This window comes from Oncorhynchus nerka, linkage group LG23 (assembly GCF_034236695.1).
Source record: "Oncorhynchus nerka isolate Pitt River linkage group LG23, Oner_Uvic_2.0, whole genome shotgun sequence".
Taxonomy (NCBI): Eukaryota; Metazoa; Chordata; class Actinopteri; order Salmoniformes; family Salmonidae; genus Oncorhynchus; species Oncorhynchus nerka.
The window spans coordinates 17,216,490-17,288,578 of NC_088418.1; the positions used below are offsets into that span (position 1 = coordinate 17,216,490).

At 42.7% G+C, this 72,089-nt stretch overlaps 4 protein-coding genes and 1 pseudogene across 7 annotated transcripts in view; 3 read left to right on the top strand and 2 right to left on the bottom strand.

The window, feature by feature from the left end:
- Nucleotides 1-5,074: 5,074 nt before the first annotated feature.
- LOC115106362 (interferon-induced protein with tetratricopeptide repeats 5-like) lies at nt 5,075-13,069 on the top strand. Its single transcript, XM_065007914.1, has 2 exons — nt 5,075-5,184; nt 10,390-13,069. Exons 1-2 carry the CDS (start codon nt 5,111-5,113, stop codon nt 11,816-11,818), a joined length of 1,503 nt encoding a protein of 500 aa, XP_064863986.1. The 5' UTR covers nt 5,075-5,110; the 3' UTR covers nt 11,819-13,069.
- Nucleotides 13,070-19,157: 6,088 nt separating this feature from the next.
- On the top strand, nt 19,158-26,725 carry LOC115106156 (interferon-induced protein with tetratricopeptide repeats 5-like; annotated as a pseudogene).
- A 9,655-nt stretch (nt 26,726-36,380) lies between these two features.
- LOC115106363 (interferon-induced protein with tetratricopeptide repeats 5-like) lies at nt 36,381-47,393 on the top strand. Of its 2 annotated transcripts, XM_029629015.2 has the most exons (5): nt 36,381-36,471; nt 36,583-36,702; nt 36,868-39,654; nt 40,201-40,334; nt 46,379-47,393. In XM_029629015.2, the coding sequence occupies exons 2-3, from the start codon at nt 36,668-36,670 to the stop codon at nt 38,288-38,290; spliced, it is 1,458 nt and encodes a 485-aa protein (XP_029484875.1). In that variant the 5' UTR covers nt 36,381-36,471; nt 36,583-36,667; the 3' UTR covers nt 38,291-39,654; nt 40,201-40,334; nt 46,379-47,393. The 2 variants fall into 2 exon arrangements, with proteins under 2 accessions (XP_029484875.1, XP_064863987.1); XM_065007915.1 differs by having other exon boundaries at nt 36,382-36,702.
- Nucleotides 39,645-58,394, bottom strand: LOC115107184 (monocarboxylate transporter 12-B-like). The gene is made up of 6 exons (XM_065007916.1): nt 57,996-58,394; nt 47,627-47,730; nt 44,334-44,477; nt 42,212-42,812; nt 41,608-41,867; nt 39,645-40,306 (listed from the first exon to the last, which is right to left on the bottom strand). Exons 1-6 carry the CDS (start codon nt 58,121-58,123, stop codon nt 40,071-40,073), a joined length of 1,473 nt encoding a protein of 490 aa, XP_064863988.1. The 5' UTR covers nt 58,124-58,394; the 3' UTR covers nt 39,645-40,070.
- A 10,578-nt stretch (nt 58,395-68,972) lies between these two features.
- pank1b (pantothenate kinase 1b) overlaps nt 68,973-72,089 on the bottom strand; it is a 14,390-nt gene continuing 11,273 nt past the window's right edge. For all 3 annotated transcript variants that reach the window (XM_029629019.2, XM_029629017.2, XM_029629018.2), the window contains exon 7: nt 68,973-71,035. In XM_029629019.2, the coding sequence (XP_029484879.1) occupies nt 70,976-71,035 (60 nt within the window). In that variant the 3' untranslated portion in view covers nt 68,973-70,975. The remainder of the gene's footprint in view (nt 71,036-72,089) is intronic.

A 72,089-nucleotide genomic window follows, 5' to 3' on the forward strand; every position in this document is an offset into this window, starting at 1 on the left:
ACCTATGTAAGAATGCTGTTCATTGACTATAGCTCAGCATTCAACACCATAGTACCCTCCAAGCTCATCATTAAACTTAAGGCCCTGGGTCTGAACACCGCCCTGTGCAACTGGGTCCTTGACTTCCTGATGGGCCACCACCAGGTGGTGAAGGTAGGAAAAAAACACCTCCACTTCGCTGATACTCAACACTGGGGCCCCACAAGGATGCGTGCTCAGCCACCTCCTGTACTCCCTCCAACTCAATCATTAAGTTTGCAGACAACACAACAGTAGAAGGCCTGATTACCAACAATGATGAGACAGCCTACAAGGAGGAGGTTAGGGCCCTGGGAGTGTGGTGCCAGGAAAATAACCTCTCACCCAACATCAACAAAACAAAAGAGTAGATTGTGGACTTCATAAAAGGGCAGAGGGAGCAACTCCGTGTCCACATCGATGGGATGGCAGTGGAGAAGGTGGAAAGCTTCACGTTCCTCAGCGTACATATCACTGACAAATTGAAATGGTCCACCAACACAGATAGTGTGGTGAAGAAGGCACAACAGCATCTCTTCAACCTCAGGAGGCTAAAGAAATTTGGCTTGGCACCTAAAACCCTCACAAACTTCTACAGATGCACAATTGAGAGCATCTTGTCGGGCTGTATCACCGTCTGGTACGGGAACTGCACCGCCCGCAACCGCAGGGCTCTCCAGAGGTCATTGGCAAACTTCCATGATCATTGGCAAACTTCAGACGGGCCTGGCCATGCGCTGGCTTGAGCAGGGGGACCTTGCGTGCGCTGCAGGATTTTAATCCATGAGTTCAAACAGGTGCAGTTAATGCAGGTAATGAGTGGAGAACAGGAGGGCTTCTTAAAGAAAAAGTAACAGGTCTGTGAGAGCTGGAATTCTTACTGGTTGGTAGGTGATCAAATACTTATGTCATGAAATAAAATGCAAATGAATGACTTAAAAATCATACAATGTCATTTTCTGGATTTTTGTTTTATATTCCGTCTCTCACAGTTGAAGTGTACCTATGATAAAAATTACAGACCTCTACATGCTTTGTAAGTAGGAAAACCTGCAAAATCGTCAGTGTATCAAATACTTGTTCTCCCCACTGTATATGGCAAGCACGTATCAGTTTCGTTTTCCTTTCTGCTAAATGAAAAGCTTTGATTTCACAGGATGTGGGTATTGTTTCTGAGTGTTATTATCTCAATACTGTTGCCTTCCTTCTCTGCCATTGACTGTAAAATGAGGTAAGAATTTTACAAAAATTATAACATATTTGAATGACATGCACGTACATAATCTCTCTCTCTAATGTACTTAATATAACACAATAATAAACAATGTTGTTGTGTTATGAGTGAGAAAGAGAGAGTGGAGTTATGGTGGACTGAACACTTTGCTGCAGAACGTCTCAAGATAAAAGCGGAATATTCAATATTTGTACATTTGACTAAATATTAGCACTTCAATTCACCTACTCGTGTGCAATAACCTTCCATCTGGATAACACAAAACACATTGTAAGGCTAGAGAAATGTATTGACCAATATTACCAATATAATCAACACTCAAACATGTTGTAAAGTAAGCATGGTGAACCAATCCCCAAAAGAAAACACAACTCCTCGATAACTATTGTAAAAATATACTGTGTCCATAAAATGTACATAGGTTCAGATCTTTTGTGAAACAGCACAGTTAAAAATATATGGCAAATAAAAATCTAACTGGATGGTCTTCAGAGATAGATCGGAGGGGTTGAGGGTAGATGAAGAAAAACAAACAAAAGATAATTATTGTCAAATATATTGTGTCTGTAAAGTGTATAAAGTACGTATAATCTGGAAGTAGAAACCTGTGTTGTCGTCCATTAGTTTACTCCAATTATGGGAGAGTGGTAAAGGTTAGGGGAAAATAATAAAGAAATATATATATTTTTTAAAGATATACAGTACCAGTCAAAAGTTTGGACATACCTACTCATTCCAGGGTTTTTCTTTATTTTTACTATTTACTACATCAAACTATAAAATAACACATATGGAATCATGTAGTAACCAAACAGTGTAAAACAATATATATTATATTTGAGATTCTTCAAAGTAGCCACCCTTTGCCTTGATGAGAGCTTTGCACACTCTTGACATTCTCTCAGCGAGCATCATGAGGTAGTTACCTGGAATTAATTTCAATTAACAGGTGTGCCTTGTTAATTTCTGGAATTTCTTTCTTTCTTAATGCGTTTGAGCCAATCAGTTGTGTTGTAACAAGGTAGGGGTGGTATACAGAAGATAGCCCCATTTGGTAAAATACCAAGTCCATATTATGGCAAGAACTGCAAAAATAAGCAAAGAGAAACGACAGTCCATCATTACCTTAAGACATGAAGGTCAGTCAATACGGACAATTTCAATAACTTTTAAAGCTTCTTCAAGTGCAGTCGAAAAACCATCAAGCGCTATGATGAAACTGTCTCTCATGACGACCGCCACAGGAATGGAAGACTAAGAGTTACCTCTTCTGCAGAGGATATATTCATTAGATTTACCAGCCACAGAAAAAGCATCCCAAATAAATGCATCACAGAGTTCAAGCAACAGACATATCTCAACATCAACTGCCAAAGAGTGCTCAGCATATGTGGGAACTCCTTCAAGACTGTTGGGAAAGCATTCCAGGTGAAGCTGGTTGAGAGAATGCCAAGAGTGTGCAAAACTGTCATCAAAGCAAAGGGTGGCTATTTGAAGGACCACAAATATAACATTTATTTTGATTTGCTTAACACTTTTTTGGTTAATACATAATCCCATACATGTTATTTCATAGTTGTGATGTCTTCACTATCATACTACAATGTAGAAAATAGTAAAAAATAAAGAAAAACCCCTGAATGAGTAGGTGTTCCAGAATGTTTGACCGGTAGTGTAAGTATTCAGACCCATTGCTATGAGACCCGAAATTGAGCTCAGGTGCATCCTGTTTCCAATGATCATCCTTGAGATGTTTCTACAACTTGATTGGAGTCAACCTGTGGTAAATTCAGTTGATTGGACATGGTCCCAAAGTTGACAGTGCATGTCAGAGCAAAAACCAAGCCATGAGGTTGAAGGAATTGTCTGTAGACCCCCGAGACAGGATTGTGTCAAGTTACAGATCTGGGGAAGGGTACCAAAAAAATGTCTGCAGCACTGAAGGTCCCCAACAACACAATGGCCTCCATCATTCTTAAATGGAAGAAGTTTGGATCCACCAAGAGTCTTCCCTGAGCTGGCTGTCCAGCCAAACAGGGGAGAGCGGCCTTTCAGAGTTCCTCTATAAAGATGGGAGAACCTTCCAGAAGGACTACCATCTCTGCAGCACTCGACCAATCAGTCCTTTATGGTAGAGATGCCAGACGGAAGCCACTCCTCAGTAAAGGCACATGACATCCCGCTTTTAGTTTGCCAAAAGGAACCTAAAGGACTCTCAGACCATGAGAAACAAGATTTTCTGATCTGATGAAACCAAGATTGAACTCTTTTGCCTGAATGCCAAGCGTCACGTCTGGAGGAAACCTGATATCATCCTTACGGTGAAGCATGGTGATGGCAGCATCATAATGCTGTGTGGATGTTTTTCAGCGGCAGGGACTGGGAGACTAGTCAGGATCGAGGGAAAGATGAACGGAGCAAAGTAAATTGAGATCATTGATGAAAACCTACTCCAGAGCGCTCAGGATCTCAGACAGGGGCAAAGTTTCCCCATCCAACAGCACAACGACCATAAGCACACAGCCAAGACAACGCAGGAGTGGCTTTGGGACAAGTCTCTGAGTGGACCAGACAGAGCCCGGCCTGACACCCTAGATCCACTTAAATTTGCTTACCGCCCCAATAGATCCACAGATGATGCAATCACAATGCATGCTGACCTATCCCATCTGGACATGAGGAATACCTATGTAAGAATGCTGTTCATTGACTATAGCTCAGCATTCAACACCATAGTACCCTCCAAGCTCATCATTAAACTTAAGGCCCTGGGTCTGAACACCGCCCTGTGCAACTGGGTCCTTGACTTCCTGATGGGCCACCACCAGGTGGTGAAGGTAGGAAAAAAACACCTCCACTTCGCTGATACTCAACACTGGGGCCCCACAAGGATGCGTGCTCAGCCACCTCCTGTACTCCCTCCAACTCAATCATTAAGTTTGCAGACAACACAACAGTAGAAGGCCTGATTACCAACAATGATGAGACAGCCTACAAGGAGGAGGTTAGGGCCCTGGGAGTGTGGTGCCAGGAAAATAACCTCTCACCCAACATCAACAAAACAAAAGAGTAGATTGTGGACTTCATAAAAGGGCAGAGGGAGCAACTCCGTGTCCACATCGATGGGATGGCAGTGGAGAAGGTGGAAAGCTTCACGTTCCTCAGCGTACATATCACTGACAAATTGAAATGGTCCACCAACACAGATAGTGTGGTGAAGAAGGCACAACAGCATCTCTTCAACCTCAGGAGGCTAAAGAAATTTGGCTTGGCACCTAAAACCCTCACAAACTTCTACAGATGCACAATTGAGAGCATCTTGTCGGGCTGTATCACCGTCTGGTACGGAACTGCACCGCCCGCAACCGCAGGGCTCTCCAGAGGTCATTGGCAAACTTCCATGATCATTGGCAAACTTCAGACGGGCCTGGCCATGCGCTGGCTTGAGCAGGGGGACCTTGCGTGCGCTGCAGGATTTTAATCCATGAGTTCAAACAGGTGCAGTTAATGCAGGTAATGAGTGGAGAACAGGAGGGCTTCTTAAAGAAAAAGTAACAGGTCTGTGAGAGCTGGAATTCTTACTGGTTGGTAGGTGATCAAATACTTATGTCATGAAATAAAATGCAAATGAATGACTTAAAAATCATACAATGTCATTTTCTGGATTTTTGTTTTATATTCCGTCTCTCACAGTTGAAGTGTACCTATGATAAAAATTACAGACCTCTACTTGCTTTGTAAGTAGGAAAACCTGCAAAATCGTCAGTGTATCAAATACTTGTTCTCCCCACTGTATATGGCAAGCACGTATCAGTTTCGTTTTCCTTTCTGCTAAATGAAAAGCTTTGATTTCACAGGATGTGGGTATTGTTTCTGAGTGTTATTATCTCAATACTGTTGCCTTCCTTCTCTGCCATTGACTGTAAAATGAGGTAAGAATTTTACAAAAATTATAACATATTTGAATGACATGCACGTACATAATCTCTCTCTCTAATGTACTTAATATAACACAATAATAAACAATGTTGTTGTGTTATGAGTGAGAAAGAGAGAGTGGAGTTATGGTGGACTGAACACTTTGCTGCAGAACGTCTCAAGATAAAAGCGGAATATTCAATATTTGTACATTTGACTAAATATTAGCACTTCAATTCACCTACTCGTGTGCAATAACCTTCCATCTGGATAACACAAAACAAATTGTAAGGCTAGAGAAATGTATTGACCAATATTACCAATATAATCAACACTCAAACATGTTGTAAAGTAAGCATGGTGAACCAATCCCCAAAAGAAAACACAACTCCTCGATAACTATTGTAAAAATATACTGTGTCCATAAAATGTACATAGGTTCAGATCTTTTGTGAAACAGCACAGTTAAAAATATATGGCAAATAAAAATCTAACTGGATGGTCTTCAGAGATAGATCGGAGGGGTTGAGGGTAGATGAAGAAAAACAAACAAAAGATAATTATTGTAAAATACATTGTGTCTGTAAAGTGTATAAAGTACGTATAAGCTGGAAGTAGAAACGTATGTGTTGTCGTCCATTAGTTTACTCCAATTATGGGAGAGTGGTAAGGTTAGGGGAAAATAATAAAGAAATATATATTTTTTAAAGATATACAGTACCAGTCAAAAGTTTGGACACACCTACTCATTCCAGGGTTTTTCTTTATTTTTACTATTTACTACATCAAACTATAAAATAACACATATGGAATCATGTAGTAACCAAACAGTGTAAAACAATATATATTATATTTGAGATTCTTCAAAGTAGCCACCCTTTGCCTTGATGAGAGCTTTGCACACTCTTGACATTCTCTCAACGAGCATCATGAGGTAGTCGACTTCCGGCGCCGACAGAGATGGCCGCCTCGCTTCGCGTTCCTAGGAAACTATGCAGTTTTTTGTTTTTTTACGTGTTATTTCTTACATTAGTACCCCAGGTCATCTTAGGTTTCATTACATACAGTCGAGAAGAACTACTGAATATAAGATCAGCGTCAACTCACCATCAGTACGACCAAGAATATGTTTTCCGCGACGCGGAAATTGATTCCAGGCAGCGACCCCAAAAAACGACTTCGTAAAAGAGGGAAACGTAGCGGTCTTCTGGTCAGACTCCGGACACGGGCACATCGTGCACCACTCCCTAGCATTCTTCTTGCCAATGTCCAGTCTCTTGACAACAAGGTTGATGAAATCCGAGCAAGGGTAGCATTCCAGAGGGACATCAGAGACTGTAACGTTCTCTGCTTCACGGAAACATGGCTCACTGGAGAGACGCTATCCGGGGCGGTGCAGCCAACGGGTTTCTCCACGCATCGCGCCGACAGAAACAAACATCTTTCTGGTAAGAAGAGTGGCGGGGGCGTATGCCTCATGACTAACGAGACATGGTGTGATGAAGGAAACATACAGGAACTCAAATCCTTCTGTTCACCTGATTTAGAATTCCTCACAATCAAATGTAGACCGCATTATCTACCAAGAGAATTCTCTTCGATTATAATCACAGCCGTATATATTCCCCCCAAGCAGACACATCGATGGCTCTGAACAAACTTTATTTAACTCTCTGCAAACTGGAAACCATTTATCCGGAGGCTGCATTCATTGTAGCTGGGGATTTTAACAAAGCTAATCTGAAAACAAGACTCCCTAAATTTTATCAGCATATCGATTGCGCAACCAGGGGTGGTAAAACCTTGGATCATTGTTACTCTAACTTCGCATGACGCATATAAGGCCCTGCCCCGCCCCCCTTTCGGAAAAGCTGACCACGACTCCATTTTGTTGATCCCTGCCTACAGACAGAAACTTAAACAAGAGGCTCCCACGCTGAGGTCTGTCCAACGCTGGTCCGACCAAGCTGACTCCACACTCCAAGACTGCTTCCATCACGTGGACTGGGACATGTTTCGTATTGCGTCAGATAACAATATTGACGAATACGCTGATTCGGTGTGCGAGTTCATTAGAACGTGCGTTGAAGATGTCGTTCCCATAGCAACGATAAAAACATTCCCTAACCAGAAACCGTGGATTGATGGCAGCATTAGCGTGAAACTGAAAGCGCGAACCACTGCTTTTAATCAGGGCAAGGTGTCTGGTAACATGACCGAATACAAACAGTGCAGCTATTCCCTCCGCAAGGCTATCAAACAAGCTAAGCGTCAGTACAGAGACAAAGTAGAATCTCAATTCAACGGCTCAGACACAAGAGGCATGTGGCAGGGTCTACAGTCAATCACGGACTACAAGAAGAAACCCAGCCCAGTCATGGACCAGGATGTCTTGCTTCCAGGCAGACTAAATAACTTTTTTGCCCGCTTTGAGGACAATACAGTGCCACTGACACGGCCTGCAACGAAAACATGCGGTCTCTCCTTCACTGCAGCCGAGGTGACATTTAAACGTGTTAACCCTCGCAAGGCTGCAGGCCCAGACGGCATCCCCAGCCGCGCCCTCATGGCATGCGCAGACCAGCTGGCCGGTGTGTTTACGGACATATTCAATCAATCCCTATACCAGTCTGCTGTTCCCACATGCTTCAAGAGGGCCACCATTGTTCCTGTTCCCAAGAAAGCTAAGGTAACTGAGCTAAACGACTACCGCCCCGTAGCACTCACTTCCGTCATCATGAAGTGCTCTGAGAGACTAGTCAAGGACCATATCACCTCCACCCTACCTGACACCCTAGACCCACTCCAATTTGCTTACCGCCCAAATAGGTCCACAGACGATGCAATCTCAACCACACTGCACACTGCCCTAACCCATCTGGACAAGAGGAATACCTATGTGAGAATGCTGTTCATCGACTACAGCTCGGCATTCAACACCATAGTACCCTCCAAGCTCGTCATCAACCTCGAGACCCTGGGTCTCGACCCCGCCCTGTGCAACTGGGTACTGGACTTCCTGACGGGCCGCCCCCAGGTGGCGAGGGTAGGCAACAACATCTCCTCCCCGCTGATCCTCAACACGGGGGCCCCACAAGGGTGCGTTCTGAGCCCTCTCCTGTACTCCCTGTTCACCCACGACTGCGTGGCCACGCACGCCTCCAACTCAATCATCAAGTTTGCGGACGACACAACAGTGGTAGGCTTGATTACCAACAACGACGAGACGGCCTACAGGGAGGAGGTGAGGGCCCTCGGAGTGTGGTGTCAGGAAAATAACCTCACACTCAACGTCAACAAAACTAAGGAGATGATTGTGGACTTCAGGAAACAGCAGAGGGAACACCCCCCTATCCACATCGATGGAACAGTAGTGGAGAGGGTAGCAAGTTTTAAGTTCATCGGCATACACATCACAGACAAACTGAATTGGTCCACTCACACAGACAGCGCCGTGAAGAACGACGGAGGCTGAAGAAATTTGGCTTGTCACCAAAAGCACTCACAAACGTCTACAGATGCACAATCGAGAGCATCCTGGCGGGCTGTATCACCGCCTGGTACGGCAACTGCTCTGCCCTCAACCGTAAGGCTCTCCAGAGGGTAGTGAGGTCTGCACAACGCATCACCGGGGGCAAACTACCTGCCCTCCAGGACACCTACACCACCCGATGTTACAGGAAGGCCATAAAGATCATCAAGGACATCAACCACCCGAGCCACTGCCTGTTCACCCCGCTATCATCCAGAAGGCGAGGTCAGTACAGGTGCATCAAAGCTGGGGCCGAGAGACTGAAAAACAGCTTCTATCTCAAGGCCATCAGACTGTTAAACAGCCACCACTAACATTGAGTGGCTGCTGCCAACACACTGACATTGACACTGACCCAACTCCAGCCACTTTAATAATGGGAATTGATGGGAAATGATGTAAATATATCACTAGCCACTTTAAACAATGCTACCTTATATAATGTTAGTTACCCTACATTATTCATCTCATATGCATACGTATATACTGTACTCTATATCATCGACTGCATCCTTATGTAATACATGTATCACTAGCCACTTTAACTATGCCACTTTGTTTACTTTGTCTACATACTCATCTCATATGTATATACTGTACTCGATACCATCTACTGTATGCTGCCCTGTACCATCACTCATTCATATATCCTTATGTACATATTCTTTATCCCCTTACACTGTGTATAAGACAGTAGTTTTGGAATTGTTAGTTAGATTACTTGTTGGTTATTACTGCATTGTCGGAACTAGAAGCACAAGCATTTCGCTACACTTGCACTAACATCTGCTAACCATGTGTATGTGACAAATAAAATTTGATTTGGAATTAATTTCAATTAACAGGTGTGCCTTGTTAATTTCTGGAATTTCATTCTTTCTTAATGCGTTTGAGCCAATCAGTTGTGTTGTAACAAGGTAGGGGTGGTATACAGAATATATCCCCATTTGGTAAAATACCATGTCCATATTATGGCAAGAACTGCAAAAATAAGCAAAGAGAAACGACAGTCCATCATTACCTTAAGACATGAAGGTCAGTCAATACGGACAATTTCAATAACTTTTAAAGCTTCTTCAAGTGCAGTCGAAAAACCATCAAGCGCTATGATGAAACTGTCTCTCATGACGACCGCCACAGGAATGGAAGACTAAGAGTTACCTCTTCTGCAGAGGATATATTCATTAGATTTACCAGCCACAGAAAAAGCAGCCCAAATAAATGCATCACAGATTTCAAGCAAAAGACATATCTCAACATCAACTGCCAACAAGTGCTCACCATATGTGGGAACTCCTTCAAGACTGTTGGAAAAGCATTCCAGATGAAGCTGGTTGAGAGAATGCCAAGAGTGTGCAGTGCTGTCATCAAAGCAAAGGGTGGCTATTTGAAGAACCACAAATATAACATTTATTTTGATTTGTTTAACACTTTTTTGGTTAATACATAATCCCATACATGTTATTTCATAGTTGTGAGGTCTTCACTATTATTCAACAATGTAGAAAAAAGTAAAATAAAGAAAAACCCTTGAATGAGTAGGTGTGTCCAAACCTTTGACTGGTACTGTCCATGCTGTTGTGATGATGATGAGGATGATGATGGCTGATAACAACGACAACAATGATGGGCTAATAATAATATTATAATAACAAATACTAATGGGTATTTTTCTTTTTTCTCATAGCGCTTCTGTCACAACAGATATGGAAGTGAAGCTGAAAGCACTTGAGTGTCACTTTACATGGGGAATAGAAAAGGATGACATCAAGGACCGGGACAGCCTCCCTGAAAAACTCCTGTATCGCATCATGAAGTTCAGCAGTCCGAACCATGCCACATATTTCAACTTACTAGCCTTTCTGAGCCACCTGGAGGAAAACAATGTTAGTGCTCTTGAGTATCTCCACAAGGCTGAGAGTGCATTGAAGAATAGACAGGATGATACAGAGTTACTGGTAACCTATGCTAACTTTGCATGGGTTCACTATCACTCAGGGAACATGAATGATGTGGATGCCTACATTGGAAAGCTGGAAAACATCAATAAGGGTGTTACGACTGCTATTCAAGGCAGCTTACCTTCAATACATGGTGAGAAGGCTTTGAGTTTTCTAAGGCTTGGGGGGCTATTTTATTTGGGGGCAAAGGAGAGCTTTCAGAAAGCTCTTAAGGAAGAACCAGACAATGCATCCTTCAACGTGGGCTATGCCATGGTCCTGTACAGGTTGGAGGGATTAGCCATGGATGGAACAGAGAGGTTGGCGCATACTGAAGGTGCTACTCAGCTAAGGAAAGCCTTATCCTTAGAGCCCGATAACACTGAAATCATGGTCCTACTAGCTGTGCAGCTTCAAAACCAAAGTCGACATGAGTCCATGAAACTCATCAAAGAGGCCCTCAGACTGTCTCCTGACGTGCCTCACGTCACATATTACTTGGCCGAGTATTTCAGGCATGCGGACATCAATGAGACCCTGGAGGTTTTGGAGGAAGCTGTCGAACTGTCTGTAAACTCCCCCTTCATGCATTACCAAATCGGCCTGTGTCACAAACAGCAGTTCCACCAGATGTCTGAGCAGAAGAGGGAAGGGAGTTGGATCAAAGCACGCCAGATAAAAGAGAAGAGAGAGCTCTGCATCCATCACTTCTCCAGAGCTGTGGAACTGAAGCCATCCAGCATCCAATTCAGATTGAACCTGGCTGAGGCTTACGGAGCCAACTACCAGCTGGAGGAGGCGATGAAAATCTTCACCAACCTGCTGAAAGATGAGTCCCTTAGTGACTCAGACAAGCAGCAATGCCACTCCTGTTTCGGACGGTTTCTGTACTACGCTAAGAAAGACGTGTATGGTGCTGTGACCCAGTTCAAAAAGGGCTACCAGATTCCGATTGAGAGTTGGCACAGGAATAAGGCTAGGAAGATACTGATGCAGATAGCAGAGTGGTGTCAGACTAAAAAGAAGACAGTTGGTGATGCCTCTGAGATTTTGGAATTCCTCACCACTGAAGACAAAAAAGGCAGAAATGCTGAAGAGCCAAGGAGAGTCGAGGTGCACTCTTCAGACACAGATGACCTTACAGATGCCCTAGGCAAAGGAATGAAACTGATATGATATAGGGGACACCGGTGATGGTTGACACAGTGCTAATTACTCCCAATTGAAATGGTGCTGTGTAATAATTGGAAGGTTAAAATGTATGAATTTGAAAGAACTCATCCACCTGGTCAATTTATGTCAACATGACAAAACATTGTGGTGAGATGAATGTGTTTTTCATAGGTAAAAGTCAAGCCATGTGGTAACTAACATCTTAATTAGCATTGGGGGGTGGTGTAGTTGGGGATGGTTGTCACATGGAATACAGGGTTGGTTGTCACTTTCAATATTGCCACCCCCGGTATACAATAAATTGCAAGCTATTTTGTTCTTGTGATATAAAGAGCTCCCTTCGTTGCTTTTCTCTCAAACACACATGTTTTCTGTCACACACCCACACACCCACACACGCATATTTTTTTATTTTTACCTTTATTTTACTAGGCAAGTCAGTTAAGAACAAATTCTTATTTACAATGACAGCCTAGGAACAGTGGGTTAACTGCCTGTTCAGGGGCAGAACGACAGATTGTACCTTGTCAGCTCGGGGGTTTGAACTTGCAACCTTCCGGTTACTAGTCCAACGCTCTAACCACTAGGCTACCCTGCCGTCCCAAGCAAGCACACACACACACACACACACACACAAATTCACTGAAAATGACGCGTGTTATCCTCACGGCATAAAATGCTGAATTTTGTTAGAAATATTGTTCGATCAAGTAAAGGAATAAGCTACAAGCAAATATTGTGACAACCAACCCCATACTGTGTGACATCCAAACCCGCAATGTGACTGGTTGTCACAAGTGGACAGAGTGTGTTTGATGGCTTTTAACTCCATGTTGGGATAAGATAAGAGGATAAAAAAAGGTCCCCATTTCAACCCTTGACCTTGGTCTTTCTCCTAACATCGAAAAGAGTCTTGTAAGATATACTGGTGCTGAGAAATACACATATTGTTACACAACACATGGCTTATTGGAGTACTGCTACATGCATTTTAAATGGTTTTAATCATAAAGTGTAACAGTAACTTCAAGTTGCGTGCATTTTTCTTATGTTCGATTTTTTTGTGTTAAATTGCAACATTTATCTTTTTGAATTAGAATGTATTACTTTAGGAAAACATGTTTTTATGTATTTGGATGTGTCACCTTTCAGGTAGTTGATTAGATATCTTCACCGACCGTTCAACTGTTGTTGCTCTTGTAACTGGCATTAACATTGTGAAAGAGATAATAAAACATACTGCCATAAACTTGATGATCTTTGAGCTTGTTAACGTGCTTCTTTCTACTTTGCTCCAAAAACCAACCTAAAGGCCAAATATTAAATCTTCTTATTTTTCCCTCTAAGTATTTCCATGCTGGCACTTTGACAAACGTTTGGGGGGGAGTCGTTGGAAGTCTGACAGTGAGTTGACCTTCCAGTTAGTCGAAAGGGTCAAATAAGACAATAATATTTTGATGTTGTTCACATTTAAAGATACATTCCTTAACTAAATTAAACATATTTCATTACAGATATTAACAAGTGTAGTGACTGGATAGTCTATGTAGGCCTAATGCAATTTCCCTGCGAATTCTTCAAGGCCACGAATAAAAGAAAGCTTGCTTCAGATTAAAAAGTCAAAGTGAGAGATCATGAATCAGTCTCTTAACGTCGTAATATCCTAAGTAGAATGCTGCTGTGTTTTCTGCTCTATTTTGACTGAGCATTTGCCACGGATGGAGCCCAAACTTTAAGCACACTGTATGTTTTTACATCTCAATAGCTTTGCCCCTCTACACCAAAACATACGGGGTTGTTTGGTTGACCCAACTGCTGGTTTGCAGGCGATGGGTCACTTAGTTGGGTTGTTCTCTTTAAAAACTGTTGCGTTATTGATGCTGGGTGCTGGGTTGTTCTCTTTAAAAACTGTTGGGTTATTGATGCTGGGTGCTGGGTTGTCGCTGATGGGTTATTGAGATCAGAACACTGGAGGTGTAGTTTATTAGGGGTGTGGCTTTCAGGTAGTTATTTTTAGCCACCAATGAGAGTAAATGTCATTCCTATTAATCTGTTCTGTTGTATAGTTATCAAATGTTGAGGTCGAACATTGATCATGTTGTAGTTTCAATGACGCTTACAGAAGAGTATGAGTTCCCTAAAAGTTCCTTAACCTGGCAGTGTGTCTGGGGTCCTCCCCTAGAATTTGTCAAGCATCTAAAGGTAATTTAAAGATTTTTACACAATCCAATATGCCGTCTCCATTTAGAACACAAAGTAAGCAAAAATACTCACAGTCATCAAGCTAGGTAAGAGATCATTATTCAAAATGCTTACGTGATTAATAAGACTGAACTAGACCAAAGGTAAATCAATAATAAATATTGTGTTGCACCTTTGACCAAGAGCCTAACAACTGAACAACTCTTGAAAAAAATACAAAGACTTTTGTTTGTCTTTATTAAAACTCTCTATTTAAAATTTCTCCCAGACCGACCAGCCAGCCCTAGCCGCCTGCACGCCCAACCCCCACCAGTTTAGTCAATAACTCAACTCCCTCACAACACAATTTCCTTCCCAGTTCACAACATTCATTTTTTAAATTGGAAACAAAAAAAATCATTAAAAGAAACACATACACCTCAAATATAAAGTACATTAACACACAGAAACAGCAAATCCGCCATAAAATGTATCACACTGTCATGTTCTGACCTTAGTTTTTTTTTATGTCTTTGTGTTAGGTTGTTCAGGGCGTGAGTTGGGGTGGGTAGTCTATGTTCTTTTTCTATGTTATATTTCTATGTCTTGGCCTGGTATGGTTCTCAATCAGGGACAGCTGTCTATCATTGTCTCTGATTGAGAACCATACTTAGGTACCCTTTTCCCCCACCTGTTTTGTGGGAAGTTAACTTTGTCTTTGTTCAGGGCACATAGCCCAAAGCTTCAGGGTTTGGTTTTTGTTCTTCGTTTTGTCGGCGTAATTTTTGAATAAAGAGAAAATGTATGCTTACCATGCTGCACCTTGGTCCAGTCCTTCAGCCAGCCGTGACAGAACTTCCCACCACCAACGGACCAAGCAGCATGGCAAGGTGGACTCCTGGACATGGGAGGATGTTCTGGATGGCAAGGGAGTCTACACATGGGAGGAGATCCTGGCGGGAAGGGGAGCAGAGGCAGCCGGAGAAACGAACCAGCGGTATGTGGGAACACGGCTGGCAAGGAAGCCTGAGAGGCAGCCACCTCATGAAGCTGGTTGAGAGAATGTCAAGAGTGTGCAAAGCTGTCATCAAGGCAAAGGGTGGCTATTCGAAGAACCACAAATATAACATTTATTTTGATTTGTTTAACACTTTTTTGGTTAATACATAATCCCATACATGTTATTTCATAGTTGTGATGTCTTCACTATTATTCTACAATGTAGAACATAGTAAAAATAAAGAAAAACCACTGAATGAGAAGGTGTTCTAAAACGTTTGACCGGTTGTGTAAGTATTCAGACCCATTGCTATGAGACCCGAAATTGAGCTCAGGTGCATCCTGTTTCCATTGATCATCCTTGAGATGTTTCTACAACTTGAAGCATTTCGCTATACCTACAATAACATATGTGACAAATAAAATTGGATTTGGTTTGATTTGACTTGAACTCGGTCTAACATCTCTGGAGAGATCTGAAAATAGCTGAGCAGCAACGCTCCTCATACAACCTGACAGAGCTTCAGAGGATCTGCAGAGAAGAATGGGAGAAATTCCCCAAATACAGGTGTGCCAAGTTTGTAGCATCATACCCAAGAAGACTCGAGGCTGTAATCACTGCCAAAGGTGCTTTAACAAAGTACTGAGTAAAGGGTCTGAATACTTATGTAAATGTAATATTTCCAGAGGGGGGGGGTTATACTTTTGCAAAAATGTCTAAAAACCTGTTTTTGCTTTGTCATTATGGGGCATTGTGTGTAGATTGATGAGGGGGAAAAAACAATTAAATTAATTTTAGAATAAGGCTGTAATGTAACAAAATAAGGCAAAGGGGAAGGGTCTGAATACTTTGAATGCACTGTTAAATGCCTCCAGTATCAATATTTCCAAGAAAACAAAACCAGGGAGAAAAGAGAATATGTAGACATGCTGAGATGAAAGAACATACTCTTTGCCAGAATTCATTCAGCCTTCATGAGACCATAACATGTGCAAATATGTCCCCTTTTGTGTTTTACACCTCCAGCAGAGGTATTGCATTTCTGAATGCATGATATTCAGTTTCACTGACATATAGTATGTTCTATGGATGGCCTTAAACTGCAGTCATTTACGTCTGAGATTATATGAACATGACTGAGCATTAAATCAAATCTGTATCCATTCATCATCATCATCATCAATAGCTTCTACCAGGTCTTCCTCACATTTTTGTTTTACATGTTAAGTGTTATTCTGGAAAAGCCTCTATCAACCATTGATACAGTTTGGAAATCAACTTGAGGTTTGGCAGACTGCCTTAAAATAGTATCAGGCTTGTCCAGTGTTTGCTGCACAGAGTGAATAAAGTGAAGTATCTGCTGGTCTTCCCTGGCTGCCTGACCCTGCTGAGACCCCAGTCACCATCTGATCCTCCTAAAATGACAAATAATTACCTTGGAGTACATTTATACATTATATTATCCAAGAATAGAATCAATGGTTCAATAATTGAAATGACCATTATTTCCAGATCCCAGACTGTAGCTTTAAGCTTAAACTGCTGTCCTGTAACTACCTATCAATTCAAGATGGAACATTGTATCATTCAATGGTATTGTTAATATATTGCAAAATTCACCTGAGCTCCGTAGACTGATCTTCCCTGGCTGTCTGACCCTGCTGTCACCATCTAATCGTGCTAAGACATGATGAGCTTAGAGTCGTGTACTGACTGCACTAGAGGGCTGCATTCCTGCGGCGTGCCTGCGGGACCTGCAGGTCCTGACAGAGATCATTGTGGCGCAGTGGGCGGGAGCTGGAAAACTAGGAAACTAGTTTTGTTGTCCCATCGATTATTTGGAAACGGTCCTCTTTCTGCATTGTATGCATTAGCCTACCTATTGTATTAAAAGCACATATTTTTGGCTGCATCAACTTCAGTAGCCTACTACTCCTAGCTAGGCGTGAGAGTTCAAGTGCGCCTAGTATGTGTGGTCTCATTGATATAGAGTAGGCTGCCTACATGTGCGGAGAATCATGTGGCAGTTAACTTGAATATGACATTTATTTAAATGTGATTCGACTGTAGTTTATTACAGTATCTGTAAATAAATATTGATCATGGAAAGTGGAGGGCGCTCAACCATGTGCAATGAACAAATGTAATCATACTTGAAAAGGCACAAAGCGCACATCGGTTAGAGAACTATGGTGAGCGATCGTTGCGCCTTTTCATTTTCAATAAGTATTGATTACTCATTTGTCTCTGCCTGCAAATCGTCCTCCTAAAAGTTAGGCTATATCCCATAGGACTATGAAAAACGTAGCAGGTGTCGTTGTCATCATTCTTGCTGCTTCCAGTTCACGAGAACAGGTGCGCGTGTGGTCTCTACAGTAGCCTACATAGGCTATAGCCTATGCATGTGCGAAGAAGCACGGGGCAGTTATCTTTCCAGGGAAATGTACTGCCTAAATAGGCATATGATTAGGCTATAGTTTACTACATTGCCTAGAAATAGGCCTAAATATTGGTCACCCATTATTTCTCTATCCGAAAATCCTCCCTCTGGTAAAGGGTATAGCTCAAGAGAAAGTGCAATCTTTCTCTACAAAATGCATGCTGTGTGTTCACAATACATTTGACATGATATTGATCCCATACAGTTCTTGCAGTAGCGGGCGGGAGTCAGTCTGACAGAAATCCAACAGGGAAGAACTGGAGAGGGATGAAGAAATTGGTCCTGCGCAGACTTTTACAATGCACCATGAGAGTGAAGCCTGTAACATTAGAGCTGTTTATATTTTCTATTTCACATTTATTTAACCAGGTAGGCCAGTTGAGAACAAGTTCTCATTTACAACTGTGACCTGGCCAAGATAAAGCAAAGCAGTGCGACACAAACAACAACACAGAGTTACACATGAAATAAACAAACATACAGTCAATAACACAACAGAAAAGTCTATATACAGTGTGTGCAAATGAGGTCAAATTAGGGAGGTAAGGCAATAAATAGGCAGTAGTGGCGAAATCATTACAATTTAGCAATTAAACACTGGAGTGTACTGATGTGCAAGTTGAGATACTAAGGTGCAAAGGAGCAAAAAATTAATAAATAACAATATGGGGATGAGGTAGTTGGATGGGCTATTTACAGATGGGCTAGCTATGTACAGGTAAAATGATCTGTAAGCTGCTCTGATAGCTGATGCTTAAAGTTAGTGAGGGAGATATGAGTCTCCAGCTTCAGTGATTGTTGCAATTCCTTCCAGTCATTGGCAGGAGAGAACTGGAAGGAAAGGTGGCCAAAAGAGGAATTGGCTTTGGGGGTGACCAGTGAAATATACCTGCTGTAGCGCGTGCTACTGGTGGGTGCTGCTATGGTGACCAGTGAGCTGAGATAAGGCGGGGCTTTACCTAGCAAAGACTTATAGATGACCTGGCGCCAGTGGGTTTGACGAGGAATATGAAGCGAGGGCCAGCCAACGAGAGCATACAGGTCGCAGTATATGGGGCTTTGGTTACGAAACGAATGGCACTGTGATAGACTGCATCCAATTACTGTGTCAGTGTGAAAAGTAGAGAATTAGCTAGGGAAACTGACAGATCAATAACCTTACTGACTAATACAACTCACATTGCACTGGAAAAACATCCAATAATCAATCTTAAATCGTTTGGCTGATGGTTTCATGTTTGATTCAGGCTTAGTGTGATTGAGGCAAAAATAATAGCTAATTGTTAGCCAACTTTTGGCCAGCTCTCTCTCTTAAGTACATCAACTGGTAAAAGCTTGACAAGATCATTTACTTCTGAAACGGGACAAAACAAAGGATACAAGACAGTTTCTGCTCTGCTTCCTTTTACAACAGGGTTATTCACACAACCCAACTGGCTGGGTCAAAATTACTCAGCGTGTGTTCTGTCCAATATATACCCAGCGCTGGGTTACCAAATAAACCAAATTGGGTTGTTTTGAACCCAGCATTTTGTTTGAGTGTAACATGAAAAAAAGATGCATGCCTTTGGGATGGTGCGTGCACATCCTAGATACATTTTGATTTAGTTGTTGATGATACTGTTGTCCTTCATTCACAGCTTGTTGGCAGAATGGACATATATGGCAAGCAAGTACATGTTTCAGTTTCGTTTTCGTTTATGCTAAATATAACTCTTTGCTATACCTGGAGGTAGGTAGTGTCTCTGACTTTTATCATCTCGATACTGTAGCCTGCCTTATCTGCCACCGACTGTAAAATGAGGTAAGATTCTTACAGAAATTATAACATATTTGAATGACATGCACGTACATAATCTCTCTCTCTAATGTACTTAATATAACACAATAATAAACAATGTTGTTGTGTTATGAGAGAGAAAGAGAGAGAGGTCAATGCGGACTGAACACTTTGCTGCAGAACCAGTCAAGATAAAAACGGAATATTCAATATCTGGAAAATGGACTAAATATTAGCACTTCTATCCACCTACTCGTGTGCAATAACCTGATGGATAACACAAAACGAATTACAAGACTAGAGAAATGTGTCGACCAATATTACCAATATAATCAACACTCAAACATGTTGGAAAGTAAGCATGGATAACCAATCCCCAAAAGAAAACGACGGACACAGACGATTTATGCTTTTCACCACCGGGAATGGTAAGTGTGGAAACCGACTTGCCTAAATCGATAAATTATAAACTGGGCATACCTGAACTAAGTAGTAACGAACTCGAGATGAGTGACGAAAAAGCTGAGACCATGTAGAAAGAAACAAACAGTCAATACGATTCAAACGGACGTTAAAGAACTTAAAAAGGAGAACATTTTTTTTTCACCTTTATTTAACCAGGTAGGCTAGTTGAGAACAAGTTCTCATTTGCAACTGCGACCTGGCCAAGATAAAGCATAGCAGTGTGAACAGACAACACAGAGTTACACACGGAGTAAACAATTAACAAGTCAATAACACAGTAGGAGAAAAAATATATATTTCTGAGAGAAGCCTTACTTGAAATACAGACTAGGTGTATGAGAGAATGTGTGCTACTTAATGTTATCCAAGAAAAAGAGGATGAAGATCCTGAAAGTGTGGTGAAATAATTATTTCTTACAGTGCTACTGATCCAAGGCGAGACTGTCGACAAAATCAAACTCGAACGTGTACAGTTTCGGACAGAGATATGAGCGCACAATCACTACCAGATTTCCATTCTTTAAGGATGAAATAATGGTTAAAAGCCTGGGTAAAATACTCGCTGGCACGAAAATAGGCATGAATGATCAGTTCCCGAAGGAAATTGTAGAACGGTGTAATAATTACAAGGAAAATGTTGTCAAATAATTAGTATTCGACGTTCTATCTATAGTATTTATAAATATATAAGACAGCGTGAGAAGAAAGCATCATTATTGAAATAATACATCTTCAAATATCAGGAACTGGAACACAAAAGTACTGAAAAACCTGAAATGAGGTAGGAATCAACATGGTATGGCCAAAACACAGCAAACAGAAGACATAGAAGGCACAGTATGTGGGTATGTGCAGGTATATTGGTTGCAAATGCCATAGCCCCCCATGTGTGTCTGCGAGCAGGAGTTGTGACAGAGAGAGCTTTCAATTTTGTGCAGATATGAGATATAGACGTTAAATAAATTATAAATATAGTTTATTTATTGTCCTATCATGATGGAACGGTCCCCAACCCTCGACACCCACCTGAGTGACCCATACAGTAAGGAGAAGTCCTTATCTGTTTTATAGGCTTACTGCAAGTAGCCTATACGCAGCCAAGACATAAAGAAAAATATGGTCAGAGACCAACTAGAGCAGCACTGCCCCCTCAAAATTCGGAGCCTGCCTGGCAGGGTTGGTCCTACAAAGCCAAAGCTAGAAATCCAGGGCTTAAAAACAAAGGTGTCATTGTCCGCTGATGATTCATGTTTTCTTTAAATCCATAATTTGTATCCCTGCACAGCCTCATAGAGGATCTAGATACTTTTTCTAACCTCTCTGGATTACAAACAAATTATGTGTACTATATTACGGCAGGGTAGCCTAGTGGTTAGAGCGTTGGACTAGTAACTGGAAGTTTGCAAGTTCAAATCCCCAAGGTACAAATCTGTCGTTCTGCCCCTGAACAGGCAGTTGACCCACTGTTCCTAGGCTGTCATTGAAAATAAGAACCTGTTCTTAAATAAAGATTACTTTTTTTTTTTAATTACACAAGGGATCACAAAATAATACAAGTTTTCCATTACCGTGTAGTATAAAATGGTCCCACACTGCTCCAGAGTGGCGCAGCGGTCTAAGGCACTGCATCTCAGTGCTAGAGGTGTCACTACAGACCCTGGTTCGATTCCAGGCTGTATAACAACAGACCGTGATTGGGAATCCCATAGGGTGGTGCACAATTGGCCCAGCGTCGCCCTTGTTAGTGTTTGTCCGGGGTAGGCAGTCATTGTAAATAAGAATTTGTTCTTAACTGACTTGCCTAGTTAAATAAAGGATAAATAAAAATAAAATGTGGACAAACGCGGTATTCATATCCTGAAAGAAATAAATGATCTCCCTACAGTACATTTTCATATAATGTTAGAAAAAACAGATAAGATCTTGCTACCATGGAAAGGAAAATACCTGTCTATTTTTATGAAAAATCACCCTGATTAACTCTTTAGTCATATCCCGGTTTACCGATTTGCTTATAGCCTTGCCTATCACATTTTAGGGATAGCCTTGCCTATCACGTTTTAGGGATAGCCTTGCCTATCACGTTTTAGGGAAGACCCAGATACAGACAGTGTCGAAGTAACAAAGGTTTATTACTAGAACAGGGGGCAGGCAAAACAACAGGTCAAGGGCAGGCAGAGGTCAGTAATCCAGATCAGAGTCCAAAAGGTACAGAACGGGCAGACAGTCTCAGAGTCAGAGCAGGCAGAATGGTAAAACCGGGAAACAGGAACTAGAACCAGACTGTCTCAGAGTCAGAGCAGGCAGAATGGTAAAACCGGGAAACAGGAACTAGAACCAGACAGTCTCAGAGTCAGAGCAGGCAGAATGGTAAAACCGGGAAACAGGAACTAGAACCAGACAGTCTCAGAGTCAGAGCAGGCAGAATGGTAAAACCGGGAAACAGGAACTAGATCCAGACAGGAGTAAGGGGGAAACCGCTGGTAGGCTTGACGAACAAAGCAAACTGGCAACAGTTTGGGGGGTAAGAGTAGCTGAAGGATGGGGTTCAAAACAAACAAAAGATAACTATTGTAAAATACATTGTGTCCGAAAAATGTATACAGTATGTATAAGCTGGAAATAGAAGCTTAAGTGTTGTTGACCATTAGTTTACTCCAATTAGGGGAGGGGTGGAAGGGTTGGAGGAAAATAAGGAAGAAAATCACACCTCCTCCTCCATGCTTTACGGTGGGAACCACACATTGCAGAGATCATCTGTTCACCTTTTGCGTCTCACAAAGTCACGGCGGTTGGAACCAAAAATCTCACATTTGGACTCATCAGATCAAGGGACAGATTTCCATTAGTCTAATGTCCATTGTTCATGTTTCTTGGCCCAAGCAAGTCTTTTATTATTATTACTTTCTTTTATTAGTGGTTTCTATACAGCAATTAGTCCACGAAGGCATGATTCATGCAGTCTCCTCTGAACAGTTGATGTTGCGATGTGTCTGTTACTTATTTGGGCTGCAATCTGAGGTGCAGTTAACTTTAATAAGCATATTCTCTGCAGCAGAGGTAACTCTGGGTCTTCCATTCCTGTGGCGATCCTCATGAGTGCCAGTTTCATCATAGCGCTTGATGGTTTTTCGACTGCACTTGAAGAAACTTTCAAAGTTCTTGAAATGTTTTGTATTGACTGACCTTCATGTCTGAAGGTAATGATGTACTGTCATTTCTCTTTGCTTATTTGAGCTTTTGATTTAAAAAATATATATATTTTAGCTTTAACCAAATAGGGCTATCTTCTGTATACCACCCCTACCTTGTAACAACACAACTGATTGGCTCAAAAGCATTAAGAAGGAAAGAAATTCCACAAGTTAACTTTTTAATTAACACGTGGTAATTGAAATGCATTCCTGGTGACTACCTCATGAAGCTGTTTGAGAGAATGCCAAGCGTGTTGTCGTGGAAGGATCAGAATTTGTTGGTAACATTTGTAAGATGTTTAATATTCATCAAATGTGTGTAAGTTACTTCTCATCAGAATGGTATTTTTGTATAATACTGTGGCGAGGTTGCAGTTATCTGTTCTATGTCAAAACTAAGTTGCATGGGCCACAGAGAGGGGAGAGGTCAAAGTGTCATCATGTGTAAACATATCTTTTACTCCCTACCTTTCCCAGTGGGGAAAGGAAGGTGGCAGTGTCTGGAATCATTCTATGCTCCCTCTAATGTTGTTTCTATCTTAACCTATAGCCTCATTCTCCTCTCCGTGAGTTTGTATTTAGAGTGGGTTGTATCTAAATGACAATTTGATATATGCCTGTTGATATGGAGGATTGGTTTATGGTTCTGGGGTTTGGGAAAGGAGACAAAGCTGAACGATGAATTATGTCTATGCTGTCTGACTATGTGTGATCTTTGCTATAAAGGATCCCATTTTGCCATTGTGTGGGGACTCTCTCAACTTTTCATTAGAGATACTGAACTGTTGAAAGGCAAAATGCTATAGAGCTTATATAATTAAAGATGGACTTTTATAAACTCTGACTTGTGTGTGTGGTTTGCTCCCATGATTTGGTAAATAGAGGAAATTTCCACGACATTGTGCAAAGCTGTCATGAAGGCAAAGGGAGACTACTTTGCAGAATCTCAAATATAAAATATATTAGCTTTTTTTATAGCTTTTTTGGTTACTACATGATTCCATTTGTGTTATTTCATAGTTTTGATGTCTTCACTATTATTCTACAATGTAGAAAAAAGTAAAATAAAGAAAAACCCTTGAATGAGTAGGTGTGTCCAAACCTTTGACTGGTACTGTCCATGCTGTTGTGATGATGATGAGGATGATGATGGCTGATAACAACGACAACAATGATGGGCTAATAATAATATTATAATAACAAATACTAATGGGTATTTTTCTTTTTTCTCATAGCGCTTCTGTCACAACAGATATGGAAGTGAAGCTGAAAGCACTTGAGTGTCACTTTACATGGGGAATAGAAAAGGATGACATCAAGGACCGGGACAGCCTCCCTGAAAAACTTCTGGATCGCATCATGAAGTTCAGCAGTCCGAACCATGCCACATATTTCAACTTACTAGCCTTTCTGAGCCACCTGGAGGAAAACAATGTTAGTGCTCTTGAGTATCTCCACAAGGCTGAGAGTGCATTGAAGAATAGACAGGATGATACAGAGTTACTGGTAACCTATGCTAACTTTGCATGGGTTCACTATCACTCAGGGAACATGAATGATGTGGATGCCTACATTGGAAAGCTGGAAAACATCAATAAGGGTGTTACGACTGCTATTCAAGGCAGCTTACCTACAATACATGGTGAGAAGGCTTGGAGTTTTCTACGGCTTGGGGGGCTATTTTATTTGGGGGCAAAGGAGAGCTTTCAGAAAGCTCTTAAGGAAGAACCAGACAATGCATCCTTCAACGTGGGCTATGCCATGGTCCTGTATAGGTTGGAGGGGTTAGCCAGGAAAGGAAATGTGAGGTTGGCGCATACTGAAGGTGCTACTCAGCTAAGGAAAGCCTTATCCTTAGAGCCCGATAACACTGAAATCATGGTCCTGCTAGCCCTGCAGCTTCAAAAGCAAAGTAGACATGAGTCCATGAAACTCATCACAGAGGCCCTCAGACTGTCTCCTGACGTACCTCTTGTCATTCGTTACGTGGCTGAGTTTTTCAGTCACGAGGGCATCAATGAGACCCTGGAGGTTCTGAAGAAAGCTGTGAAACTGTCTCCACACTCCTCCTTCATGCATTACCAAATCGGCCTGTGTCACAAACAGCAGTTCCACCAGATGTCTGAGCAGAAGAGGGAAGGGTTGGATCAAAGCACGCCAGATAAAAGAGAAGAGAGAGCTCTGCATCCATCACTTCTCCAGAGCTGTGGAACTGAAGCCATCCAACGTCCAATTCAGGTTGAACCTGGCTGAGGCTTACGGAGCCAACTACCAGCTGGAGGAGGCGATGAAGATCTTCATCAACCTGCTGAAAGATGAGTCCCTTAGTGACTCAGACAAGCAGCAATGCTACTCCGGTTTCGGCCTGTTTCTGTTCTTCAGGAAGAAAGACGAGGATGGTGCTGTGACCCAGTTCAAAAAGGCCTACCAGATTCCGATTGAGAGTTGGCACAGGAATAAGGCTAGGAAGAGGCTGAAGCAGATCGCTAACCAGAAGAGAGTTGGCGAGGCCTCTGAGATTTTGGAATTCCTCGCCACTGAAGACAAAAAAGGCAGGAATGCTGAAGAGCCAAGGAGAGTCGAGGTGCACTCTTCAGACACAGATGACCTTACAGATGCCCTAGGCAAAGGAATGAAACTGAAATGATATAGGGGAGACCGGTGATGGTTGTCACAGTGCTAATTACTCCCAATTGAAATGGCGCTGTATAATAATTGGAAGGTTATTTTTGTGAATTTTTTGAAATAACAATCCATTTCAGAATGACAAAACATTGGGCTGAGCGGAATTTTGTTTGTTTTTCTAGTTAAAAGTAAAAAAATATATAAAAAAATCTTTGTAAATGTTTGATATATCGGAGTATCCATGAACAATGTTTGTTGAAAAGAGGAAAGAGAGAAATATATATTTCAAACCAATTCCTAGGTCAAGCTAACTAGCATCTTAATTAGCATTGGGAGGATCGTTGGGGATGGTTGTCACATGGAATACGGGGTTGGTTGTCACTTTCAACATTGCAACTGCCAGTATACAATAAATGTCACGCCCTGACCTTAGAGATTTTTACGTCTCTATTTTGGTTTGGTCAGGGTGTGATTTGGGTGGGCATTCTATGTTCCTTTTTCTATGTTCTTGTATTTCTTTGTTTTGGCCGGGTATGGTTCCCAATCAGGGACAGCTGTCTATCATTGTCTCTGATTGGGAACCATACTTAGGTAGCTTTTTCGCACAGGGTTTTTGTGGGTAGTTCATTTCTGTTTAGTGTTTTCACCTTACAGGACTGTTTCAGTTATTCTCTTGTTTATTTTTGTTATAGTGTTCAGTTTGAATAAAACAAGCATGAACACTTACCACGCTGCGCTTTGGTCCGATGATTCCTCTTCTTCAGACAACGAATACCGTTACAATAAATCCCAAGCTATTTTGTTCTTGTGATATAAAGAGCTCCCTTCTTTGGCTTTCTCTCACATATGTTTTCTGTCACACACCAACACGCGCGCACACACACACGCATGTGCAAGCATGCGTACACATAAAAATCCACTATAAATGTCATATGTTACCCTCACGGCATAAAAGGCTGAATTCTCTAGGGAATATCGTTCAATCAAAGAAAGGAATAAGCTACAAGCAAATATTGTGACAACGAACCCCATGCTGTATGACATCCAACCCCGCAATGGGGTTGGTTGTCACAAGTGGACAGAGTGTGTTTGAGGGCTTATAACTCCATGTTGGGATAAGATAAGAGAATGAAAAGGGTCCCCATTTCAACCAGTGGTGTAAAGTACTTAAGTAAAAATATACTACCGGTCAAAAGTTTTAGGATGCCTACTCATTCAAGGGTTTTTCTTTATTTTTACTATATTCTACATTGTAGAATAATAGTGACAACATCAAAGCTATGAAATAACACATATGGAATCATGTAGGAACCAAAAATGTGTTTTTGGATGCTACATGATTCCATATGTGTTATTTCATAGTTTTGATGTCATCACTATTATTCTACAATGTAGAATATAGTAAAAATAAAGAAAAACCCTTGAATGAGTAGGCATCCTAAAACTTTTGACCGGTAGTGTACTTCAATGTAGTATTAAACATTTTTTGGGGAGTATCTGTATTTTACTTTACTATTCATTTTTTTGTCAACTTTTACTTTTTATTTACTACATTCCTACAGAATTTGTTTGACTTTTTACTCCATACATTTTCCCTGACACCCAAAAGTACACGTTACATTTTGAATGCTGATCCAATTTGCACACTTATCAAGAGAACACATTGCCATCACCACTGCCTCTGATCTGGCGGATTCACTCAACACAAATGCATAATTTGTAAATGGTGTCTGAATGTTGGAGTGTGCCCCTGGCTATCTGTACATTTTAAAAACAAGAAAATTGTGGCATCTGCTTTGCTTAATATAAAGAATTTGAAATTATGTATACTTTTACTTTTGATACTTAAGTATATATTACCAAATACATTCACTTTTGATACTTAAAGTATATTTAGAACCAAATACTTTGACTTTTACTCAAGTAGTATTTTACTGGGTGACTTACATTTTTTCTTGAGTAACTTTCTATTAATGTATAGATACTTTTACTCAAGTATCACAATTGGGTACTTTTTCCACCACGGATTTCAACCCTTGACCTTGTTCTTTCTCCTAACATCAAAACGAGTCTTGTAAGATATACTGGTGCTGAGAAATACACACAAGAGTAGAAACTGTTACACAGTGCATGGCTTATAGGAATACTGCTACATGCATTTGAATGGTCTTAATTGTAAAGTGTAACATTAACTTCAAGTTGCGTGCATGTTTCTTATGTTAATTTTTTATATTTTTTTATTGCAACAACAACAAAAAATGAATTAGAATGTATTACTTTAGGAAAACATGTTTTTATGTCTTTGGATGTGTCACCTTTCAGGTAGTTGATTAGATATCTTCACTGACCGTTCAACTGTTGTTGCTCTTGTAACTGGCATTAACATTGTGAAAGAGATAATAAAACATACTGCCATAAACGTGATCTTTGAGCTTGTTAACGTGCTTCTTTCTAAGGCCAAATATTAAATCTTCTTATTGTTCCCTCTAAGTATTTCCATGCTGGCACTTTGCCAGACGTTTGGAGGGAGTCGCTGCAAGTTTGACAGTGAGTTGACCTTTCATTTAGTCGAAAAGGAACAGTAAGACAATAATATTTTGACATTGTTCACCTTTAAAGATACATTTCTTAACTAAATAAAACATATTTCATGACAGTTATTAGTACGTGTAGTGAGTAGGCTGTGTCACGGCCCTTCCTCTGCATTGCAGGGGCGGTTCCTCCTGCAGGCAGAGGAGGGTCAATAGTGATTGGAGCCACCTGGGCTCAGGGTATTTCAACTGCTTCACTAACCACTCGTCTCTCTCTCTCTGCTCCTCCAGGTATGATCCTGTTTTGTTTGTTCCTTTGTAGTTTTACAAGTTTTCACTCAGTCATATTCACACACACAGATTCACACATCCCTGCACTTTACGTACACCCTTTACATACACCCTATGATACTTTCACACCTCATTCCTTTTTCGTTGTTTAAAGTTAATCGTTTTTGGTTTATAATGAACCTTTTTGATTGGGCTATACCTGTTGTTCGTGCCCCCTCATTTTTGCCACAGGCTATGAGCCGGCCTGTGACAGCTGTATATAAAATGGCTCTGGTGACAGATTTTGTAGTGCTGACTATCACCATCTGAAGACAGATTATTCAAATTATTCCATTTATTTTAGATTTGGGTTTGAAAATACTGTTGGGATATAACCAACTGGCTGAAAATGCCCCTACTTGCATGTTGTATGTAGGCCATAAAGCAACTTCCGATGATGTTCACTGTCCTGTTAGAGGATGATTCCCGCAGTGACTCAGAAAAGCAGCGCTGCCATTCTGGCTTCGGCCTGTTTTTGTTCTACAAGAAGAAACACCAGGATGGCGCTGTGACATACTTCAAAAAGGCCTACCAGATTCAGACAGAGATGGGACAGGAAGCAGGCTAGGAAGAGGATGAAGCAGATCACAGGGATCTGCCACCAAGACTCTCTTCGTGGTGTACTCAAGAAGAGTCTGCGAAGCCTTTGAGATTTTGGCGTTCCTCGCCACTGAGGACAAAGAGGAAGGCTGAGGAGTACACCAGGAGAGCTAAGATTCACTCTGCAAGCCACTTTACCCCTACCTACATGCACAAATTACTTTGACTAACCTGTACCCCTGCACATTGACTCTGTACCGGTACCCCCTGTATATAGCCTCATTGTTGTTATTTTATTGTGTTGCTTTTTATTTTATTTTATATTTTTTACTTTATTTTATTTAGTAAATATTTTCTGAACTCTATTTATTGAACTGCATTGTTGGTTAAGGGTTTTTTACGGATTTGTAACTAAGCTATTCCCGGTAAGTTTTACACCTGTTGTATTTGACACATGCTAAACCTTACTGTAACACTGTAACGGCTTTCTAATGGTGAAGGAGAGTCGGACCAAACTGCAGCGTGTCTATTGCGATTCATCTTTAATAAACAAACGTAACACACAACAAAACACTAACACTACAAAACGAAAACCGAAAACAGCCTATACAAGTGTCTACTAACCTCTAACCAGGACATCAAGACACACAGGACAATCACCCACAATACAACCAAAGAATATGGCTGCCTAAATATGGTTCCCAATCAGAGACAACGGTAAACACCTGCCTCTGATTGAGAACCACTTCAGACAGCCATAGACTCTCCTAGAACACCCCACTAAGCTACAATCCCACTATACACACATACCAAAATCCCAAGACAAAACACACCACAATACAAAAACTCTATGCCACACCCTGGCCTGACCCAATACATGAAGAAAACACAAAATACTTAGACCAGGGCGTGACAGAACCCCCCCCCTAAGGTGCGGACTCCCGAACGCACCTCAAAACAAATAGGGAGGGTCCGGGTGGGCGTCTGTCCATGGTGGCGGTTCCGGCGCGGGACGTGGACCCCACTCAATTAATGTCTTAGTCCCCTCTCCTCGCGTCCCTGGATAGTCCACCCTCGCCGCCGACCATGGCCTAGTAGTCCTCACCCAGAAACCCACTGGATTGAGGAGCAGATCGGGACTGAGAGACAGCTCGGGACTGAGGGGAAGCTCGGGAGTGAGAGGAAGCTCGGGAGTGAGAGGAAGCTCGGGAGTGAGAGGAAGCTCATGCAGGTTGATGGATCTACCAGATCCTGGCTGGCTGGTGGTTCCGACAGATCCTGGCTGACTGGCAGATCCTGGCTGACTGGCGGATCCTGGCTGACTAGCGGTTCTGGCAGATCCTGGCTGACTGGCGGATCTGGCAGATCCTGGCTGACTGGCGGATCCTGGCTGACTGGCGGATCCTGGCTGACTGGCATATCCTGGCTGACTGGCAGATCCTGACTGACAAGCGGATCTGGCAGATCCTGGCTGACTAGCGGATCTGGCAGATCCTGGCTGACTGGCACTTCTGGCGGATCCTGGCAGACTGGCGGATCCTGGCTGAATGGCGGATCTAACTGATCCTGGCAGACTGGCGGCACTGGTGGCGCTGGGCAGACTGGCGACGCTGGGCAGACTGGCGACGCTGGGCAGACTGGGAGCACTGGCGACGCTGGGCAGACTGGCGGCGCTGGGCAGACTGGCGGCGCTGGGCAGACTGGCGGCGCTGGGCAGACTGGCGGCGCTGGGCAGACTGGCGGCGCTGGGCAGACTGGGAGCACTGGCGGCGCTGGGCAGACTGGGAGCACTGGCGGCGCTGGGCAGACTGGGAGCACTGGCGGCGCTGGGCAGACTGGCGCTGCTGGGCAGACTGGCGGTGCTGGGCAGACTGGCGGTGCTGGGCAGACTGGTAGCTCAGGCGGCGCTGGGCAGACTGGCGGCACTGGCGGCGCTGGGCAGACTGGCGGCGCTGGGCAGACTGGTAGCTCAGGCGGCGCTGGGCAGACTGACAGCTCTGGATGCTTCATGCAGGCTGACAGCTCTGGCTGCGCTGAACAGAGGAGTACTGGTGCCTCTGGAATGAGGGGCTCTGGCGCCTCTGGCATGAGGGGCGGTAGCTCTGACAGCGCCGGACAGGCGGGAAGCTCCGGCATCGGCGCCGGACAGGCGGGAGGCTCCGGCGCCGGACAGGCGGGACGCTCCGGCAGCGGCGCCGGACAGGCGGGAGGCTCCGGCAGCGGCGCCGGACAGGCGGGACACACTGTAGGCCTGATGCGTGGTGCTGGCACTGGTGGTAATGAACCGAGGACACGCACAGGAAGCCTGGTGCGGGGAGCTGCTACCGGAGGGCTGGGGTGTGGAGGTGGTACTGGATAGACCGGACCGTGCAGGCGCACTGGAGCTCTTGAGCACCGAGCCTGCCCAACCTTACCTGGCTCGATGCCCACTCTAGCCCGGCCGATACGAGGAGCTGGAATATACCGCACCGGGCTATGCACCCGCACTGGGGACACCGTGCGCACCACTGCATAACAAGGTGCCTGCCCGGTCTCTCTAGCCCCCCGGTAACCACAGGAAGTTAGCGTAGGTCTCCTACCTAGCGTAGCCATACTCCCTGTGAGCCCCCCCAAGAAATTTTTGGGGCTGACTCTCAGGCTTCCATCCGCTCTGCCGTGCTAGCTCCTCATAATGCCGCCTCTCTGCTTTTGCTGCCTCCAGCTCGGCTTTGGGGAGACAATAATCTCCAGGCTGATCCCAGGGTCCTTTACCGTCCAGTACCTCCTCCCATGTCCATTTCTCCAGGTAGTGCAATCTCTCCCACTGTAGCTGCTGCTTCTCCTGTGGCTCCTGCCTGTTGACACGCTGCTTGGTCCTGTGGTGGGTGATTCTGTAACGGCTTTCTAATGGTGAAGGAGAGTCGGACCAAACTGCAGCGTGTCTATTGCGATTCATCTTTAATAAACAAACGTAACACACAACAAAACACTAACACTACAAAACGAAAACCGAAAACAGCCTATACAAGTGTCTACTAACCTCTAACAATGACATCAAGACACACAGGACAATCACCCACAATACAACCAAAGAATATGGCTGCCTAAATATGGTTCCCAATCAGAGACAACGGTAAACACCTGCCTCTGATTGAGAACCACTTCAGACAGCCATAGACTCTCCTAGAACACCCCACTAAGCTACAATCCCACTATACACACATACCAAAATCCCAAGACAAAACACACCACAATACAAAAACTCTATGCCACACCCTGGCCTGACCCAATACATGAAGAAAACACAAAATACTTAGACCAGGGCGTGACAAACACAACATGTGTTACATTGAAATACTGATGTATGCATTTAAATGTGTTTCTGTAACTAACTTCAAGTAGTGTGTACGTTTTTTAAGTTTGATTTCAGAATAAATATAGAGTTAGACTATATTACCTATGGAAAACATGTTTCTATGTCTTTGGATGTGTCCCATTTCAAGTTAATTAGATATGACCATTCAACTGCAGTAGCTCTTGTAACTGACATTAACATTGTGTAGAGAACATATTACCAACATCTTTGAGCGTGTTAACATTATTTTCTACTTGATTAGTCAACATTGCCTGTGTATGTCTTGACTGCATGACATTTATTTTTATTACAGAACTATTGTGTGTAATGCAGTCAGACAGGGAAAATAAGGCTCTCGTAACAGTGACATTTGTATGCCATCCTACCCTACCCATTCCCACGACGTTCAGACCCTACCCATTCCCACGACGTTCGGGTCCTACCCATTCCCACGACGTTCAGGTCCTACCCATTCCCACAACGTTCAGGTCCTACCCATTCCCACAACGTTCAGGACCTACCCATTCCCACGACGTTCAGGCCCTACCCATTCCCATGATGTCCAGGTCCTACCCATTCCCACAACGTTCAGGTCCTACCCTACTCATTCCCACGACGTTCAGGTCCTACCCATTCCCACGACGTTCAGGTCCTACCCATTCCCACAACGTTCAGGTCCTACCCATTCCCACGACGTCCAGGTCCTACCCATTCCCACAACGTTCAGGCCCTACCCATTCCCACGACGTTCAGGCCCTACCCATTCCCACAACGTTCAGGTCCTACCCATTCCCACAACGTTCAGGCCCTACCCATTCCCACTACGTTCAGGTCCTACCCATTCCCACGACGTCCAGGTCCTACCCATTCCCACAACGTTCAGGTCCTACCCATTCCCACGACGTTCAGGCCCTACCCATTCCCACGACGTTCTTGACCTACCCATTCCCACGACGTTCAGGTCCTACCCATTCCCAGGACGTTCAGGTCCTACCCATTCCCACGACGTTCAGGTCCTACCCATTCCCATGACTATTCCCATGACTACAATCACCCGAAGACAGCTTCTGTAGTATGGCCAACGTCATTTTTATATTATAATAAAATGTTATGACTTATTACATGGTTAAGTATTCATCAAATGCAGCTCTACCATGTTGAAGATACATAGGCTACAGTATCTCAAATGAAAATGGATCCATCATCACATTTCCTGAAACATGAGCTTGTGTGAAAATGAGATAAATCTGTGTGGCAGTTTGAAGGAATGGGCCTCAACTTGTCCGTATGGAACAGTAAGCCTATAGGTATTTACAGTTAAAAGCCTGTCCTCAGTAAACCCTATGCCTAATTATAATCATTCATTACCTGATGACATTGTCAGAGGAAATGCAACTTTGAAAAGCAACTCAAAGTAGCAATTCAATAAACTCATGTTTATTGGCCAACAACGGGTTAAAAGGCCCTAATTTGGCTACAGTCTTAGTTTTAGGCCTTTGGTTGGTCTGCTATAACAATATCTACTTTGCACACCAATATTCTGCTCTTCCGTTTTCGTTATAAAATACAGGTAACTGCCAAAATAAAGGAAACACTAAAATAAAGTGTCTTAATAGGCCGTTGGGCCACCACGAGCCAAAACAGTTTCAATGCACCTTGGCAAAGATTCTACAAGTATCTGTAACTCTATTGGAGGGATGAGATACCATTCTTTCATGAGAAATTCCATCAATTGGTGTTTTGTTGATGGTGGTGGAAAACACTGTCTCAGGCGCCGCTCCAGAATTTGAGTCTTGCATGAATTTTAAGCCCAAGCCCTACCCATTCCCACGACGTTCAGGCCCTACCCATTCCCACGACGTTCAGGCCCTACCCTACCCAGACCCAATTGCTTCTGCCAAATTTAAGACCTGGCCCAGGCTTGACCGAAACCAGAAATAACTTCCTCCATTACTAAATCCATGAGCTGCTCCTCTCTGTCTGTCACTTTCTCACTCTCCATGAGGTCTGCTGGTGGCTCTTGGTGGCTCTAAGGGTAGTATGCAGTTACCCTCTTAGGGCAGAGTACCCTAGTGGTTAGAGCGTTGGGCTAGTAACCGAAAGGTTGCAAGTTCAAATCCCTGAGCTAACAAGGAACAAATCTGTTGTTCTGCCCCTGAACACGGCAGTTAACCCACTGTTCCTAGGCCATCATTAAAAATAAGAATTTGTTCTTAACTGACTTGCCTAGTTAAATAAAGGTAAGATACAAAAAAAATGGTGGCTCTGAGTCTGTGAATATCCATGGCAACTGCTCCGCTTGGGCTGCTCTGCTCAATGGGGAGAGAAATGAGCTGTTAGACACTTTTTGTCACTCTAAACTCCGACAAAACTCAAGGAACATGATCATTTTTGTGAAATAATCTTTCCTGTTTTATATTTGACAAGGTTGAAGCACTTCTGACACCATCTCATGATCTTAGTCAGAAATGACTATACGGTGCAGCAGAACACGAGCAAAAGGCTCAGCTTCAAAATGTTAGTGATTAATTTAATGATACTCGAGCACTGCCCGTACCCTAGTTATTGATTTTAAAAAATCAGGCCCTACCTGGCCATGACCCGATGTATTATGTCGGGCTCAGGTCGGGTAGCAGAGCTCAATCCAGAATCTCCCATAAGGGTTGAACTCTGGTGACTGAGATGGCCATGACATATGGTTTACATCATTTTCATGCTCATCAATCATTCAGTGACCACTCGTGTTCCCTGTGGATGGGGGCATTGTGATCCTAGCCATGATAGTCAAAATAATGGCCTGCCCAGCATTTTTATACATGACCCTAATCATGATGGAATGTTAATTGCTTAACTCAGAAACCACTCCTGTGTGGAAGCACCTGCTTTCAATATACTTTGTATTTCTTATCTACTTAAGTGTTTCTGTTATTTTGGCAGTTACCTGCATCTGACGTGCACTGTATCTGGTGGCTTATAAGCAGACTGGAACATCATTGTCAGAGAATAGGATGTCTCAGTACAGTAGTAATATACCAGAGTAAAATATGGTCTGTCTCTATATCTCGAGGTTTGGATGAATGTCCTGCACTCAACTGTTATTAAATTGACATTTACTTTCTGAAGTTTTACAATGCCATTTTGTTTCAAATTTAAGATATGTTTTCTTCATAATATCTCTAAAACAGAATTCATGTGGAGCAGCGTAACCCTGGATTGTAAACTGTCATGGTCAAAGCATATTTATACAACAGTAGCTAAGTTGGGAAGAAGTATGTCCATGATAATGCACTGCTCTACCTTCTTGATGGTACTGTCAACAAGACAGGTCCTACAGGCCCTAGTTTTGTCGCACCTAGACCGCTGTTCAGTCGTGTGGTCAGGTGCCACAAAAAAAGGACTTAGGAAAATTGCAATTGGTTCAGAACAGGGCAGCACTGCTGGCCCTTGGATGTACACAGACAGCTAATATTAATCATATGCATGTCAAACTCTCCAGGCTCAAAGTGGAGGAGAGATTGACTTCGTCACTGCTTGTATTTATGAGAGGTATTGACATGTTGAATGCACCGAGCTGTCTGTTTGAACTACTGGCACATAGCTCAGACACCCATGCATACCCCACAAGACATGCCACAAGAGGTCTCTTCACAGTCCCCAAGTCCATAACAGACTGTGGAAGGCGCACAGTGGTAAATAGAGCCATGACTACATGGAACTCTATTCCACATCAAGTAACTCAGGCAAGCAGTAAAATTAGATTTAAAAAACAGATAAAAATACACCTTATGGAACAGCGGGGACTGTGAAGCAACACAAACAGAGGCACAGACGCATACATACACACACGATAGCATACGCACTATACACAGGTACACGTGGATTTTGTACTGTATGTGCTAGTGGTGGAGTAGGTGCTTGAGGGCACACTGTTTGTGAATGTATTGTAATGTTTTTAAAATTGTATAAACTGCCATAATTTTGCCGGAACCCAGGAAGAGTAGCTGCTACCTTGGCAGCAGCTAATGGGAATCCATAATAAATACAAACACAAAATATGTGCCGTGTTATGTCTATTGCGCACAGCACTCTCACTGAGGCCGCGCGCGTCATCCATTCAAGGACACTCCCACGTGAGGTAATCGTTCACTGGCTGAGAAGAAACGAAACTTAGGCTACTGTACTAGTATTCCAGAGTGACGATACTCATCCTTTCGCTTCATATAGGGACGCCAACAGGTACTGTTGTTGTAAATGTGTCAACTTCCGTAGGCTACTTTATACTTCTGCTTAATACAAACAATTATTGTACCTGGGGAGGGAACGGCGTAATATTAACACATATTATAGCTGGGCAGGGAACGCGCATGGTGTGACAGCAGGCCAGCACACAAGGTGTTCATTATCAGTGTGGCCACCTGAGCATTGTTGCTTTATGTGCTGGTGCAACTTTACAACTATTGAAATGAGGTAAGTTTGCCATCTTATATCTTTGTATGACTACTTTACTAAGCACATGGTAACACAGTGAACAAAATTAGATTCTGAATGAACACATGCCGAAATCTATGATTTTGAAATAATGAGCTGTGTAAAATTGTCAATAACATAGTCACTAAAATATATTATTTTCAGCTCCATTTTAACCAAACTACTTCAACTGGAGTGCCGCTTCACCTGGGATTTGAGGCAAGATGACATGGATATTGATAATCTACAGACCAGGCTCAAGGACCAGATTGAGTTAGGTCTCGGGAAAGAGGCAGGGGTTGCACGGACATTCAGCAATCTGGCCTACATCAAATACCTGAAGGGTTACCCAGAAGAGGCAATGGCTAACTTGTTAAAGGCTGAGGAGCTCACGAGAGAGTACCATGGTGAGGACTGTGAGAAACATCTCATTGTCCCCTATGGAGACCTTTCCTGGTTACATTACCATGTGGGTGATTACATCAAGTGCCAGAGTTACTTAGAGAAACTGGAGGAGATGAAAGAGAAGTTTCCAACTAGTTCCACATCTGTCCTCCATCCTGAGGTCTATGGTGAGAAGGGTTGGACCTTCCTCAAGTTCTCCTATAAATACTATGACAAAGCACTAGAATGCTTCAAGAAAGCTCTGGAGCTGGAGTTTGAGGAGAGTGAGTCGAATGCAGGTTACGCCATTGCATTGTATCGTACAGAAAAAGAGCTCTCAAGTGTTAATGACTCACCAGCTATTAAACAACTGAGACGTGCCATAGAGATTAACCCACAAGACGCGGTCCTCATGGTCCTTCTGGGCCTGAAACTGGCTGTCTATAAAATATTTGGGGAGGCAGAGGAGTTGGTGGAGAAAGCTCTGGAAATGTCCCCAGACTGTCCGCACGTGACACGTTATGTAGGGAAGTTTCTCCGACAGCAGGGGCACGTTGACAAGTCCATTGCTCTGTTGAACAGAGCACTAAAGCGTACAAGCCAGTCTGCCATAATACACCATCAATTGGCTCTCTGCTACAAGAGGAAAAAGATCTCAGTATGCAAGAGTGGAAGCTTCCATGGTAAGGGGGCTGAGATCCAGCAGCTACTCCGTAAGTGCATTCAACATCTGGAGATGGCTACTTCACTGAAGCCTTCCTTCATCTATGCCATGGCTGAGCTGGCACTGCTCTACGGAGAGGATAAAGACATCACCAAGGCAGAGGAACTGTTCAAGAAAACCTTTGAGAAAGCCCTAGCTAAGAATGACAGTCTGCAGGTCGTCAACTTCAACTATGGCCAGTTCCAGCAGTATCACAACAAATGTGAACCTCTGGCCATCAAGCACTACACAGAAGGTTTGGAACTACAGAAAGACACTGCCGATGGGAAGAGTTGTGCCCAGAAACTGAAGATGATCGCAGAGAGGCGCATCTCCCAAGACCCCATGGATGGAGAGGCCTGTGGTATTCTGGGGTTTGTCTATAGAATGCAGGGGAAGAAAGAACAGGCCGTACAGTGGTATGATAAGGCTGTTGTGCATGATTGCAATGACAAATACCTCTCTGCACTCTGTGAACTTCGCCTGTCTCTTCAGCAATAATACTCCGGAGTCAAACATGAATCTGCACTCTGTAATCTAATAATAAAGCCTGAAAGTGTGCATGCCTCCACTTAAATCTTTGTTAGACTTAGTTTAAATTCCCCCTGATTCAAGATTGATATGATTTAGCATAGTAACAAAAAAAATGAACTTGATTTATGTTTGTGTGTGGAAATATGGTTTGGGTCATTTGAAGATATAGTTATGAAATTAAAATATATTATTGTATTCTACATGCGCTTTTAGGTTTACAGGCATTTACTGCACTTTTAACCACTATTAAAGGACACCAATAATAAGAAGAGACTTGCTTGGGCCAAGAAACTCGAGCAATGGATATTACCCCAGTGGAAATCTATCCTTTGGTCTAATGAGTCCAAATGAGAGATTTTTGGTTCCAACCACATTGTATTTGTGAGACGCAGAGTAGGTGAATGGATGATCTCTGCATGTGTGGTTCTCACCGTGAAGCATGGAGGAGGAGGTGTGATGTGGTGTGGTGGTGCTTTGCTGGTGACACTGTCTGTGATTTATTTAGGATTAAAGGCACACTTAACCAGCATGGCTACAACAGTATTCTGCAGTGATACTCCATCCCATCTGGTTGGCATTTGTTTTTCAATAGAACAATGACCCAACACACCTCCAGGCTGTGTAAGGGCTATTTTACCAAGAAGGAGAGTGATGTAGTGCTGCATCAGATGACCTGTCCTCCACAATCACCCGACCTCAACCCAATTGAGATTGTTTGGGATGAGTTGAAAGCAGCCAACAATTGCTCAACATATTTGGGAACTCCTGGTGAAACTGGTTGAGAGAATGCCAGGAGTGTGCAAAGCTGTCATCAAGGCAAAGGGTGGCTACTTTGAAGAATCTCAAATATAAAATATATTTTGATTTGCTTATCACTTTTTTTGGTTACTACATGTGTATGTGTTATTTCATATATTTGATGTCTTCAAAATTATTCTACAATGTAGAAAATTGTCAAAATAAAGAAAAACCCTTGAATGAGTAGGTGTGTCCAAACTTTTTAATGTTACTGTATATATATCATGTTTTAAAAAAACATTGTTGGACATAAAAGACTGTAAAATCACCAGGAAATCAACTGAAAGTCATTTTAATTGATGAAATCTATTCCCAAGTATTCCCACGCATAGAGTGGCATATGTATTTGTGTAATCATTTGTATTGTAATTAAGGTTCGAAATGATTCTGTTTGAGTCAAATACTATATATCTTTGGTCTTCCCTGACGATCTGCTCAAGAAAAAAAATGGCCTTCAGCTGTGAATAGACTTTTACAAAGGAGCCATCCTACGCTGGCCTTGGATCATGACTGCCCTCTCTTGTCAAAATAAGGTATTACGAAACAACATGAAGACTGTCCACTTCAGAAATAATCTATTACAGAAAGGCGCTATAACCCTGTCAGAATCTTCAGTGATATTAAAATTGATCAACTTCCTTAGTTACATTTAAATTGGCAGTCATGTCAACCCTGAAAAAGAAAGGCACATAAATTGTGCAATGACATCACAGGCATGATAGAGAGATTATTTAAAGTCCATATTTTGGCTAAAATGTATCTGGTTACGGCAGAATTACTGTATTTACCTTCCATTTATAGTGTCCATTTAGCATCTGAGGGAAGTCATTCCCAATTCTGAACTATCACGCTAGATTATGTGTACCAATTGATGACCGTTTCTCATAATCTTCAATGTACTTTGGTATTCTAACAAAACAAATGCATAATTACACAAAAGCGTCCAATGTTAAGAATTTGCTGTGTTGACTGAAGGGTTCACATCGTTACTTGAGGCTGTGTAGAAGTCTGATCGGCAAGGCTCCTGTTTGGGGTCTGTGTTTTTATTTTTGTTTCTGTACTTTTGGCTCCTGCGACAGTGGCGTATCCCCGTCACCGTGCTGATGACCAGGGAGCTGGAGATGAGGGCAAAGCCACTGAGGAAGAAGGTGGCCGTGTAGGTGCCTGTGGTGTCAACCAGCCAGCCTGCAGAGGGAGGAGGAGGAGGAATGAGGTATGAACATTCACTTTGGCTTTCACTTGATGGAAGAAAACGCATGTCTTGTGGACTTCCTGACTAATGCATGTGTTAATACATTCATAATTAATCATTTTATTCAGTGGTGGGTAATTTAACAAACTATTTAACAAACTATTGCTACACTTATGAAACAATATTTTCAAAGTAACGTCACGTGAACATTTGCAACTTTTCAAGCATTGATGGGGTATTGTTCATACCAAGATACATCCTTGACAAAACATTAAATCAAATCAAATTTTATTTGTCACATAGACATGGTTAGCAGATGTTAGTGCGAGTGTAGCGAAATGCTTGTGCTTTTAGTTCCGACAATGCAGTAATAACCAACAAGTCAATCTAGCTAACAATTCCAAAACTACTACCTTATAGACAGGGGATAAAGAATATGTACATAAAGATACATGAATGAGTGATGGTACAGAGCGGCATAGGCAAAATACAGTAGATGGTATTGAGTGCAGTATATACATATGAGATGAGTATGTAAACAAAGTGGCATAGTTAAAGTGGCTAGTGATACATGTATTACATAAGGATGTAGTAGATGATATAGAGTACAGTATATACGTATACATATGAGATGAATAATGTAGGGTATGTAAACATTATATTAGGTAGCATTGTTTAAAGTGGCTAGTGATATATTTTACATCATTTCCCATTATTAAAGTGGCTGGAGTTGAGTCAGTGTGTTGGCAGCAGCCACTCAATGTTAGTGGTGGCTGTTTAACAGTCTGATGGCCTTGAGATAGAAGCTGTTTTTCAGTCTCTCGGTCCCAGCTTTGATATCATCCAAAGGTAAACTTTTGCAACATTGGTCATTAATTGACCATTGAAACATCAATGGTGTACTCTTCAGGCCAGTTTCCCAGACACAGATGGAAGTTCTCCATTGAAATAGATTTTTAGTCCAGGAATAGGTTTAGTCAGCAACTACAAATCATTTCAGAATCAGGACTGAATAATTGGGTCACTTTAGAATTACATAAGGTTACTGTAAGTGAGATTGTTTTCTGTTGAATTAGTTCAAAGAGACCAGCAGGCTTACTCTACTTGATCAGAGGGAGTATATGGGAGGTCCAGAAAGAAGTTAAATGTCTACTAACTGTTTACAACTTGCAAATGTGGTCTTGTACCACTAAAAGCTTTCATAAAGACCACTTTTGCGATCAGCAAATAACGTGGAGACATTTACCGCTATCTCTTTTGCACACCACCTGTTCTACGATTGGTTAGTACTTACCTCCTATTGGAGGGCTGAGCAGGTAAGGGATGGCATGTAGGAAGTAGACTATCCCTAGGGCGGAGGAGAGGTTATGTGTCCCCACAATGTCCGAGGTCACCACAGGTATGAGGGCAACGTAGGCGCCATCAAAGTACCCATAAAACACAGAGAAAGACACCAGCAGGGCGAACGTCCGCAGGAGAGGGATGAAGAGGCAGCACACCCCCTCCATGCCCACTGCTATCATGTAGCACACATTACGATACTTCTTCAGGCACCTGGGGGTGAGAAAAACACAATCAGCCTAAAAACACAGATTTTTCATGTTGACCATCTGAACGATTGGCGGCTTAACATCCAATGGCTTGTCAGAGGAAACCAGCTTTATCTTCAAGATACAATTGGGTAACAGCTCCATTTCGTTAGAGTAAAACTGGGTGACAAACAGTTCACTAAAAGGTGAGATTACAAGAAACGACTGAAAACTCTACATGTGACTGTTAAACACTCTGAATATGAATCTTTACTGGATAAGAAAAGGCTGGACCCATATCTATGTTAATGCATAGCTATATTGTGTTGGCATACTCAATGGAACAATATCTTTAAAACTTTGGCTTACCTCCTGTCTACGAGCCAGCCGAAGGTGATGTTCCCCACGATGTCAATGACCCCCAGGATGGACATGAGGAAGGCGGCCTGGTGGTGGCTCACACCTACGTCCAGTGCATACGGAACCAGGTAGACGAAGGGCAGGCTGCAGCCACTGGCTAGGAACAAGAAGCTCACTGCTAGCATCAGGAAGTCAGGCATGAGCAGGAAGCAGTACTCCTGCATGGACTGGAAGCAGAAGCAGCGGTGGCTGTTGTTGTTGTTGTTGTTGATCGCCAGTGATTCCTCTAACATGCTATCCACCGGAGCTTTCACCCCATATCCACATTCGGTGTCCAACGGGACTGGACCATGAGCCTCCTCTTCTTCTTTCAGAGTGATAGGGCGCAGTAATGCCCCACAAACACACAGGTTGGCAACAACACCCCCTAGGATGAGCAGGGCCCCACGCCATGAGTAGTGCTCTATGAGTATCTGGACGGCAGGGGCCAGGATGAAGGTCCCGATGCCACTGCCTGACATGGCAATCCCGTACGCCAGGGCTTTCCTCTCACAGAAATATGAGCCCACCATGGCTAAGGCAGGGGTGTAGCAGAGGGCAAATCCAATACCTGTAAATCCAAAGACGATAAGGTTTTTGTTGTTTTTCTATGAGACATCCCAGGGCATTCCTTTTGTCCCTGAATTACATTATTTGCATGATGTATAGGGGCCCTAATGATAATAATAATAATAATAATACATTGGATTTAAAGTGCCATAAAGGGGACAGCACTGAGCTAGCCTGCAACATCACTTCCTGGATTAGCTCAAACTGTGCATGTTGTGTCCACAGAAATCTCCTACATGAGACGCCATCTTAACCGACTTCCTTGACTTCAAATGCGCTATATATATATATATGAATGGACAAAGCCATCAAACATGTGACACCATTCATTCCTATGTGAAGACTCAATAGCGCATCATATACTATGAATGCACTATATATATATATATATATATATATATATATATATATATATATATATATATATATATATATATATATATATAGTGCATTCGGGAAAGTATTCAGACCCCTTCACATTTTCCACATTTTGTTACATTACAGCCTTATTCTAAAATGTATTAAATTAGACACATATCTGGGGAAGGGTACCAAAAAATGTCTGCAGCATTGAAGGTCCCCAACAAAACAGTGGCCTCCATCATTCTTAAATGGAAGAAGTTTGGAACCACCAAGACTCTTCCTAGAGCTGGCCACCCGGCCAAACTTTTGGAGTTTGCCAAAAGGCACCTAAAGGACTCTCAGACCATGAGAAACAAGATTCTCTGGTCTGATGAAATCAAGATTGAACTCTTTGGCCTGAATGCCAAGCTTCACGTCTGAAGGAAACCAGGCACCGCTCATCACCTGGCCAATACCATCCCTATGGTGAAGTATGGTGGTGGCAGCATCATGCTGTGGGGATGTTTTTCAGTGGCAGGGACTTGGAGACTAGTCAGGATCAAGGGAAAGATGAACGGAGCAAAGAACAGAGAGAATCCTAGATGAAAACCTGCTCCAGAGCGCCCAGGACCTGAGACTGGGTCGAAGGTTCACCTTCCAACAGGACAACGACCCTAAGCACACAGCCAAGACAATGCAGGACTGGCTTCGGGACAAGTCTCTGAAAGTCCTTGAGTGACCCAGCCAGAGCCCGGATGAATATCTCTGGAGAGACCTGAAAATAGCTGTGCAGCGACATTCCCCATCCAACCTGACAGAGCTTGAGAGGATCTACAGAGAGGAATGGGAGAAACTCCCCAAATACAGGTGTGCCAAGCTTGTGGTGTCATACCCAAGAAGACTCGAGGCTGTAATCGCTGCCAAAGGTGCTTCAACAATATACTGAGTAAAGGATCTGAATAATTATGTTAATGTGATATTTCAGTTTTTTTCAAATGATACATTTGCACACAAAAAACACACAAAAAATGTGTTTGCTTTGTCATTATGAGGTATTGTGTGTAGACTGATGAGGGGAAAAAACTATTTAATACATTTTAGAATAAGACTGTACCGTGGAAAAACTCAAGGGGTCTGAATACTTTCCGAATGCACTGTACAGTCATTGGGGGGGACCCACCTGTGAGGACCCCCAGGGTGAGGTACAGGTACTCCAGGCTGGTAGCGAAAGAGCTGAGGACCAGGCCGATAGAGGACAGAAAGCCACCAAGGATCACAGCGATGCGGCACGACAGACGGTTCCCAATGAAGCTGCCTAGAGGAGCTGTCAATCACAACAAAGTACACATGTTAATATGGGATTGTCTGCTGCACTACAGTAGTACAGTCAGTGCTCGTGAGAGGGGATGGCTTGGTGGGTCTGAGGTACTGGAAGGCATGAGAAATAAAATGCCATAGGCAAAGAACTTTGATCTGGTCGGACAATTCAAGCCCGACCCTACCAGAGCCCTACATAAAAAATATTTTATGAGACCCTACCAGAGCCCTACATAAAAAATATTTTATGAGCCCAAGCCTAAATTACAAAACATGATTGTGCAAGGCAACAAAACATAAAAGCACACTTTTAAGAGGTCTTTGAATAATTTGGTAAATAATTGGTCTAGGCTAGTGAAACAAACTCTAGCAGGCCTATCATCTTTCACTGTGGACTGCATTATTATGCATATACTGTATGGATTGGTTAGGGTAGACTATATCGACAATATTGATGTTCCCGAACAGATTTCAGTTGGTTTTCAATGTGGTGACATAAATGGGCTACTGTCTGTTTATCAAACCGCAGATGCGTTCCCGTCTGCGCTCTATAGGCCAACATTCTACCGCCAACAACGTGTCATATATTCAACCGAAAATAATGTTACATACCAGAACAATCCTAAAAGAAAAAAGACAACTAAAAGGCATATTAAATCATTTGAGATAAATGTTAAAGTGCAAGGATGGAGAGAGTTACATGTTGTCTATCAGAGCAGAGAAAAGGATAGGCTACAGATGCACGTTCTCTTTCTGTTTCACCGCGGCAACTGCCACATCGTCTACAAGGTTGTGGAAGCCTAAACCAAATCCCGGCTGCCCTAATCAATTCTCAGAATATCAGGCTCGGGCTAAAACTCTTGTGTTTCCACATTTATGTTTTTTTTGGGCAGTAGGATAATTAATGAGGAGGAGTCATGGATTTAACTCTGAACGCTCTTATTCAAATTGTCACATTGCAAACTGTGAATATAATGTTTCATACCATTAGAGTTACTGGATCTGAGCACATAGTTTCCGGAACACAGTCTTACAAAACTCAGTACAGTATGTTCTTAGTTGTTTTACCTCTGCCAAAGACGAAAGGTGTATCATGATTGATTTATGGTTGGTGTACAATGCCAAGTACATCTTGTACTCTGATTTGACAAATATGATGAGTCATATGCTGAGTAAAAAAGAGCAGGGGGAAAATACACATCCAGGTTGAGAACTGAAAAGCTTATGTGTCATTGCGCAGGGGGTAATATGAGGACAAACCAGTTCTTGACTTTTACCACAGCTCTCACACCTCGACATGAACAAACACATGCAGATTCAGGAACAGAGTAACACCAATTCAGCAAAAAGTTCAGCTCCAAAAAGATACCCCACTGATAATTTCAACACATATTAAATAGTTGCAAGTTAACATTTACTGAAATGTGTGTCACTTTGGACCATTGATACTGTGAGTTAATACAAGCCCATGAGAGGGGTTTGTGATCCGCAGCAGTCCTCTGTGACCCATGCTGACTAGCCTTGGCATACGCCTGCCTAAACATGTTACCTAAGTCAGTCTTGATAAAGGCTGATACGAGTCAGCATAAAGGTCTATTTTTACATGCCTTTACCATCTCTATCATAGTGTAACATTTCACTGGGTGCAAGCGAAATAAACAAACTCTGTGTGTTGCGGTCATAGGGTTGTAACACTGTTTTGGTATTTCAAGATGTTCTCTGTGTGTCGCTAACGTCTGTGTGTTGCTAACATTGTTCTCTCAAGAGCTAAATCGACAGAGAAAGAAGCAACCTCCTCTCTCTGTCTACTTTAGTCAGACAAGGGATTGTCAGTACTTTGTTCTTAAATACTACTGCACTGATGTGTACAAACTAACATGAAACAATCCTATGCCTTCAACCAAAAAGGTTTTTAAAGGGCAATCAACATGTCCAAAAGATCCAAGGAAGATCTCCATGGTGGAGATGAGAGAAAGCAGTGTATCCTGGAGAGTTGGGTGAGACTAACTAAAATAGCCAAAACATCACTACTTTCCTATGTAAGAGGGGTTAAACATCCCAATCTAAGAGAAGCAGCAAAAACTGACCGATGGGTTGACTGAGTTACACACTGCCAGTCAGCGGCTTGTGACTTTATCAACTGAAGCATACCGTAACTTTGCTGTGTGATTGTAAAAAGCACATTTACATGACATTGTCTTCAGTCTTATATCTGGAGTATTTCTCCTGTCTTATCCAGTGTCCTGTATGAAATTAAGTATGCTCTCTCTAATTCTCTCTCTCTCTCTCTCTCTCTCTCTCTCTCTCTCTCTCTCTCTCTCTCTCTCTCTCTCTCTCTTCTTTCTCTCGGAGGACCTGAGCCCTAGGACCATGCCTCAGGACTACCTGGCCTGCCTGATGACTCCTTGCTGTCCCCAATACACCTGGTCGTACTGCTGCTCCAGTTTCAACTGTTCTGCCTGCTTCTATAGAACCCTGACCTGTTCACCGGACGTGCTACCTTGTCCCGGACCTGCTGTTTTCAACTCTCTAGAGATGGCAGGAGCGGTAGAGATACTCTGAGTGATCGGCTATGAAAAGCCAACTGACATTTACTCCTGAGGTGCTGACCTGTTGCACCCTCTACAACCACTGTGATTATTATTATTTGACCCTGCTGGTCATCTATGAACATTTTAACAGCTTGGCCATGTTCTGTTATAATCTCCACCCGGCACAGCCAGAAGAGGACTGGCCACCCCTCATAGCCTGGTTCCTCTCTAGTTTTCTTCCTAGGTTTTGGCCTTTCTAGGGAGTTTTTCCTAGCCACTGTGCTTCTACGACTGCATTGCTTGCTCTTTGGGGTTTAGGCTGGGTTTCTGTACAGCACTTTGTGACATCAGCTGATATAATAAGGGCTTTATAAATACATTTGATTGATTGATCATGTGTCCTAATTGGAAGTGAAATGATGCACCAAATATCACACCTAGTTGTTTTAGTTGTCAAACTGAGTTAACTTCTCCTTAGTCCTTTAACAGCTTTTATGTTTACATCCAATGAACCAAATTCATTTTATCACTACCCTGGGCATTGAGCAAGCCAATGCCAGGCCCAGCGTTGAAGCCAGATCACTGTTGCTGAAGCAGCACTTGACTGAGGGCCATGATGACTTACCACACAGCATAGTGGTGCAGTCCACCAGACTGTGGATCCAGGCTGTCCCTGAATAGTCCGCTCCAAAGTGCATCTGAAACTCCACAAAGAAGATGGAGATGCATCTGGAACAGAAGAAAAGGCTCAAGATGAAGCAAAATCATGACAAAAAACAACCATCTTGCACATTTCAAATAGGTATATTTTTCCTAGTGGTTTGTTTTGACACAAATTTGACATGATACAACGTTGCACACACACACACACACACACACACACACACACACACACACACACACACACACACACACACACACACACACACACATACACCATTGGAGACTGCTGAGGGGAGAACGGCTCATAATAATGGCCATAACGGAGAAAATGGAATGGCATCAAACACCTGGAAACCATGCGTTTCATGTATTTGATACCATTCCACTGATTCTGCCACATTCATTACCACTAGTCTGTCCTCCCCAATTAAGGTGCCACCAACCTCCTGTGGTACACACACACACACACACACACACACACTGAGTGTATACAGCACATGTTCTCGGAACACACTGAGGTTACTTCAATTATGTAATTACTCTTCTCCAGCTAGACATGTTGATGACCTGAGTGGTCAGAGGGAGTGATGCAATTGTAATGAATTGTGTAATCATGGAGCTGAGGGGAGAGCTGTAAAAAGCGTTTGACGTGTGAGAAGTGCTTGGGGGTTAATGAGCCACAAGCTCCTCCGTCCGAGTCTGCAGCAAGGCTGCACCTGTACAAACTGTACAGGACTAGCACCATGCAGACGATAAGAGACAAATCACTCACTGTGAATGTGACGGCCATCTGATCTTCATGTCCTCTCCAGCACTGGCCAGAGAACACACAAGGGGGACCTATCGCACGGCAGGCCCCTATCGCACTGCAGGTCTCCGTCAGCCTGCTGTTTCCTCACACGCGCACACACAAAAACGTTTGCTACAGCTGTTTTAGGGGTTTAAACTCACTCACTAGACCTAAAAGAACCTCAGGATCACTGATGCATATCGAGAAAGCAGAGGAACAGGAGTTCACTGCCTAGATTTATTACCTTGGGTTACTTTCAAACCCTTGGTGGAATTTTCCCCATTCCTTCCAATTCTGACCAATTACTACTTTAGATTATATCTGGCAGAGTCACAGCGTACAATTGGGTAAAGGCTCAAGGTGACAATCTGAGCCGGCAAAATCAGTTTACAAATGATTGAATAATGTTGGAAGGACAAACATGCTCTTCCTTGTTTGATTGTTTTCTATTCTACATAAAGGATTGCATGATGGAAATGTGAGACTATAATCTCCTTCTTTATCCCTCACCCAACAGGCAACCTGACTGAACTTGTTTTTTCAGGAATGCAATTCATTAAACCCCATTTAACCCTTGGCCTATAATGGTCGCGCTCCTGAGGAAATCCAATTAACATAATACAACATGTCCCCATCAAAATCTGTCTGTTTAACTAGAGATATGTGTTTTTTTGCTGCATCTCAATCCACTGCATCCGCCAATATTGCCCTTCAGCGTCTGCATTTAAAGGTTGCAGAGCTAGAGCGTGTTTTTCAGTCCATGAAACATCCCGAAAATCAGTCCTCTCATTCTTATATCTCTCAGATATAAGGCAGACACTTCAGAACAAATGTCCATGTAGTGAATCTGTTGTTCAATGGGTTTATATTGGTTAATAGCAGAAATGCCAAATTCAATGTTTCATTCAATACTTTTTGTATATTTGTTTTTATACCTTAAGGGATTTTAAAATTCAAAATCAAATAGCTAAATGATCTTTGGTATGACCATCTTAAAATAATTCCACATGTTAGCTTAGAAACCTCCTCCCCCAGCTTAGACAGAGCTTAGACTCTAGAGGGTACACTCGGTAACAAAACTTGAAACATTGTGAAACCTTGAAAAACTACATTTTAGAGGAAATGTTCAAACACAACCATCCTCAGTCAGGGTCTGTAGTGCTTCACTGTAGTCCTATACTGAAGACCTGCTACTGACCTGCAGGTTGTTTACTAGGCACCCAGTGTAACCTGAACTGGAGAGTGTGATGGCAGAAGATACCTCTTGTCACTTTAGTAAATCTTATTCTCATGTCATACTCAGTCCAAGTTGCACTATATATAGAGTTGACCTACAGTACCAGTCAAAAGTTTGGACACACCTACTCATTCAAGGGTTTTCCTTATTTTAACTTTTTTTCTATTATTATAGAATAATAGTGAAAACATCAAAACTATGAAATAACACATATGGAATCATGAAGTAACCAAGAAAGTGTTAAACAAATATTTGAGATTCTTCAAAGTAGCCACCCTTTGCCTTTAACAGGCACACCTGTTAATTGAAATACATTCCAGGTGACTACCTCATGAAGCTGGTTGAGAGAATTTCAAGAGTATGCAAAGCTTTTATTAAGGCAAAGGGTGGCTACTTTGAAGAATCTCAAATATAACATACAGTGGGGCAAAAAAGTATTTAGTCAGCCACCAATTGTGCAAGTTCTCCCACTTAAAAAGATGAGAGAGGCCTGTAATTTTCCTCATATGTACACTTCAACTATGACAGACAAAATGAGAAAACAAATTCCAGAAAATCACATTGTAGGATTTTGAATGAATTTATTTGCAAATTATGGTGGAAAATAAGTATTTGGTCAATAACAAAAATGTATCTCAATACTTTGTTATATACCCTTTGTTGGCAATGACAGAGGTCAAACGTTTCCTGTAAGTCTTCACAATGTTTTCACACACTGTTGCTGGTATTTTGGCCCATTCCTCCATGCAGATCTCCTCTAGAGCAGTGATATTTTGGGGCTGTTGCTGGGCAACACAGACTTTCAACTCCCTCCAAAGATTTTCTATGGGGTTGAGATCTGGAGACTGGCTAGGCCACTCCAGGACCTTGAAATGCTTCTTACGAAGCCACTCCTTCGTTGCCCGGGCGGTATGTTTGGGATCATTGTCATGATGAAAGACCCAGCCACGTTTCATCTTCAATGCCCTTGCTGATGGAAGGAGGTTTTCACTCAAAATCTCACGATACATGGCCCCATTCATTCTTTCCTTTACACGGATCAGTCGTCCTGGTCCTTTTGCAGAAAAACAGCCCCAAAGCATGATGTTTCCACCCCTATGCTTCACAGTAGGTATCGTGTTCTTTGGATGCAACTCAGCATTCTTTGTCCTCCAAACACGACGAGTTGAGTTTTTACCAAAAAGTTATATTTTGGTTTCATCTGACCATATGACATTCTCCCAATCTTCTTCTGGATCATCCAAATGCTCTCTAGCAAACTTCAGACGGGCCTGGACATGTACTGGCTTAAGCAGGGGGACACGTCTGGCACTGCAAGATTTGAGTCCCTGGCGGCGTAATGTGTTACTGATGGTAGGCTTTGTTACTTTGGTCCCAGCTCTCTGCAGGTCATTCACTAGGTCCCCCCGTGTGGTTCTGGGATTTTTGCTCACCGTTCTTGTCATCATTTTGACCCCACGGGATGAGATCTTGCGTGGAGCCCCAGATCGAGGGAGATTATCAGTGGTCTTGTATGTCTTCCATTTCCTAATAATTGCTCCCACAGTTGATTTCTTCAAACCAAGCTGCTTACCTATTGCAGATTCAGTCTTCCCAGCCTGGTGCAGGTCTACAATTTTGTTTCTGGTGTCCTTTGACAGCTCCTTGCTCTTGGCCATAGTGGAGTTTGGAGTGTGACTGTTTGAGGTTGTGGACAGGTGTAAATTAATACAGGTAACGAGTGGAGGACGGAGGAGCCTCTTAAAGAAGAAGTTACAGGTCTGTGAGAGCCTGAAATCTTGCTTGTTTGTAGGTGACCAAATACTTATTTTGCAAATAAAATACTTATTTTCAAATAAATTCATAAAAAATTCTACAATGTGATTTTCTGGATTTTTTTCCCTCATTTTGTCTGTCATAGTTGAAGTGTACCTATGATGAAAATTACAGGCCTCGTTCATCTTTTTAAGTGGGAGAACTTGCACAATTGGTGGCTGACTAAATACTTTTTTGCCCCACTGTATATTTTGATTTGTTCAACAATTTTTTGGTTACTACATGATTCCATATGGTTTAATGTCTTCACTAATATTTCAGAAATGTAGAAAAACCATTGAATAAGTAGGTGTATCAAAACTTTTGACTGGTAATGTATATTACATACACAGTTTGGAACCGGTTCAGGGAACAGAACCAGAAACAAAAGTGATCTTTACTGTTCCCGAACAGAATCGTTATTGTAAAAGTATTAGAAATGGTTTATAACGTTCTTTACGTAACGAGCATTTTTTTTTCAGACCCACATCATATAGAATAAACATTACGTCATATGTAATAACATTTGTATCATACTATAACCGTGCTATTGTTTGAAAAAAATTTATTGAAAAGGATGTACAATGTTTCTGTGTAAGATAACACAGATTTTTGAACACTTTTCACCTCATACACTAAATACATAGCCCACCATTATAGAATGGATGGATAGCCTACATCAAGTTTGTGTCACACCCTGATCTGTTTCACCTGTCTTTGTGATTGTCGCCACCCCCCTCCAGGTGTCACCCATCTTCCCCATTATCCCCTGTGTATTTATTCCTTTGTTCAAGGTTTGTCTGTTGCCGTTCGTCCTGTTTGTTCAAATCAACCAGCTTTTTGTGTCTCAGCTCCTGCTTTTCTAGTCTCTCTTTTCTCGCCCTCCAGGTTTTGATCCTCGCATGTTCTGACTCCAAGCCCACCTGCCTGACCACTCTGTCTGCCCCTGATCCTGCCTGCCGACCTGTACCTTTGCCCCCCTCTGCCTTACCCTGACCCTGAGCCTGCCCGCTGCCCGATACCGTTACCCCACCTCTGGTTTACCTTGTCCTGTCTATTGCCTGTCCCTGTTGGAATATTAAACCATTGTTTATTCGACGCGGTCTGCATCTGGGACTTACCTTCATACCTGAGAGTATGAACTGGCCATGACTGACCCAGCAAACCCGGGCCAGCTGCACAACGCCATCTCCTCCCAAGGAGCCTCCATTGGTAGGCACAAGGAATTGCTTCGTGGGCTGATGGAGGGGTCCAAACATTGGCTGAGCACCATGACCGGGCGCCAGAGCAGAAGGTAGACGTTTTACGTGTCTCCAACTGATTGTGTTTTTTTGTTTGTTTATCTGCGTGGTTTGTAATTTATTATTTTACTATTTTTTACATAATGTTGCCGTTACAGTCTCTTATGACCGAAAATAACTTCTAGACATCAGGACTGTGATTACTCACCACGGACTAGCAGAATCCTTTTTCTTCTTTCATGACTCTGATGAGTCCGAGGATATACGGCTCCTTCGGGAACAGGCCCTGACCCCCAGTGATCTGCGTGAAGAGGATGTGGAGAAAGATAGGCAGGCTGCCTTCTGAGGAGTAGGAGGCGATCGAATAAACCTCCACTCCCCTCAATTCTGCTCGCAAACATGCAATCTTGGGATAATAAAATGGATGAGGTATTAGGAAGATTAAATACCAATGGGACGTTAAAAACTGTAACATCTTATGCTGAACGGAGTCGTGGCTGAACAATGACAATATCAACATACAGCTGGCTGGTTATATGACATACCAGCAGGATAGAACAGAGGCATCTGGTAAGACAAGGGGCAGCGGTCTATGTATTTTTGTAAACAACAGCTGGTACACGATATATAAGGAAGTCTTGAGCCATTGCTCGCCTGAGGTAGAGTTTCTCATGATAAGCTGCAGACCACATTACCTACCGAGAGAGTTTTCATCTATGTTCTTTGTAGCTGTTTACATCTCACCACAGTCAGAGGCTGGCACCAAGATCGCATTGAATGAGCTCGATTCCTCAAAGCAAACAAAAAACCGCTCACCCAGAGACGGCGCGCCTAGTAGCCGGGGACTTTAATGCAGGGAAACTTTAATCAGTTTTACCTAATTTCTATCAACATGTTAAATTTGCAACCAGAGGGAAAATAACTCTGGACCACCTATATTCCACACACAGAGATGCATACAAATCTCTCCCTCACCCTCCATTTGGCAAAATCTGACCATAACTCTATCCTACTGATTCCTGCTTACAAGCAAAAATTAAAGCAGGAAGCACCAGTGACTAGATAAATAAAAAAGTGGTCAGATGAAGCAGATGCTAAGCTACAGGACTGTTTTGCTAGCACAGACTGGAATATGTTCCGGGATTTCTCCAATGGCATTGAGGAGTACACCACATCTGTCATTTGCTTCATCAATAAGTGCATTGATGACGTCGTCCACACAGTGACCGTACCATTACATTTACATTTACATTTAAGTCATTTAGCAGACGCTCTTATCCAGAGCGACTTACAAATTGGTGCATTCACCTTATGACATCCAGTGGAACAGTAGTGCATCTAAATCTTTTAAGGGGGGGGTGAGAGGGATTACTTTATCCTATCCTAGGTATTCCTTAAAGAGGTGGGGTTTCAGGTGTCTCCGGAAGGTGGTGATTGACTCCGCTGTCCTGGCGTCGTGAGGGAGTTTGTTCCACCATTGGGGGGCCAGAGCAGCGAACAGTTTTGACTGGGCTGAGCGGGAACTGTACTTCCTCAGTGGTAGGGAGGCGAGCAGGCCAGAGGTGGATGAACGCAGTGCCCTTGTTTGGGTGTAGGGCCTGATCAGAGCCTGGAGGTACTGAGGTGCCGTTCCCCTCACAGCTCCGTAGGCAAGCACCATGGTCTTGTAGCGGATGCGAGCTTCAACTGGAAGCCAGTGGAGAGAGCGGAGGAGCGGGGTGACGTGAGAGAACTTGGGAAGGTTGAACACTAGACGGGCTGCGGCGTTCTGGATGAGTTGTAGGGGGTTAATGGCACAGGCAGGGAGCCCAGCCAACAGCGAGTTGCAGTAATCCAGACGGGAGATGACAAGTGCCTGGATTAGGACCTGCGCCGCTTCCTGTGTGAGGCAGGGTCGTACTCTGCGGATGTTGTAGAGCATGAACCTACAGGAACGGGCCACCACCTTGATGTTAGTTGAGAACGGCAGGGTGTTGTCCAGGATCACGCCAAGGTTCTTAGCGCTCTGGGAGGAGGACACAGTGGAGTTGTCAACCGTGATGGCGAGATCATGGAACGGGCAATCCTTTCCCGGGAGGAAGAGCAGCTCCGTCTTGCCGAGGTTCAGCTTGAGGTGGTGATCCGTCATCCACACTGATATGTCTGCCAGACATGCAGAGATGCGATTCGCCACCTGGTCATCAGAAGGGGGAAAGGAGAAGATTAATTGTGTGTCGTCTGCATAGCAATGATAGGAGAGACCATGTGAGGTTATGACAGAGCCAAGTGACTTGGTGTATAGCGAGAATAGGAGAGGGCCTAGAACAGAGCCCTGGGGGACACCAGTGGTGAGAGCACGTGGTGTGGAGACGGATTCTCGCCACGCCACCTGGTAGGAGCGACCTGTCAGGTAGGACACAATCCAAGCGTGGGCCGCGCCGGAGATGCCCAACTCGGAGAGGGTGGAGAGGAGGATCTGATGGTTCACAGTATCGAAGGCAGCCGATAGGTCTAGAAGGATGAGAGCAGAGGAGAGAGAGTTAGCTTTAGCAGTGCGGAGCGCCTCCGTGATACAGAGAAGAGCAGTCTCAGTTGAATGACTAGTCTTGAAACCTGACTGATTTGGATCAAGAAGGTCATTCTGAGAGAGATAGCGGGAGAGCTGGCCAAGGACGGCACGTTCAAGAGTTTTGGAGAGAAAAGAAAGAAGGGATACTGGTCTGTAGTTGTTGACATCGGAGGGATCGAGTGTAGGTTTTTTCAGAAGGGGTGCAACTCTCGCTCTCTTGAAGACGGAAGGGACGTAGCCAGCGGTCAGGGATGAGTTGATGAGCGAGGTGAGGTAAGGGAGAAGGTCTCCGGATATGGTCTGGAGAAGAGAGGAGGGGATAGGGTCAAGCGGGCAGGTTGTTGGGCGGCCGGCCGTCACAAGACGCGAGATTTCATCTGGAGAGAGAGGGGAGAAAGAGGTCAGAGCACAGGGTAGGGCAGTGTGAGCAGAACCAGCAGTGTCGTTTGACTTAGCAAACGAGGATCGGATGTCGTCGACCTTCTTTTCAAAATGGTTGACGAAGTCATCTGCAGAGGGGGAGGAGGGGGGGGAGGGGGAGGAGGATTCAGGAGGGAGGAGAAGGTGGCAAAGAGCTTCCTAGGGTTAGAGGCAGATGCTTGGAATTTAGAGTGGTAGAAAGTGGCTTTAGCAGCCAGAAACCATGGATTACAGGCAGCATCCGCACTGAGCTAAAGGCTAGAGCTGCCGCTTTCAAAGAGTAGGACTCTAACCCGGAAGCTTATAAGAAATCCTGCTATGCCCTCCGATGAACCATCAAACAGGCATAGCGTCAATATAGGACTAAGATCGAGTCGTACTACACCAGCTCTGACGCTCGTCAGATGTGGCAGGGCCTGAAAACCATTACAGACTACAAAGGGAAGCACAGCCAAGAGCTGCCCAGTGACACGAGCCTACCGGAAGAGCTAAACAACTTCTAAGCTCGCTTCGAGGCAAATGACACTGAAAAATGCATGAGAGCACCAGCTCTCATCACCCCTGGTCTCACATCTCCCTGGACTTTGTCACAGGTCTCCCCCCGTCTGATGGCACATCACCATCCTGACCGTGGTGGATCGCTTTTCCAAGGCCATCCACTTCATTCATTCCTCTCTCCAAGCTCATGGTGCGACACATCTTCCGGATCCATGGACTGCCCGTGGACATGGTCTCTGATCGCAGCCCTCAGTTCTCATCCCGGTTCTGGAAGGCGTTCTGCACCCTCATTGGGTCGTCGGCCAGCCTGTCCACAGGGGTCCACACCCAGTCTAATGGACAGTTGGAGCAGGACCTCAACCAGGACCTCGAGACCACCCTGAGCTGCCTGGTCTCCACCAAACCCCACCACCTGGAGCCAGCAGCTGGTGTAGGTGGAACACGCCCGCAACACCCTTCCCTGGTCTGCCACGGGCATATCATCGTTTGAGTGTTTCCTGGGGTATCAGCCCCCGCTCTTCCCTGAGCAAGAAGAGGAGGTCGGCATACCTTCTGCCCAGATGTTTGTTTGCCACTGTCGCCATGCCTGGAGGAGAGCCCGGTCAGCCCTCCTCAAGACCACCTCCAGGTATAGACGACAAGCGGATCAACATCGGACCCCGGTTCCCCAGTATCGTCTCGAGCAGAAGGTATAGCTATCCATCCGGGATTTGCCCCTCCGAGTGGAATCCCCAAACTCTCCCCCCGGTTTATCGGCCCTTTCCCCATCTCCAAGATCATTAGCCCCTCGGGTGTTCATCTTCTGTTTCCCCGTACCCTTCGTATACATTGCACCATTCATGTGTCCAGAGTCAAACCCATGTCTCACAGCCCTTTGTCTCCCGTTTCCAGGTCCAACCCTTTCCCCCATCTCATCGACGGCCAACCGGCTTACACGGTGATGCGTCTCCTGAAGGTGCGACATCAGGGCTGGGGGTTCCAGTATCTTGTTGACTGGGAGGGTTATGGCCCGAAAGAGAGGTGCTGGGTCCCCGCCAGGGACATTCTGGACACAGGCCGCATTGTGGATTTTCAGCGCTGACACCCCGGTCATCCAGGTGTGTGCCCTGGTAGGACGCCAGGTGGTGGTACTGTCACACCCTGATCTGTTTCACCTGTCTTTGTGATTGTCCCCACCCCCCTCCAGGTGTCACCCATCTTCCCCATTATCCCCTGTATATTTATACCTGTGTTCTCTGTTTGTCTGTTGCCAGTTTGTCTTGTTTGTTCAAGTCAACCAGCGTTTTGTGTCTCAGCTCCTACTTTTTTCAGTCTCTCTTTTCTCGCCCTCCTGGTTTTGAACCTTGCCTGTCCTGATTCCGAGCCCACCTGCCTGACCACTCTGCCTGCCCCTGATCCTGCCTTTGCCCCCCTCTGGATTACCGACCTCTGCCTTACCCTGACCCTGAGCCTGCCTACCGCCCGGTACCATCGCCCCACCTCTGGTTTACTGACCCCTACCTGCCTTGTCCTGTCTATTGCCTGCCCCGGTTGGAATATTAAACTATTGTTTATTCGACATGGTCTGCATCTGGGTCTTACCTTCATACCTGATAGTATGGTTAAGTTTTGTTTGACATTATAACATGTCCCACAAACGTAACTGTACTTAAACATGTAAAAACAAATGCTAATAATCTGATTTGATGGTACGCCCACTTATACTGTAAAATAAACACACAGGCTTATCACTCCACAGTTCTCAGAGTTGTGTCAGGACCAAGCTAGGGGAACTCCATGACCCTCTCTTCCTGACAGACTTACCTGGTGACGGCACGTGTGCAGACAGTGACCAAGAAGCAGCCGGCCACAATCATCCAGCCCCAGCCCCCATCAGGAGGGGGGACCGCTGGTCTCTTTTTCCCCTGAGCCATAGCCGCAGCATGAACCATGCTTAGATCCTTTTTCTGTTCCCTCTGTTTTTCTCCTGTTCTCAGTTAAGACCCAGGTACACCTCGCAGACAGACAGCATGACACAGTCACACCCAGCATGGGATTGCATTGGTTGTTGAAGAGGCTGTTCAGTTCACTTCAGTTACACTGTTGTAGAAAACAGGGAGAAGCACATATACTAGCTAAGACTATGAATAAGTCAAAAGGTGGCTCTGAATCATTAACAGGCATCAACAAAAACACCTCAGACATCTTCTCTGGGTCTGGGTCTGAAACGTGTCCAGCCCATTCAGCATTTGTTGAGGACTCAGCCTACAAACAAGACGAATCACTGCTGATGTGTGTGTTGAAATACTTTACTCCCCCGGCCCAAGCAGAACAGTGAGGTGACAGGGTTATTGACATAGGAGTCCATGAGAGGATGTGTTTACTTCCAGGGTGTCAGGGATAACTCTGGGTGATTACAATATTAACTTCAGACCCTAGCTGCCGTCTGCTTTTGTGACCTCTCTGAGCCCGTAGCATGTGCTGCTCTAAAACACTTCCTATAGAAACACATCTCTGCAGCTTTGGTTCCATTAGGCACTTGACTTGGCTACCCTCCATTAGTTTAACAGCAATTCTCTGAAATGTACTTAATAAGCATGTAGCAACAAACGGCAATCATGTTTTGATTGATGCATGTCAGTTAATGTCAGTATGTAAAATAAAAATCCACACAAAAACTATATTTTTTTTTTTTTTTTTTTTGGTCACCAACCACATGATGCAAAATGCATCATCATCACTTTGCATCTTGAAAATTCTTTATCATGAAAACTGGACTGCTGACATGCAAAACATGTTGCGACTGTATCAACAATGTAATAATGAAGAAAATACCAGTGGTATTTTCCTTTAAATGAGAATTTCAGTCTGATACCAAACACACGATATCTATGATATCTTTGTATGGAAACTAAATAAATAAAGAACTTTTTAAACTAAGAATGTGGAGGATATAAAGTTGCATAATTGTTTGACTCCATAAAGGCTAATGGTATAGTTTCATTGTTCCAGCTGCTGAGCCCATGTCAGCCACATGTCTGGTTCCAAACTGGACTAAGGGGTAAACGTAAGATAGTAAATGTAAGTATAATATGTGACATTTCGTGTAGTTTGTATTCATTTGTGAATATCCATCATCCATTTTGTATGACATGTTAAAAATTACAATTACTATTATAGTACGTTAGGAATTGTAATTCATACAATATGTTATGATTTGAAATTCATATAATATGTTACAAATTTGCCAAATGTATGATATGTTACACATTACAATTTGTTGAGGCTAACGTTAGCTAGGTGGCTAATGCTAATGTTAGCTAGGTGTCTAACGTTAGCTAGGCCAGATATTAGGGTTAGGGGTTACGTTAAAGGGTTATGGTTAGTGGAAGGGTTAGCTAATATGGTAAGTGGTTGAAAAGTAGTTCAAATGTAGTATGTAATTGCAAAGTTGTTAATAAGCTAAAATCATGAAGTTGTCCATGATGAGATTCGAGTACACAATCTTTGGGTTGCCAGACGTTCACATGATACCAAACGTTACATATCATACTAATTTAAGTATCTCAGAATTACGTTTACCATGTTACATCTAGTCTATGAGACCAGGCTGCTGGTTCACCAAGGCCACCGCTACATTATTGCACAGCAGAGAGAGGAAAATCCGATATCCCTTAGAGTTCATTAAATCCCAACTATAACGCGATCTTACATAGCCTACTGTGGAGAAACTGTCCATCTAAATTTAGCTGATTTGATCATAAAAGACGATAATTTCATACCTTGCTGGTTTGTCATTGTTTTGTTGACCTTAAGACATGTAGTCAGCAAAGTTTTGAGTAGGATATCAAGTTCAGGAGATGTCTGAACATTCAATATTGCGCTTGAAATATATACGTGAATACACACTACCGGTCAAAAGCTTTAGAACACCTTCTCATTTAAAGATTTTTCTTTATTTTTTACTATTTTCTACATTGTAGAATAATAGCGAAGACATCAAAACTATGAAATAACACATATGGAATCATGTAGTAACCAAAAAAGTGTTAAACAAATCTAAATATATTTTATATTTGAGATTCTTCAAATAGCCACCCTTTGCCTTGATGACAGCTTTACACACTCTTGGCATTCTCTCAACTAACTTCACCTGGAATGCTTTTCCAGCCATCTTGAAGGAGTTCCCACATATGCTGAGCACTTGTTGGCTGCTTTTCCTTCACTCCGCTGTCCAACTCATCCCAAACCATCCCAATTTGGTTGAGGTCGGGGGATTGTGGAGGCCAGGTCATTTGATGCAGCACTTCATCACAATCCTTCCTGGGCTCTCAAGTGGCACAGCAGTCTAAGGCACTGCATCTCAGTATAAAAGGTGTCAATATAGCCCCTGGTTCAAATCCAGGCTGTATCACATCTGGCTGTGATTGGGAGTCCCATAGCACGGTGCACAATTGGCCCAGCGTCATCTGGGTTTGGCCAGGGTAGGAAGTCATTGTAAATAAGAATTTGTTCTTAACTGACTTGCCTAGTTACATTTGATTGTCCTACTAAACCCAACCCAGATGGGATGGTGTATTGTTTCAGAATGTTGTGGTAGCCATGCTGGTTAAGTGTGCTATGAATTCTAAATAAATCACAGGCAGTGTCACCAGCAAAGCACCCCCATACCATAACATTTACATTTACAAGTCATTTAGCAGACGCTCTTATCCAGAGCGACTTACAAATTGGTGCATTCACCTTATGACATCCAGTGGAACAGTAGTGCATCTAAATCTTTTAAGGGGGGTGAGAGGGATTACTTTATCCTATCCTAGTTATTCCTTAAAGAGGTGGGGTTTCAGGTGTCTCCGGAAGGTGGTGATTGACTCCGCTGTCCTGGCGTCGTGAGGGAGTTTGTTCCACCATTGGGGGGCCAGAGCAGCGAACAGTTTTGACTGGGCTGAGCGGGAACTGTACTTCCTCAGTGGTAGGGAGGCGAGCAGGCCAGAGGTGGATGAACGCAGTGCCCTTGTTTGGGTGTAGGGCCTGATCAGAGCCTGGAGGTACTGAGGTGCCGTTCTCCTCACAGCTCCGTAGGCAAGCACCATGGTCTTGTAGCGGATGCGAGCTTCAACACCTCCTCCATGCTTTACGGTGGGAAATACACACAGAGATCATCCATTCATCCACACTGCATCTCACAAAGACAAGGCAGTTGGAACCAAAAAGCTCCAATTTGGAATCCAGACCAAAGAACACATTTCCACCAGTCTAATGTCCATTGCTCATGTTTCTTGGCCCAAGCAAGTCTCTTCTTATTATTGGTATCCTTTAGTAGTGGTTTCTTTGCAGCAAATCGACCATGAAGGCCTGAGTCACACAGACTCCTCTGAACAGTTGATGTTGAGATGTGTCTGTTACTTGAACTTCTGAGGCTGGTAACTCTAATGAACATATCCTCTGCAGCAGAGGTAACTCTAGGTCTTCCATTACTGTGGTTGTCCTCCTGAGAGCCAGTTCCGTCATAGAGCTTGATGGTTTTCGCAACTGCAATTGAAGAAACTTTAAAAGTTCTTGAAATGTTCCGTATAGACTGACCTTCATGTCTTAAAGTAATGATGGACTGTCGTTTCTCTTTGATTATTTGAGCTGTTCTTGCCATAATATGGACTTGGTCTTTTACCAAATAGGGCTATCTTCTGTATACCCCCTACCTTGTCACAACACAACTGATTTGCTCAAACGTATTAAGGAAAGAAATTCCACAATTATTTATTTAGAAGGCACACCTGTTAATTCAAATGCATTCCAGGTGACAACCTCATGAAGCTGGTTGAGAGAATGCCAAGAGTGTGCAAAGCTGTCATCAAGGCAAAGGGTGGCTATTTGAAGAACCACAAATGTAACATTTAATTTGATTTGTTTAACACTTTTTTGGTTACTACATAATTTGTGTTATTTCATAGTTGTGATGTCTTCACTATTATTCTACAATGTAGAAAATAGTTTTTTTAAACAAACTTGAATGAGTAAGCGTTCTAAAATCTTTGACCGGTAGTGTTTGTCATCCAACAATATGTTTGAGACTCGTATAATTAAGGCTGCAGAAAATATAAAATCACCCAAGGACATCTAGCACAATATAGACAAAATATGTCAATGGATAGGTCACAGAGGGCTGACATTGTATGGTGTATCACACGGCTGAAATGTCGACAATTTGGACTGGGTCCGTTATGAAATATCCCCCTAAAAAAATAGCTACTTTTACGTCTCGTGAATTACATGCACGTTCTTTTGAAAACCAGTTAGCCTTACATCTAAATCTCACGAGGAGATGCAAAAGTTCTGGAAAACGTGGAGCGGAAAAACGTGTCAAACACACTGACCCATGAAGTTCCTTTCTCTTTTTGTTATTTGTGTTGTCTTAAAGACTGCAATAATCTACAGTTTATATAATACAACACTTGTGAATCAGTAAACGTGCAACTGTTCAGCAGAATCAACCATTTTGGAGACTTTGTTACATTTTGTTCTGATAGAATTACGTCTCGTTCTCATCATCATCATCATCGGTGAAAGCTCCAATAGGCTACTTGAACGTCAAAGACTTGGCTGCGTCGCTACAAATGTTTGAAAAACAATCAATGGGAATTAATACACACAGTAAAAAGCTTCGAAAAAAATAATATTTTTAAACATAATTTCCCCCACAGTTTCTAAGATGGAGCAATAATAAGCTTCTTACCTTTAGGTCACACACATCCAGCTGTTGTTCAGCTGCATAGTTCAGTCAAGTCGTTTACAGCTCCCTGTTCATTAATCAAAACGTACACAGTATGTGTTCTGTGACATTAAGTGACCTCACAATCCACTACATAACCTTTGATCCTGCATGTATTCTGGCATCAAAAACATTTAGGGATAAGTGAAAAGTCTGCGCAGATTGGGGGATGTGCAGGCTTGGGACAGACCCCAGACTCATGTGGCAGAACAGGAGGAACTTGATAACCTCCACCCTGGCTGGATGCCCCCCTCCCTCTGCACTCCTCTCAACACGTGAGAATAAATTATGCAGTTAAACTCTCTAAACACCATGTCCACAACTCTTGGTAAACCAAATGTAAATGGTGATGAATATCCGACTGTACATCGATGAATACTGGATACTGTAAGATCAATAGTTTACTGGTGATCATTTCATATGTCAAATTCAATAGCACTGCACTGTGTGGACATGATACTCACATTTTCCCTTTACCCATCATGAGGTTGCTTCAACCTAGCCTACAAATTAAAGTTTATAATGTAGGTGCACATGTCAAGAGACAAGTTGGAGTGATCAAGGTGACAGCAGTAAAACATTCAATACGGCCTTGCTCACTCCTGCCTGCATCTAGCTGATCTGGGGTGTAATCATTAGTCCAAACTGTTGCAAAACGTTCCATTTTGAGGAGAGTTTCTATTGGACAAATTCAGGTCGGTCTATCCCCGGATTCGTTCCTTTTGCTTCAGTTTTTTAACTTTTTTTTCAACAGAATCGGCAGAATGAATACACCCCTGATCACTCACACACACAGTTTACTTTCATAGCAGCCACATTCATACAGCATCATCACTTTGCTCCTTGTATAATTCATCCTCTCACCTTTTCCCTTTGCTTGTGGACTTCAATGCACTGTTGTAGCTGTCTGTGACCAGACAAAAACACCTCTAAAAGCTAAACCTTCATACCATAACCGCTAACCGCTACACATAGCCTACATCATTATTACCATATTAGCTAACATCATAGTAAACATAGCTACTAGAAATCTCTCTTTGAGTTAACCACTCATCACATTGTATGCACTGTATTGCTAGTGTGACAGGTTAAAGGAAATATTCATAGCCTGTTATACATTAAAAAGTATTAGTAAATTCATAGTATGTGAGGATCTTAAAACATCTAAGGCTAAAAAGATGCATTCAGTATTAGTTGATAGAGATTGATAACATTCATATAATTGTGTTAAAGTTCAAATCTGTCAAAGGGTACGAATTGTGAGAGTAATGTGTAAACGTTATATTGATTACTTTATTTTGTAGTGCCTAAAAGTGTTAATCGGTGATCTACGAAATGCTCTTAATCTATGAGCCGGAGATCGATTGCTCTGGTCTCCACCCATATTCCTGGGGAAATTTGCGGTCTTTTCTCATTGAACTAAATGTTGACTTGAGAATACAACACCGTATCACTCTCGTGATTATTTCTCCCCTGTTTTCAGGTACTTTATTGATGATAAAAATAGTAATTTAAATGTTATAACTAGCGAACATGTCAAGAGTGTTTAAGGTGTGTTTTAGTAACGTCTTGAGGAAGTTAGAGTTAAGTTTGAAGAGAGTAATATTAGCCCTGCTCGGTTGAAGTGAAGGATAGCATCGTACTGAGAGTAGCTGCCATTTTATGTCGATTGTGAACATGCGTGTTGTTAATAAGATATTTTGCTGTGTTATTTGTATAATGGGTTTTCTGTTGTTATGTAATGTGTTACTTTTGTGAAATGATTGAACTAAATGTTGACTTGAGAATACAACACCGTATCACTCTCGTGATTATTTCTCCCCTGTTTTCAGGGGCGTAACACTAGCTAACTGGAGTATATGCTTTCAGAAGTAGATTCATTCTCAGATCCTTTGATTGGGTGGACAACATCTCAGTTCATGCTGCAAGAGCTCTGATAGATTGGAGGACATCCTCCGGAAGTTGTCATAATTACTGTGTAAGTCTATGGAAGGGGGTGAGAACCATAAGCCTCCTAGGTTTTGCATTGAGGTCAATGTGACCTGAGTAGGATGGAAACTAGCTGTCCTCCAGCTACACCATGGTGCCTCCCCAGAGAGTGCAGTTAAGTCTACTGTAGTCCTTCATTGCAAAACAGTGTGTTTTAGTATATTGTTTGGTGACATATGCACATATTTAGTATATTTTTATCTAAAAAGGATTACTTTAAAAATATTTCTCTAGTTTAATTAGCATGAAATTCACTGAGTGGGATGGTCCTCCTCTGAGGAGCCTTCACTGGTGTTGATGTTGTCACGCCCTGACCATAGAGAGCCCTTAGTTCACTATGGTGTAGTAGGTCAGGGCGTGACTAGGGGTTGTTCTAGCATGTCTATTTCTATGTTGGTGCTAATATGATTCCCAATTAGAGGCAGCTGTTTATCGGTGCCTCTGATTGGGGATATTATTTAGGTAGCCATTTCCCCACCTGTGTTTTGTGGGATATTGTTTGTGTTTAGTTGCCCGTGTGCACGTCACGTTTGGTTGTTTCTTTATTGTTTTGTTTGTTTCACGGAGATTAAAAATATGTGTAACTATACTCATGATGCGCCTTGGTCCGCTCATTACAACGATCGTGACAGATATATTTAAAGTTATTATGTATTGAACTGGGAATCATTTCAAGGGAATTGGTTCTGTTTTCTCCAGGTGTAACAATATTCAGTAAGACCACTTCAGTCAACATTTAAACTTTAGAATAATTGTATTTGCTTGTTCCTATAGAGCTATTATTTGAATTTAATACAGCCACCGCTCACATTTTGTAAGGCCTGCGAGTTAACATTATGTACAAGCAACCGGTATGGTTATATCCTCCTAATATGTCTTTAGGAACATTAATGGTTAGATTTATTTCGAAATCATGTGAATACAGTACGCCATTTTTTATACATAATTTTGTGGAACAGAATAATCTCCTTAAATGAAAACAAACAATAAGGGCTCATATTGATTTACATTTTGCATAATTCAAACATTTTTACCAGATGTTTTGTTTAATCAACAGAGCCACAATACGTATGTAACGTGAAAACACAGGAGTGTCTTTACCAATGTAGGCTATCTGCATGGTATGTCAAGATGGATTGCAAAAGATACATTCTCAGATCCATTCTCTAAATTCTCATAGCTGAAGCAGAGTTAACCCGTTCAAATTTCCATTCACAAACAACCCCACATACTGTATAACACCTTAATTCATCTTAGTACTTGTTACAAACAATAAGATAGCACATTCCTTAGCCCCCAAATTCCTGTGGGAGGGGGCTGTAATAGTCATGTTTTGACATACTGGGAAAAACGAAAGGAAACGTTATTCTTTTAGTAAATACTTTATTACACAATGGGTGTGCAAATGCTCAACAACAAAAAAGGTTTCAAGAGGCTCTCAGGCACACGCAGACCTCTCCAACACAAAAACACCTGCACACCTGCGCACACACAGGCTTGGGAAGGTTACTTTCTAAATGTAGTCCGTTAGTTACTAGTTACCCAAACTCAGTAACGGAATCTGATTACTTTCAGTTACTTTTGGATAACTTTCCCCTTCAGAGGCATTAGAAGAAGACAAAAAGGATCCATCAAAAGCATTTGGTGTGTTATCATAGTGGACTCTGACTTGTGGTCAGACTTGCTCAGGTGTAACAAACTTAAACTTGCACCCTTTTTCATTGCTGATTTGAATGTCATTGAGAAAACAGAAAGCTACTCTTTTTTTTTTTTGCAAAACTCCTTTCTGAATTTAAAAGTAATCCAATAAGTAATCATCCAGTTTCTCAAAAGTATCTGTAATCTGATTACAATATTTTGGCTGGTAACGTAACTGATTACAGTTACAGATTTGTTTGTAATCAGATTACATGTAACTGATTGCATGTAATCAGTTACTCCCCAAGCCCACGGGTGCACACACACACCATAAAACACTGTTGACATAACGTGCCACACCCAAAAGGATCACTCACTCCATAACATAACAAAGTGAAGTCAGAACAAAATGGAGGCTGGACTACCGGAGGTTTCAGTGGTCAATCAGAGGTTATGCCTAGTCTCTATAATCAAAGGCATCCCATGACATTTGGAAGTTAAAGTGGTCGCTCAGGGTCGCCAAAGTCCATGTGCAAGTCTCTGATATACAGTTCAGTGAGTACGCTATACGTAGCAATATACAGAGCCTAGTGAAAGTCTACACACCCCTTGCACATTTTTTACATTTTGCTGCCTTCAGTGTTTATGTAAAAATTATTAATTTTGATTTTTCTCCTACTGATCTACACAACCTACTCCACAGTTTTACACAACCTACTCCACAAAAAATATATACATTTTCTAAATTAATACTAAATAAGAAAACAAAGGTCTTTTGACTGCGTAGGTCTTCACACTCCAGATTTCATAATTGGTGGAAGCACTTTTAGCAGCAATTACAGTGAATCCGTTTGAATTAGATTCCACCAACTTTGCGCAACTTTTAGGGCAACATACGTGTATTTTCATTGTTTTTGTCAATATTGCTCAAGCTCAGTCAGTTTTGTTGGGAGTCATTGATGGACATGGTCATTGATGGACAGCGATATTTAAGAAGATTTAAGTCAGCACTGAGACTAGACCACTAAGGAACACCCAGCACCTCTTGGAAAGCCATTCTGGTGTGTCTTTTGCATACACATTTGTACAACTGTCCCTAAAAATAAAACTCTATCCCAGGGTTAGGTTTTCAAAAGACTGAGATAGGTTTTGCTCTAACTTTTTACCTGGGCTTTGCTCCTTTCATATTTCTTTTGATCCTGACGAACTCTGATTTTCTCATATATTTAAGGCAGCATTGAGACTGGACCACTCAGAAACACTCAACTCTTGGAAAGCCATTCTAGTGTTTCAAGTTTCTTTGATCCTGACAAACTCCCGCGTCACTGTCAGTGATATTCCCATAATATGATGCTGCCACTATAAAGACCATATTCAATATAGTGTTCTAACTACCATACTTGACCATTCCCTATACCCATCATGAGGTTGCTACAACCTAGCCTACGAATGAACGTTTATAATGTAGGTGTGCATGTCAAGAAACAAATTGGAGTAGTCAAAGTGAAACCAGTGACACATTCAATACTGCCTTGCTCACTCTTGCCTGCATCTAGCTGATCTGGGGTGTAATCATAAGGTGGCTTGGAGTTATTTCTTAACCTCCCCCGACAGGTAGCCTAGTGAGCCTAGTGATTACACCGTTAGGCCAGTAACCTAGCAAGGTTGCTAGATCAAATCCACATGCTGACAAGGTAAAAATCTGTCATTCTGCCTCTGAACAAGGCAGCTAACCCACTGTTCCTAGGCCGTCATTGTAAATAAGAATTTCTTAACTGACTTGCCTAGTTAAATAAAGGTTACATGTATAAAAATGTATCCCAGACATGCTCATAAATCTCATCGGTAGCTCTGAGGTTCAATCATTGTTTGACATTCACTATCCAACTGAGGGACCTTACAGACAGGGGGAGTTGTTATTCAATCACAAAAACACTACTTTTGCAAACAGATGGATCTCATTCAACAAATTGTCATTTTTTCATTCAAGTATTTGCTCCTAAAAGTATTTTAGATGTGTGAAGATCTTTGCAATCAAGACTTCTTTGTTTTTTAAAATTAATTTCAGAAAATTTCAAATGTTTCTTTCACTTTGAAAATGTGAAGTAGCTAAAAAATACAAATCAAAATCAAATGTATTGGTCACATACACATATTTACCAGATACCACTGCGGGTGAAACTAAATGCTTGTGTAGATCCGTGGGAGAACGTCTCAACGTAATCTCTTTATAGTTTGAAGTTTAAGGAGGCAAAGTGTGAAAGCAGTGCAAGAGTCTGTAGACTTTCACTAGGCACTGTACGCGTCACGAAATACTGTACCTTCTTCACTAAGCAAGTGTTATAGGCACAACGGGAAAAGGCTGTGAATGCAACAAACTCAACATCTCATCAGGTTAGACAAAACAGTTTAGAGAACAGTTTTAATGACGACAATGAAGCACGGCTGAATATATAGCAAGGCCCAGGTCAATAATCCAGTTCAATCAGGTTCTGAGTTACATATATTATTATTCGCCATGTTCTATACAGTAATAAAGCATAAAGCACATTTGAACATCTGTCCTAATTTACAGCTGAAAACTCCCCACAGGTTGCATTGGGATTACAAATAAAAATGTATGATGTTAGCTAAGTCAGTCTGGGTATGAGTCCAAGATGGCAACATATTCCCTATATAGTGCACTACTTTTGACCAAAATCATGGGCCCTGGTCAAAAGTAGTGCACTATATAGGGAATAGGGTGCCATTTTAGACGCAGCCTAGGTGTATCGTTTGGATGAGGAGGATGGTCACGGGACCCTCTGAAGAGGGCAGGAAGGCAGAAGGGTATGCAGCACACGGCGGTTCACAGGCCAGCTATGCAGTTTCACTTGAAACCAAAACGCCATCATGAAATGTCATGAAATTTAACCAAGAGATACCGTAGGAGAATCAAATCTCCTTTCGACTAGAGTACTCAATACAGTACATCCAAAACATATTCAATTACAATCATAAAACACATACTGATTATTACAGGTAGGAAGTCAGGCATAAATGGACACCCACTTTGATGAGAATGAAAACAGAACTGTAGAATTAACTAGTTTTCAGAACTCTTAAAAAGTTCCTTCATGTAAAGGTTTGGAATCTCATGACTCACAAAGGACACTTTGTATCGCACCTGCTAGGCTAGTCCATGTCAGCGAGTCGGCTTTTCTGAGGAACATCTACTTTGTGAAGTTTCTAAGGATCATTTAGTACTGAATGCTTGGTCCCAAAGTTAACAGTTTCCTTAAAACAGTGACAGAATTATAAGGCATGGAACAGGGAAGGAGAGACAGAATACTGCATTAAAATGAATGCAGAGGAAGGATTTGGGGAACTGGTCATGCCACTGCTACTGATAAAAAAATATCCATTATGTAAAATGTTCTTTGAGGTATTGCAGCGTATTATTTCACAAAATCAACCCGCAACATTTGATGTCAAATTTAGCTACTGCTTAATGGTCAAAATTTCACAAATTGGCCAAACCACAGATGATGGGTTGACAGAAGCAGTTGATATAGTAACTGCTTACTATTCCCATGTACAGTAGGATAATACATTTGATTGTATCTCAAATCATATCACAGAACAATGGGTTAGGATGATTGATTAGGAAAAAAAAGTGTGAAGGCTAGTTGAAAGCTAATGCTCCTAATTTAAAGATAAATTTAGCTACTTACATCTTGTAAAAATAAAATAACAAATATGGTCCCAAAACACACATACTATCAGGGACCAGTAGCGTTTGGCTTAAGCACACAATATACAGTTAGGGCTTTTATAAACAGGAAGTACCACACATGTTTACTTTAAAGTGGCAAACAAAATGCCAACCTCATCTCCTCCAGCCTGTATTCATAATATTAAAAATCTGTTTTCTAAAACATCAGCAGACGAGGAGGAGGATAATTAGCAGAACCTCTTAAAACAGTTAAACTATTCAAATGGCTTTTCCCCATTTTGGCCAGTCAGTGGCTTTTCCCCATTTTGGCCAGTCAGTGGCTTTTCCCCATTTTGGCCAGTCAGTGGCTTTTCCCCATTTTGGCCAGTCAGTGGCTTTTCCCCATTTTGGCCAGTCAGTGGCTTTTCCCCATTTTGGCCAGTCAGTGGCTTTTCCCCATTTTGGCCAGTCAGTGGCTTTTCCCCATTTTGGCCAGTCAGTGGCTTTTCCACCATTTTGGCCAGTCAGTGGCTTTTCCCCATTTTGGCCAGTCAGTGGCTTTTCCACCATTTTGGCCAGTCAGTGGCTTTTCCACCATTTTGGCCAGTCAGTGGCTTTTCCACCATTTTGGCCAGTCAGTGGCTTTTCCGGAACTGTAGAGCAGCAGCATCTTGTGGTGAGAGTTAGGGTTTCGTCTGCATCCGTCTGTCCGTCTTAAAGGTCGTCCGTCATTTTCAGTAGCTCCAGAAAGGCACCGACGGCCCCGAAATAACCCTGAAAAACACAGAGGGCTCAGGTCAGTTCATTATCTGATCAGGTATTTGACCAGGATATTATCATCAGCAACCTTGAGATTCCTGCTCAGCACCCAATTGTAACCTATCCAAACATACGCAGATGATCTGTTGTTTAACCTTTTCATGGTACAATTAGGAGACTAAAACAACAACAAGTGTGCTGCTTGCATAAATTAAACGTAATTATTTTCACACATACTATCCTCTCTGCACGCATTCTGACCTTTGAACTGAAGCATGGGGAAACATGTGCCAGCCAGGTATTCGTTTGGGGTGGATAGCAGAAATGGAGGTTGTGGCAAAAGTGTCTACAGATACGCCATATTATAACCTTGACTTAATTCCCTCATAATTACATCTCATTTAAGCGCAAAGAAAGCATGAAAATGGTTCCAAGTGGGAAAACAAACTTTTCCCCCCCGATATAATTAACAGCATTCTCCATGTACTGTAATTTACAAATTGATAAGAACTATTGATAAGAAAGTAATCCGTTCAGATAAGCGGATTGTAAATATAAATGATAATTGTTTCAGATCGACATTTTCTTATAGTCACTGGAGACAAATGTGAAGCCAGTCAGCAAACTGAAAAGCACAGTCAACATAAGATGCTGTGATGTTATGCAGAATTTTTACTGTACGGCCTATTAGCTTGCAGGGACAAAACTTGGGAGACGCACCCCAAATGGGTAGCCTTGCAGGGACAAAACTTGGGAGACGCACCCCAAATGGGTAGCCTTGCAGGGACAAAACTTGGGAGACGCACCCCAAATGGGTAGCCTTGCAGGGACAAAACTTGGGAGACGCACCCCAAATGGGTAGCCTACTGCAGCCTAGTTCACGTGATCACAGGGCATCGACATGAGCAATGTCGCGCCAAATTGAACCTTTGTGCACTCTCAAATGTTTAATTATATTCTCTGTTTTCCATTTGTAGCCTATCACGTTAAATATTAGCCACTATCGATAGCCACCGTCAGTAATACCCACATACCACATGAGGTTGGTTGTTCCTTAATTGCGGAAGAC

Coding starts and splice junctions, on each gene's coding strand:
- LOC115106362 (XM_065007914.1), top strand. CDS start 5,111: ATGTGGGTATTGTTTCTGAGTGTTATTATCTCAATACTGTTGCCTTCC. Junction 5,185..10,389: donor GCCATTGACTGTAAAATGAG/GTAAGAATTTTA, acceptor TTTTTCTCATAG/CGCTTCTGTCACAACAGATA.
- LOC115106363 (XM_029629015.2), top strand. CDS start 36,668: ATGTGCTGGTGCAACTTTACAACTATTGAAATGAG. Junction 36,703..36,867: donor TTTACAACTATTGAAATGAG/GTAAGTTTGCCA, acceptor TATTATTTTCAG/CTCCATTTTAACCAAACTAC.
- LOC115107184 (XM_065007916.1), bottom strand. CDS start 58,123: ATGGTTCATGCTGCGGCTATGGCTCAGGGGAAAAAGAGACCAGCGGTC. Junction 47,731..57,995: donor TGCACACGTGCCGTCACCAG/GTAAGTCTGTCA, acceptor CTTCTGTTCCAG/ATGCATCTCCATCTTCTTTG. Junction 41,868..42,211: donor GGCTGGCTCGTAGACAGGAG/GTAAGCCAAAGT, acceptor TCTCACCCCCAG/GTGCCTGAAGAAGTATCGTA.